This window comes from Anabrus simplex, chromosome 11, assembly GCF_040414725.1.
Source record: "Anabrus simplex isolate iqAnaSimp1 chromosome 11, ASM4041472v1, whole genome shotgun sequence".
In the NCBI taxonomy this organism is placed as follows: Eukaryota; Metazoa; Arthropoda; class Insecta; order Orthoptera; family Tettigoniidae; genus Anabrus; species Anabrus simplex.
The window spans coordinates 47279864-47336438 of NC_090275.1; the positions used below are offsets into that span (position 1 = coordinate 47279864).

General features: G+C 40.5%; 1 long non-coding RNA gene across 1 annotated transcript; it reads right to left on the minus strand.

The window, feature by feature from the left end:
- Window positions 1-454: 454 nt before the first annotated feature.
- On the minus strand, window positions 455-56056 carry LOC136883182 (uncharacterized). The gene is made up of 5 exons (XR_011018832.1): window positions 56011-56056; window positions 45349-45448; window positions 29889-29964; window positions 11433-11589; window positions 455-719 (listed from the first exon to the last, which is right to left on the minus strand). It is a non-coding gene; the product is annotated as an uncharacterized lncRNA (long non-coding RNA).
- Window positions 56057-56575: the final 519 nt, after the last annotated feature.

Consider the following 56575-nt stretch of genomic DNA (forward strand, 5'->3'; position numbering starts at 1 on the left):
GTATTTCTTGTAATATTTTCTTTACCGGGCGAGTTGGCCATGCGCGTAGAGGCGCGCGGCTGTGAGCTTGCATCCGGGAGATGGTAGGTTCGAATCCCACTATCGGCAGCCCTGAAGATGGTTTTCCGTGGTTTCCCATTTTCACACCAGGCAAATGCTGGGGCTGTACCTTAATTAAGGCCACGGCCGCTTCCTTCCAACTCCTAGGCCTTTCCTATCCCATCGTCGCCATAAGACCTATCTGTGTCGCTGCGACGTAAAGCCCCTAGCAAAAAAAACAAAAAATTCTTTCTATGGAATTGCCGGCAAGTTGACGGAAGTGGACAGCAAATGTCTGAGAAGTGGAGTGGAGTGACGTGGCGTGGCGTGGAAAGCAAGTGGACCGTGTGAAATGAGCCTAACGAGGAGTGAGTGAGCTATAGCACTCACCGTCCAGGTAGAAAAATAACAGGAGTCAGCAATAATTACTTTTATATTGTTTTTGATGAATATTTGTAGCGTTTCCGCTGTTCACAGATCGCATTATGCATGTAAATTATGGTATCACTTCATGAGATCATAACTTCTATTGATGATTCATCAGCCGTTGAGTATTTCTCATTTTTCGCCCTTTCTCGCATTCGGGTCAGGTTGTGAAGGTGGTTCTTCAATGACAGCTCGCGAGGAGACGATTCTCAGGTAGTAACTGTACACAACCAAAAAAAAGTAGATGAATAGGCCTGAAACAGAAGTAGAAATAAGCTACATTTATTACGATTCAATGTGTTTGAAGCAGCGCTATGGAAAGTTAATGATGGAATTGTTGCAATGGGTATATTTGTAAGGAAATTTAACTGAATAATCATGGGCATTGCCGACTGCTTTACCGTAAAATCGTAAGTGTAGCACAGCGAGATATTCATCCCCCTTGCTAGTTAGTGTTAGTGTTGGCGTTCCTCAGGGGTCAGCACTTTGACTTCTCCTGTTCATCCTCTGTATGGGGACAATTCCCTCTCCCTCCCCCCTCTCTCTATTCCTATCAATATCTAACAAAAACATGGTGACATTGTGGCTTGATGGCATAAACTGTATTTCCGCAGGTCTCTCGAACACATCTACACTCAGTGCAGATATACCAGGTGCATAGGCCTATCCACAGCGTCTCACTCGGGTGCGTGACGTTGTTAATTGGACCCAGGAGGACCAGTGACTAGAGATGGGCGAAGTGACACTGCTGACAGTTTCGAAATATTCGACATGGCACAGCGAATTCACCACGCCATTGCGAAACACTGTCCAGATACTGTCGAGTCGGAAGTGCACTGTGTTTCAAAGAAAGATAAGGTGTCTATTTACGAGTTTCCGCTCATCTTCAGGAAAGTGTTGCGGAGTGTTTCTATTGAGGTGAAGCTATGCACACTAGTTGTTAGCAAGGCACTGTACAGCCTTGGAGTGGTTCGATAATCGTGTGGGGTGTGTTCTCATGGCATGTGCTGGGTCCTATTTTTCACCTGAACATATTGTTGACCGGTGACTGCCACCTTCAACTGCCTGATGACCACTTCACGTAGCTCAACAGCTATGGGGTGCTCCAGCAGGATAATGTACCTCGTCATCGGGCCCAAGTTGTCCAGAATTAGTTCGAGGAGTATTCTGAAGAATTTCAACCACAGTTATGGCCACTTGGTTCACCCGATATGAACCCAATCGATCATTGGTGTGCCATGCTCTAGAGGTCCATTCGCACTCCACTCAAGTTCTTGCAGCTACAAGTATCAAGGAGCTGTAGACAACTATACAGACGGGATGGATCAACATCTCTGCAAAATGTGTTTCATCTGTTTGTGGAATTGATGCCACGATGAATTGCTGCATTTTGTCAGGGTAAAGGAAAACTTACACGATCCGTATCCGCTGAATTTTGGACTGCAAAGAGTTATTCATCTCAGGAACTTTATGTTTGCCATCTTATCATTCTGATTGCCTTCAGCAGTATTTACATTTCGATGACTGTAATCCTACGTCGACTTTATGCATTGTTCATGTTTCCCAGACATGCAACTTAGTAGTAATCTTCAGACAGAAATATGTCGAATTCTTTCTCTAATCTGAGAAATGGACAACTTTGATCCCCGTAACGCATTCGTCTTCGTTTGGTTCCAACTCGAGGTTGGCCATCATCATGGAGCACACTTTTCTATTTTGTGTTTTCCATATCAGAATTGTGTTGCCGTGAATTGCGAAACACTGCCGGACGTTCAGCCTTTAGGACAATACTTCCCTCCAAAGTCGACTTTATCCTTCCATCTTGCATTCTGAGGCGAGTTGTGTCATGTCTTCTAGTGATGGGACATTCGATTCATTTTACTGAATCGATTCATTTGATTCCTTTCACGTTACTTAATCGATACAGTGATCCGATTCACGGCTCATTGGTCACCGCTCCTACTGCATCTGTGTAGTATGTGCTGGTAAGACAGCAGCAACAGCATTCAGTGCTCGCAGCTGTCATCTGGTCTTCATACTATGAACTCCTTTCTTAGAAAAAATGCTAGTTACTCTAATACTTCGAAGGTTTCCGGCGACGCAGGGTGGGAAAGGTTAGGATTAGGAAGGTAGCAGCCATGACCTGAATTAAGGTACAGTCCCAGCATTTCCTGGTGTGAAAATGGGGAAACTACGGAAAAACCATCTTAACGGCTGCCGACGGTGGGATTCGAACCCACCATCTCCCGAATGCAAGCGCATAGCCACGCGATATTAACCGCACGACAACTCGCTCAGTCATTTTTTTAAAAAGTATTTTTCTATCAGCTGAGGATTTTTTAAAGCGTCATATTTTGTATAGGCTACCCGAGATGTACAGTAGCCCGCTGGTTTTCTGATTCAGCACACTGTTATTGCGTCTGTGCACATATGATTGAAGTCTTGTGAAACGATGTGACATATGAACTGAGAGAATACTGAGCCGTTCTTCCCGATATAAAACAGGTACTTTTGAGTGGTCATGAGCATGACTCATAGTCATAGGGCAGTCTAGAGTCGAGTTTAATTGTCAAATGTCAACTAAGTTATGATACTAAGATTCACTAAACTAATAAATAGTATAACCTAATAGCCTACCTAACTAGCTACTTCAGAATTAGGTTGTGACTACCTTTTTAACACTGCAAATAAATCCAGCTATTATTTAAACCTCCCTGTAAGAAAAGGACAGTGAATGCAAATGGGTATTATTTTCAAATGAGCTGAGCTCGTGAGTCTATTATAGCATACGATTCTTTCAGTGTAGCATGGCTCACTGTATGTCTCGCTGCAGTGAGCCGATAAGGAGCCGTGTGTATCTTGTGTCTCACTGAGCCGCGCTCGTTCACGATTCTTTCGATGTGCCATGGCTCACTGTATGTCTCGCTGCAGCGGAAGCTCGGCTCTCCGCGTATCCAGTGAGCCGATAAGGAGCCGTGTGTATCATGTGTCTCAGTGAGCCGCGCTCGTTCACGATTCTTTCGATGTGCCATGATTCACTGTCTCGCTGCAGCGGAAGCTCGGCTCTCCGCGTGTCCAGTGAGCCGATAAGGAGCCGTGTGTATCATGTGTCTCACTGAGCCGCGCTCGTTCACGATTCTTTCAATGTGCCATGATTCACTGTCTCGCTGCAGCGGAAGCTCGGCTCCCCGTCAACGTCCAGTGAATGCGCCACTCAGCACTGTCCGCTGGGAGTAAGCTGAATCGTGTGCCGTGAGCTCGCCGTTCCTGTGAATCGATTCATTCGGACACTTGAATGAATCGATACACTGCTTCGAATCATACATTCAGTAGCCAACACTAATGTGTTCTTTGTCATTTCGCGGGGTGTGTCCCATATAGGTAGAGTTCCTGCGTTTCATGAGGGTTTAGACTTCACGCTATTTCCCAACACGACGGAGTATCTCCTCACTGGTGACGTGGCCTATGCATGGGTTCTTGGATATTCTGCAGCACATTAACATTTTAAGGACAGTAGTTGGTTCTTTGACGAAGCTGTAACTGTCTATACTTCGACACCTTCAGGCAGCACCGGTAACAAATAACACAAGTCAATGTGTTTCGTATCGGAGGATACGGTTCTACAGAAGATGGTTTAATTCCGGAAATACACTTTTTGCAGTGCTGCTTCTACATCCAGAACCCATTCTTGTGTTACGTAGCATCCTAGGTACTTGATTTGTAACACACTTTGAACAAGCTTTCCATCGAGTGCACTGACGGCAAAATGAGTTGTTTAAACATCACATTGTGTGAAAGGTGTAGTTCAGGACGTAAGTGGTTCTGCCATGGTTTGGGAGGGTTCTTTCCTACTAAGACTTGGGCCCACCCATTCTCGGTGACGAAGAGTTGCACTTCATGCAATGTCTTACAATACAATACAATACAATACAATAGATTTATTTTGTCTGGCAAGATTAAGGCCATTAGGCCCTCTCTTCCATCTAACCAGAAAATAAAGTTTCTACATGTGCGAAATTGAAATAAATACACTTACAATTGAAACATCTTGCAACTACTAAACAATACAATATTATGATAAAAAATAAAAAATAAAAATAGGAAAAAATAGGAGAATGCTGATGATGGTGGTGATGATGAAGATGATTATTTACACAATTATGACATAATTAGCTAATTTCTATTATCCTTAGTAATAACAGTGGGATTATATAAAGTCCATAATTTGAGGAAGGCTAAATCTACAATATTTCCATAGCATTACTTTGTAGGTAGCGGTGACAAAGTTGCCTAAAACTAGCAGGTGAGGCTCCTCTGACAGAGACGGGTAGTGCATTCCATTGTCGTGCCGAAGAAATAACAAATGAGTTTATGTATCGTGTGGTGCGGTGAGGTGGAATAGATAAGAGTGTATCAGATTTTGACCGTGTTCCAAAGCTGTGATTGGATGAGAGGTGGTGAAATTGACTGTACAAGTAGGGAGGTGAGCATAAGGAGAGTATTCGACGAAGAAGGCATAAAGCATGAAGATTACGGCGCTGTTTGAGTTTTAGCCAACCGAGTTCATCGTAGGTAGGTGTAACATGGTCAAAGTAACGTAGGTCACATATATAGCGAACACAGGCGTTTTGCGCGCGTTGTAGTTTGTCGTTAAGAGTAGCAGTCAGGTCGTTGTACATAGCGTCACAGTAGTCGAAATGAGATAATACCAGAGTGCAAATGAGGCGTTCTTTTAATACTCGAGAAAATATGTTGCGGAATCTTCTAAGTGAGTTAAGTGTCGCAAATACTTTCCCGGAGATTCTGGTAACCTGCTGCTTCCAAGAAAGATGTTCGTCTATCATAACGCCGAGATCTTTGACAGATTCACTGAAATCAATGGGTGAATTTTGTAGGTAGAGTTTTGGTAAAGTGAATTTGCTTATAGTTTTTGAACAAAGCCGAGGATGTGAAATTATTATAGCTTGAGACTTTACGTTATTTAATCTAAGTCCATGCATGTCAGTCGAGTTACAGATTTCTTGTAAGTCTCTATTGAAATTTTTAATTTCATCGGTTAGTCTTTCGGTTCACAGTGCAAGTATAGTTGTATATCGTCAGCGTACATGTGGTGTCAGCAGATGTTTACCGACGACGTAATATCATTGATATACACAGTAAATAGAAGCGGTCCTAGGACAGACCCTTGTGGAACACCAACCTCTACGGATCGCCAGGATGAATATTCATTATTGTTATTTCTTACACACTGCAGACGACCACGGAGGTATGAATTCATCCACTGAAGACTGTTTGTCGAGAACTGGAGTTTAAATAGTTTGGAAAGTAGTATGTCTATGTCAACAGAGTCAGAAGCTTTAGAGAAGTCAAGAAGAGCTAGTATGGTAACTTGTCATGGGGAGTATGCTGTGGACAGTTGCATTTTCCAGATGACAACAGCCGTATTCACAGGTCTGCACGATTATGTGACTGGTTTGATGGACATGCTGTCATACTTCGACTGGCCCTCTAATTCCCCCGATCTTGATTCCACGGACTACTTGGTAAAAGGCAGACACCAATGACCCTTCAATATGGTGATCCTCCGGGATCTAATCATTAGTGAATGGCTACAAATGCATATGGCATACACGTAGAAACTTGTTGACTCACTCACTCACCGAATAAAGGTGGTTATCAAAGTTGGAGGCGGTGTTACACGGGATTAGAATGATGTCTGCAAGGTGTGAATAATTTTTTGTCCGGTGAGCTTATTACACACCGAAACAACTATTTCTTATACTATTTTTATTTAGAACTTCAAAGCAATATCATCATACTTTCTCACTGAAATCACTTCATATTAATAGTAATACTCCGGCTAATTCCGAGACATAGTATGACTAACTCCGCCGTAGTCTGAAAATTCATGCCGATAAAACTGCAAATCTTACTACTAATAATAGTGTTATTGGCTTTACGTCTCATTAACGAGTTTTACGGTTTTTGGGGACGCCGCGGTGCCGGAAAATAGTCCTGCAGGAGTTCTTTTTACGTGCCAGTAAATCTACCGACAAGAGGCTGACGTATTTGCTTTTTTTTGCTAGTTGCTTTACGTCGCACCAACACAGATTGGTCTTACGCCGACGATGGGACAGGAAAGGGCTAGGAGTGGGAAGAAAGCGGCCGTGGCCTTAATTAAGGTACATCCCCAGCATTTGCTTGGTGTGAAAAAGGGAAACCACGGAAAACTATTTTCAGGGCTGCCGACAGTAGGGTTCGAACCTACTATCTCCCGAATACTGGATACTGGCCGCACTTAAGCGACTGCAGCTATCGAGCTCGGTGACGTATTTGAGCCCTTTCAAAGAACACCGAATTGAGTCATGATCGAACGTGCCAAGTTGGGCTCAGAAAGTTAACGCCTCAACCGTCTGAGCGACTCAGCCCGATGCAGGTCCTGCTTGAATGTATTAATAAAAGTTGTACGAGTTCTCAAGTTTAAGAAGCCTGTCTTCCAGACATAGTATACTGTACTGAAGTTTCATAATACTACCACCGAAGGAACACTCTTAAACCACCAGAATACAAGATATTTAGAGGACATTACAGGATCTCTCATAGAAACAAAGAACGAACGCACAGTGTTTGTACTATGCACTACGTCAGTTACCTCAGCTGAATGTATGTCACGCACGGCTGCCCTGATTTAAGCGTGTATATAATCTTATATTAAATCTTACCTTATAAAATATGCAGGAAGTGTCGTCCTTCCCGGGTTATACAGACGTTAAGGCCGGTCTCCACTGATTAACATTTAACAACAACATGTTTAATGTTAAGAGTGTTAAATGTTAACTGGTGCCACCATCAACATGTTGAATGTTAAATGTTGAATACTGTTTCATTTAACATTGTGTCCACACTTAATAAACATGTTAAACTTGACTTTCTTTGTTTATATATAGGCCCTAAATAGTTCATCATAACAATCTGTGGTTATACATTTAGGTGGTGTCTAGTATTTTCAAATAAGGGCAATGGACTCAGATAAAGAGGATTTCGCCCTTAGTTATTGCCACTGTTGCTTCTTGTTATGACTTAGAAATGCAGTTTTATTAGACACATTTCCTCCTCTCATCCTTCTCATTGCTTCAAAAGCAAACCAGTTTGAAGTATAAACTTCGTCCGCTCCCGCACCCAACTTATGATATTTTTTTTCCAATACTCGACTGTACTGGGAGCGGAGGGACGTTAGGTTTTTTTATCAATGCATTCGCAGGAACAATGAAGGATAATTTAGAATTCCTGTAAAATGTCGGCTTTCTTCGCTTTATCCCTGCATTCTTTTTATGAGACATCTCATAAACAAGACCTTTCTATTATATCATTAATTAAGTCCAAAGTAATCTTGCTCCACTCCATTTCTGACTACTATAAATTTTAGTATAGTGCACAGAGAAACGACACACGTGCGCGTTTCGGTACCAGTACTGTATTTGTAGCTTATAAAAAAGAGAATGAGTGTTGCGGAGTGCTGTAACTATAATCCTACTTCACGAGAAGCACGTCGTTTGCATCGTTTGGCTATCTGTTGACATGGAACCGGAAAGGAAGTTGCCGAAGCTGTGCCAACATCTCACGAACACAACGAATTGACTTGACATGTTTTCCACTTGGAGCGGAAAACACGCCAACATGTTAAAAGTGTTAACCTCAACATTCTGAGTTAACATGCAAAGTCAATTGGAAGACACAATCACAATATACATATCAATTGTAACGTGTTAAATTTAACATGTTGGTGTTAAATGTTAATCAGTGGAGACCGGCCTTTATACTGTATCTGGTAACCACATTCTGGCTGACGCGAGTGAGTTTTGCCACCGTAATGTTTCTTTCAGTTCCTCAAGTGTGTGTGGGCTTGCTCTCGGTTTCAGTACGCTAATTGGAGACAGTCCCAATGACAGTTGGAATCGTGTACATCATATCTATTGCGCGACACATACAGTACATCCATCACTTAAGTTAGTTTTCTTATTTGTGTGAAAGGGTTATCTAATTCGTAGACAGTATGGGCTGCAACAAAAACAAACTTCCACCCGAAACAATCTAAAACTTTAAAAACTTAAATCTCTCTATATAAAAAAATGTTTGTTTTCTCGAATGGACTCAAAAACTACTGCATTGATGTCGCTGAAAATTTCATAATTTGTTATTATTACCCCTGGTAGGGTTTAGGAAGTGGTTTGAACGAAATCTGATCGGTAGTTTGACATAGGGGGTGAGAAGTGTGAAAATAAGAAAATAGGGGAAAGTAAGTAAACCGCATGACATGTCTGATCAGCGGGTTGCCTAACCAACAGTATGTAAAAATTATGATGTGTGGTTATTTTCTTCTTCTTCCTGTTCTTCTATAAACGGTATATAAACATGAAATATCCCAGTTCAGTCCCCATGGCATAGAGGGTGAGAAGGAGTGAAGAAAGAAAATGTCGAGAATGACAGAGATTACGGGTGAATTTGTGTGTATGTGTCAGCATAGCTCTCAACCAAACTAGATGCACATACAACTTACTATCTGGAAATATTACAGTAGGGGCAAGAAACCCCTAGCACCTCTAAAAGAAGCGGTGAAATGTAAAAATCCGAAAAAATGGCCGATATTAGTGGCGAGTTCATAGTCTTTGGGGTAGCTGAGATGAACCGTGACACAGTGGATGCCGTTTGAGCCAATGTTCATTCCCAATCGGGATGGGTGTTAGAAATGGTGAAAGGAAGTCCAAAATGGCCGAGATCACGGATGTACGTGTGCATATTCCAGCATAGCTCTCAACCAAACACGACTTACGGTTTGGGAAAGAAAACTGTAGGGGTGTAATATTAAATGACCAATATTACAAGAGAAAACGGTGTATGTTAATAGTTTTCCTTTTGCGTTTAATTAAACGGTTTAGAAAACCTAACGCTGTTGAATCAATAAACGCGGGCGAAGCCGCGAGCACCTGCTAGTCATAAATAAAACTTTAAATTAAATACTCAACAATAACGATAAAAGTACAAAATGTTCATCAAGTATAAATCAATGTCAGGATAACAAATCCCCAAAGATTCCCTTGACACATTTCCAGATAATATAAATCCTAAGAGAAACTTTTAAAGAACTACCAGGACAAAGCATGGAGAATTTCATATCAAGACACGTTATTTGACCTATTTATAATTAATGCTGCAGAATAGCACGAGTCCTCTAGTAGAAGCCTCTACTTGTTACGATAATTTTGTGAGTGATTTATTCGGTGACCAAATTCGCACCAGTCTTTTCTAGCTTTTCCTCTGTTAAAACTGCTAGTGTGCGCGCCTGTTATTTTTTTCATGGAGCACTGAGCCAGTAGTCTCAAATATATTTACAATTAAGTTGCGTGAATCTGTGGCAGGTGGCGCTTCAGCAGAAAATTACCGAACAAATGTACCGCGCATCCGTCGAATCGACTCGTACTTAAAATAACTTTTGCATACAAAAATACGATGTTTCAATGATAACTGTCTCACCATGTTAACAGCTGAGTTTCAGACTGGCAACTAATGCTTGCTAGGTCGAACACGTGCACACTGCTTGCTACGTCAAGAACTATGCGCGCGTCTCCAATACTGCAGCTCATGTATCGGGGAGTAAAAAGGCCGCTTGGACGGTCTTAGTTCACATGACAGACCCTGTATAAGCCGATCAATCATTCTCTTCGCGTTGGGGTTAAACTACAATAAGGTTATATTCAAATTACTGCGGTGTTGGCTGTAGGAAGGACTTTTTTTGTATGGGGGTGTGTGAAAATGTTACATTACTATCTATATGAATTAATTAATGAATGAATACACTTCTCACTCAGACACGGATGACCACCAACTGGGGAAAGCGTCTTCGTTTATTCTAATCCAAAACATTACATGTAGTTAGATTTGTGCGTACGACAAACAAACAAACAAACAAACAAACAAACAAACAAACAAACAAACAAACAAACAAACAAACAAACAAACAAACAAACAAATTCCACAGATATTCCAATTCGTTAAAAGTTAAATAATGTTAGTATATGTTGCATACCCCATACATATTAGACATCCTTATCACATGAAACATATTTTTACCACATATGAGAGAACAAAAACCGCGCACAGACCCCATACCCCCACCCCAGTCAACGATAACCACCAACCAGGGAGTGGGGGAGAACCTCCGCCCACCGCATCCTTTGCACTCGCATGCAACCAGAATTATTAATGACGGGAAATCAAACATATTTAACTACACATGACCGATAAAAACGAAGAACAGACGTCCCTCTCTCCCAGTCACGGATAATCACCAACATGGGGGAGAGACCGTCCGATCATCGCACCCATCGCTATCATAAGCCACCGGTTTTGTTCGATTTCGAAATGTATACACTTCCTCCAACAAACAAACCGTCATGATACCTACTTCAATATACCTTAGTATATCTTTGAAATTACACAACCTTATCAGTTATTTCCTGTATTTTAACTAAGTTATACAGTCCAGGATACCTCTTCTTTAACTACATGTAATTTTATGTGATTTATTTGCATTTATTTTCCCAAATACCTCTAGTAATATTAAATAATTATGCTGTTTTCCAGGTTTCTTCCATTCTCTGTTTAATAGCTTAGCAAGTTTGTAAAGTTGCTGTTCATTTAGAATTTTATCCAACATTTTCCATCTATATATTTATATCTAATATTTACCGTTTCTTTACAGTCCTTAATCAGATGTGCCAGTTCCCTATGTGAATTACATAACATACGTTATTTTCGTCATTTTCTTCTCTTAAAGCTTTTTTGGTGAACTCCCATCAACCACCGAATTATTCCTCTCATTTCCATTTTTGTTAACATTTGCGTCCTTATAATCATATTTTCACTTATTTTGCAAAATTCTATTAGTGTTACTATCTATATGTACTTACCAACATGAAGCAAAGTGACGATAAATGTAGCTACTATTTTCACTATACCACTGTCCGAGGTAATCGTATTATAGTAGAATAAAGCGTACATGAAGCTGTAGGACAGTATTCTAATTGTCGTGGAAACAATCCACATTATCAGCAGACAAGTGATCTCCTGCAAAGAAAAAGAAGAAAAAGCCATTGGATTATCAAAACTATAAGGGGCGATCAAATAGTTTCCGTTCGTCGGGCGTACAGTCCTGAATAGGAATGGCAATCAGGCAAAATCACCGTGAACTTTAGGCACTCATCCCACCGACACACCAGGTTGAAGATCCCCGTATAATAAAATGCCGTGTCCAGCTGCTTTTTAAGAAGTTCGTAACCGCCTGCTGCACATCCTCGTCCGACAGGAAGTGTCGACCCTTCAAGGCCTTTTTGAGTGGACCGAAGGCGTGATATTCACATTGGGAGAGATCAGAACTATAGGGCATGTGCTCGAGTGTCTCCCACTTGACTTGGCTGGATGAGGCTGCCTCCTAAATCGACCGGCGTCTTGTGTCGAAACGCGACCCGCAAAGAACTTGGTGCACTATTTCACAACGGTGGCGTTCGACAGAGCAGAGTTAAGCCGGTGGCCATGGCTCTGCTGTAGCTCTACAGTTCTGCAATTCGACCAAAAGAGCAGGGAGAGCTTCGACTTACCGGTGAACACGGCTCCACCCTGACTTTACAGCTCTTTATACAGGAGACGGAGAGGGGCTGATCCCCATAGTCGGATGTCCTGAGAATTGTTTTCTGTAGTTTTCCATTCTCCTGCACTAAGGCGAATGCCGGAGCAGTTCCTAGTACATGCCACGGGCACCAACCCTCACCTTCACCAATATTTAAATCTCTTTGGCTGGAGAGAGGGCGTCAACATCTAAGAAGCCCGCTGAACTCCTTGAGGATACGGAATGAAACACTTTGTAGTAGTAGTTTCAATAATTGGTGAGGTAACGATAAATGGTGGCGGCATCCGCCACTTTGTGTTACAATCGAGATTGTCGCGACGTTGTGAAATCCGTACAGCTCGCGACTCCGTGGTCAGAGAGTATTGTAAGTTGTATCGTTACATTTCCCTCGTAGAAATCTTCTCATATTACGTGGGCTGAAAAATAAAGTAGTGGCTACGTAATCCAGACACTCGCAGGAGTTCAGCCATGTGCAAATAGGATATGGGAGAGGTCAGGTAGAGCTGTTGTCTATGTGTAGCGTGCATTTGACGGACATCCAATTTTGAGTGTTGTTCTGTGTGGTGTTCAAGTGATGAATGTCGATTTCGCCGCTCTAAAGCACGTTTTCAAAAGGTGATCAGTTTTCGTGGATTAAAATTGAGGTTCCCGTGGCAAAAAATGAATCAGAAGGTTATCGAGGATTACTTGCAGCCTCTGGCGAGAATGCATTACCGTACAGGACGGTCCAAAGCGATTCGTGCGAGTCGGAATGAGAATGCGGATTTGCACCGCACAAGTCGGCACTCCATTCCTCAAGATCAGATTGACATCGTGAGTGGTCTCGTTTTCGTACACCATCCATGGACTGTTCGGGGAATTACCCGTAGAGGTGTGTCTCAGTCATCAAACGGTGTGGCACGTACTGATGAAAGCTCTTATTGCCACGGTGGTATTGGGAGTTCTTGTAACAATCTCCGTACTCACCAGACATAAGTCCTTGTGACTTCGACTGTCCGAAGTTGAATGAACCCTTCCGTTGCCACCGATTTCCTGACGTGGCATCTGTACTTCGCGTGGTAGAGGGCTCCGTCACTGCCATAAACAGAGGATGCCTTGTGAACGGTTACCAACGGCTTCCCAACATTTGGCAAAAGGTGACAGACTTTTCGGGTGTCTAAATTGAAGGAATGTAATGCAATTGTACCTGTCAGTTCATTAAACGTTGTGTTCTATCAATATTGGCACTACTTTATTTACAGCCCTCGTAGATCCTGTTTGCCATAACGTCAGCAACATTTTGGAAAGGTCAATTGAAAAGTTTAAAGTTATGCAGAAATTAGCAAAATATATAATCATCTAATTGGATCAGAAACTACAATACACGCATTCGGGATAGAAGGAAGTCTGAGGAATCGAGTAAGCCCAAGATGTCTGCAGCAGAATGTGCCAGGGAGTACCGCCAGCGCAAGAAAATGGAGGTGTCAGCGCAGTGAGACGTACAGCCCAGAAATTCTGCTGTGTCTGTGGACTGAGAGTTGTCTGTAGAAGACGAAGCAGTCACTGGAGACCTCTCCTCGGACCATCTCTGACCGCCAGCAGCTCGTGAATGAAGTCCAGGGCCGAGTGGATGAGACATGTTGGGCAGAATTGTTTGACAAAATTTGAGAACCTTTCGCTAAGCAGGTGTAGAGTGCAATTACTATCTGTTGGTGCATATTTGCTGTGCTACTTGTCACACTAGCGTATGCAGCTATCAGACTGTGCCTCTTATTAGGGCTTCTGATAAGTTCACCTGCATACACCCCAGTGTCAGTGGGTAGGGTCTGACACATCCCACTCTGATGAGTCTAGTGTCAGACCTAAGACGAAACGCTGGTTAATAGAGCAAACGCCTGAAAAGCCTTACATCTGATATAAATATAGTATCACTAAACTAAAGTATCACTAACTAACTGAAGTAAGTAAAGTGTAAACTGGAATATGTTACAATAAACATCCATATTCACTCTCATTCATGCATCCCATCCACACTCAAGAAAGACCGGAAGTGCTTACTAGATGTCGCTGGCAAAGGATTTAAACTTTGTCTTTCATTTAGCTACCCTGTTGTCATTTGGGAGGTCATTTCACCAGCTCTTGGCGATGATCGTGAACGATCTGTTGTAGGTGTACAGGAATTCCTAGCGTACAGCCTGACCAGGTACTGAACAGGTGTAGTGTACTAAGGTAGCGAAGTCTGGTGGATACGTAAGGAGGAGTGTTTTCAGAAAGCACTTAATACACCCAAAGTAATTGCATGGAGTCTACGTCTGTCATTCAGTCGTAACCAAGATAACTGTCTGATGTATGGGGATAACGTCAAATGTTAATTTTTGCTTGTTACATATTTGGGGATTACTGACAACAATGTAACGCTTATTATTGTAAATTTCAAATCAGTCTGTTAAATAGTCAAGTGAGGCATCGCTGTGAAGATGACACAAAACAAAAGGACAGTGTTTAATAATGAAGAAAAGAAACACATAATATGGCGATTCGAAAATGGGGAAAATCGCGAAGGAATTGGGTGTCTCACACTGAACGATTTCAATAATTTCGAAGGGCAGAGAAAAAATACAGTCTCTTTTCGAAGAAAATCTCAAAAAAAAAAAAAAAAAAAAAAGCAATCCAGATAATCTGACGACGAACATGTTGAAGAGTCTTTACTTAGATGGTCTAAACAGCAAAGAACAAATAATGTGCCGATCAATGGACCTATTCTTCAAGTGAAAGCCAGTGAAATTCCTCGCAATCCTACTCCACAAATACTGTACCGTTAGTAGCGGCGATTAGTGGGGGGGGGGGGAGGGGCATTTTGTGGAGAAATCCTTACATTTTATTTCCAGTTTAGCCAGCCGAAACTAGGAATTATATATAAAAGAAGCAACTTGTACAATCCCTCTGTCTTATCAGGTAATTCTTTCGTTTAATTTATTTAATTATTAACAAAATTATTAGCGGGGATACCGAAAACAGATAGTTCGTCGCCGCTAACCGATCTGCATAGCACCACAGCAAGTACCGGAGACTCGCACAGCAGCGTATACCATGTGCTGTGAAGAAGGGTACGAGGGGTATAGTTTTTTGCCAAGGTCATTGACACTGAGGAATAATTCACCCGCTTGCCGCGCGCATCCGTCAGTCTGGTATTCTCTTTAGAGTCTGTTAGCTTCTTAGTGTGTAGTCAAATGCTCAATGATACTTAATTTTATAATCACACCGTAAGTCTATTTAATTGTAATATATGTGTAATATTGTTCCTTTGGTGAAAGTTTTATTGTGTGGTATTGGATCAAAATCTCAAGAAAGCCGGGCTGAGTGGCTCAGACGGTTAAGGCGCTGGCCTTCTGACCCCAACTAGTCAGGCTTGATCCTGGCTCAGTGCGGTGGTATTTGAAGGTGCTCAAATACGTCAGCCTCCTGTCGGTAGATTTACTGGCACGTAAAGGAACTCCTGCGGGACTAAATTCCGGCACCTCGGCGTCTCCGAAAACCGTAAAAGAGTAGTTAGAGGGACGTAAAACAAATAACATTATTATTAATCTCAAGAAACTATTATTACCGCACTTAAATGAGTAAACTGTCAAGCTTTACCTCTCTGTTGAAATTTGCTCAGAGAACATCAGAAAACTTACAATTTTGTAACCTTTTTTTTATTTATATTTAAGTTTTGATGTATATGCACCCCTCCCCCCCCCCCCCCGCAAACCCGAGTACTTTTTGAAGTCTGTAAACTTTTTGCCCCCCAACTTCTAATTCCTAATTGCCGCTACTGTGTACCGTACTGTAAATAGAGTACGTATACCAGTTACGTTTTTGAAATTGTACCCGACTTATTTTAATTAATCCTGTATGTAACCTAAACCTTTTTTTTTCCTAGTTGCTTTACGTCGCACTGACACAGATACGTCTTACGGCGACGATGGGACAGGGAAGGGCTAAGAGTTGTAAGGAATCGGCCGTGGCCTTAATTAAGGTACAGCCCCAGCATTTGCCTGGTGTGAAAATGGGAAACCACGGAAAACCATTTTCAGGGCTGCCGACAGTGGAGTTCGAACCTACTATCTCCCGAATACTGGATACTGGCCGCACTTAAGCGACTGCAGCTATCGAGCTCGGTGAAACCTAAAACTTGCAGATATGATATTTTTGGGAAGGAAAAATCCTGTTTGTACTTCTATCGGTTATAACTACCTTTATTGGCAGTCACTTTGGGGTCCTTATAACCGATTTCGATTATATATATACATTTCCATTTATTTAGGAACAACCTCCTGTGTTTGGAGACTTCCATTGATGATAATGGTGATGATGATGATGATGCTTGTTGTTTAAAGGGGCTTAACATCTAGGTCATCAGCCCCTAATGGTACGAAATATAATAACAATTTAAATTTCCAAAACTCATCCACTAACCAGAATTCAAAACGTGATGATGAAGAATGAAAGGCTGACTATGAATTTAAAATAATCAGCAGATCCAACTCGCAATATTGTAAGTTGAAAATAATTCCAAAATTAATCCACTGACTAGAATGAAGTCCGCCTCTGTGGTGTAGTGGTTAGCGTGATTAGCTGCCAGCCCCGGAGGCCCGGATTCGATTCTCGGCTCTGCCACGAAATTTGAAAAGTGGTACGAGGGCTGGAACGGGGTCCACTCAGCCTCGGGAGGTCAACTGAGTAGAGGTGGGTTCGATTCTCACCTCAGCCATCCTGGAAGTGGTTTTCCGTGGTTTCCCACTTCTCCTCCAGGCGAATGCCGGGATGGTACCTAAGTTAAGGCCACGGCCGCTTCCTTCCCTCTTCCTTGCCTATCCCTTCCAGTCTTCCCATCCCTTCACAAGGCCCCTGTTCAGCATAGCAGGTGAGGCCGCCTGGGCGAGGTACTGGTCATACTCCCCAGTTGTATCCCCCTACCAAGAGTCTGAAGCTCCAGGACACTGCCCTTGAGGCGGTAGAGGTGGGATCCCTCGCTAAGTCCGAGGGAAAAACCGAACCTGGAGGGTATACAGATGATGATGATGATGATGATGATGATGATGATAACTAGAATGAAAAAAAAGAGGCGATGAACAATGGTTATGAATTTAAAACCATCAGTGGATTTGACCCGCAAATATCTTAAAACCTGACCAAGGGGCTGCTTCCAAAGCACAATTCTGATTCGATGATGCCTGTTGTCTAAAGGGATCCAAAATACAGTTCAACAGCCTTCATACTGGTACTGATTGTTAGGAAAGTAAGAACCATGGTATTTCTCATGTAGCGGAACTAATTATAAGTAACGTAGACTCACGGTGTTCCACACATTGTGGTACTACTCACAGGTAATGTAATACGTACAGGTAACACAGACCTATGGTGTTTCTCACATTACGGCGCCACTCACAGGCAACGCAAACCCATGGTGTTCCTCACATAGGTGATACTAATCACAGGGACTCGTTCTATCCCGGGGTGTTCCTCAAATAGAGGGTAAGTTACTAAACACAGGCAAAGCAGACCCACGGTGTCGCTCAGATAGGGGTAATAATCACAATCAAAGCCCAGACCCGTGGTGTTTCTCACAATGATACTAATCAAGGGCAACGCATACCCGTGGTGTTCCCCATATAGTAGTACTAATCACGGGTACTGTAAAACCCATAGTGCTTACTAATCACAAACCTCTTGTATACCTAACATAGTGGTACTACTCCCAAGTAAAGGCGTCCCGTGGCGTTCCTCGCGTGATGGTACAAATTACAAGTAGTCTCATGGTTCTAATTCTATCATCCCTTGGTCATCACTTTTAGCCGTCTCTTACGACAAACAGGGGATAATGTGGGTGTATTCTTCGTCTGCGTCCCCCACCCGCAGAGTATAGAAGCTGCCATTAAAAGCAAGGTAAAACATATAAAATTTTATGTATTAGGGCAAAAAATCTAAATTATAAAGGAGACATGGTAAACAGTCTAATTAGTGCGGCGTTTCAGTGCTACGGAGGTGGTGCCTCAGGATCTTGATGGAGCCACGGAGATCGACAAACGCTGTGTATCAAAAGTTAAGATCTATTTAGTGAGCGGCGAACAGTGGAAACAGAGGTGGCAACAGTTTTGAATAATAATAATAATAATAATAATAATAATAATAATAATAATAATAATAATAATAATAATAATAATAATAATAATAATAATAATAATAATAATTGTACCGGGCGGTACACCTCTACGACGCAAGTTCAAATCTTGCGCCAATTAAAACTCCTCTACAGGAGTAACCCTGAACTGTAACAACTGAATCAACTCTCCTGTTTATCAGAAGATGTCTCGGTGTTTTTGATTTGCTTTTGTTGATCAAGAAGTGTGGACATTCTCTAACAGATGTCTCTACTAAAAAACTATGATAATGCACTCTGGTGCGAAGGAATGAACTTTCTTGGAGAAATTTTGTATTCATAAATTTTGTTCTTTCATTTGGGGGTTGGCAATATTAAGCTTTCTTTCCGCCTGTTTTGAATTTAACCAATCCTAAATTTCTGTAATTAATTTCCCAACAATAAGGTGCTTCTTCATCGATTTGTGTGTAACTTTTCCTGTTAACCAATAAACGTTTGTGGGCGGGTCTTAATCATTCATGAAAGGTCTCGAATTTTCCGTGAGGGTATAAAAACTGCTGATTTTCTTGTCTCCGCGCCACTTCAATAACATCTAGCTTAGCGTGTGGATATGTAGCAGGGGGCGGGAAGCGCCTCTTTCTTCTGGAAGCAGCTCTTAAAAAGGTAATGGCCGTTTAACATCTTTTCTTGCTAACTCAGCAATTTAACTCGCGGGGAAGGTTCGAAACCTTAATATGTAACCAACCTTTTAAAAATGTAAATCCCATTTCAGTCTATGTAAAAACTACAAATTTCTTTACCTGTAAATTGGGGACAGAGAGTGCTTTTTCCCTTTCGAGCTCCCCTTCATTTTGAAGTTGAGGTGACTACGTTTTCATAACTGAGTTTCTACTCTTCCGTAAAGTGTTAAAGTTTTCCCTATACGAGTCACCTCCCTAGCTTGGGATTAGCCCCTGTGTAACTGGCCTAGCGCCACTTAGGTATTTTACAAGCGTTCATGTAGGAGTGCAAGTCTCGCCTCCTTTCACCTTGTTTTTGGGCCATTTATAATTAATCACATATTTTTCTTATAAGGCCCTGTAGGTTGGGTACAAAATACCCCTGTTTCCTTGTAAGTGTGCCTTGAGGGCAGTTAGAAGTAAAGTTTGTTGTGGCCTTTGATAGGCTTGTAAAATTGAGAGCGGGTCTGCCCTTTCTTGTATTTTGATGTGTGCCTCTAGGAGGTCTGACAGTGCTAGGTAGGAGCAAGTGCTCCATGTATTAGGGGATTTCTGCCCTTATGCAAAGTTATCACTTCTAAATTTGAGCTAGGAGCGCGGGATATGTAAAGGGAAGGGCTCGAAGCCCAAGAACTGTAAGTTGTACTAAAATTGTACTTCCTTAACTTGTTTCTCGGCTACTTGGTACCTGTTATTCTGTTACTTGTTAATTTTGGAAAGAAAATATAAGCTTGTTGACATTTTAAAATCAATTTTTTGGATTTATAGTTAGACCCATTCCAACCTGCACCTTCTTTCACTTCTGCTGATCCACCAAAACACGGTAATAATTTTTTTTTTTTTTTTTTTTTTACGAGGGATTGTGGAAAATCTTCAAAAAGACACTTGTGAAGGGTCCGCACTCCACAAGTGTGTGGGATTCTTACCCACTAAAAACCACACACCCTTTTCCCACGATGTGAGTCATCACCCCGGAACCGCTCTCGCATTACTTCAGGGTGATATCGTGCTTTGTCTTTCAGACGTCTTCTTTCTTCATTTCTTCTTTACGAACGTTCGTATGCTTCCAAATCCTTCTTCTTCTGACGAAGGATGTCCTCCACATGTACTGCCACGCGATCCCAGGATTCCTGGTTTCGCAGCATCACCGAAATAACATTATCTGTTGTCAATTCTCCTAGTTCAGTTTCCACACATCTTCTCTGAATTGTCCAATGGCCGCATACAAAAAAGGTGTGATATACGTCGTCAATATCATCGCAGTATATGCATGCTGCGTCACTCGCTCTGCCCACTTTATGCAGGAATTTCCGGAAATATCCATGTCCTGTTAGAAGCTGCGTGAGGTAGAAATTTACTTCACCACTAGCTGTAGTACCCGGCGTTGCCCGGATAGTTTTGAATGTTTACATTTAATATTTGTATTACCAGTTAGTTGAGTGTGAAGTAAATGCTTATAGAATTCTTTTTGAGATGTTGATTTTACGACTTATCATGTAGTTTTATAGTTAATTAGATGTATCTGACTTCAAGTTTTAGATTATTTAATTATCGAGTAAACACTAATCTCGGTCATTTTATACTATTTACTTTTAAGCCCTTCTCAGCTCCTGCCTCGATGGAGGCTGAACGTGGACTTAAACGCTATCCACAGCGTCACAGTTCGTATCAGCGACACATAAGCAATGGATTTCGACATTAATATTGGTTATTTTCCTTATTTTTGCACGTCAGCCCCTCTCATTCCCCAACACCAGCGGGGGCTAGGTGTATCTGACCTCCACAGTAATGTTTTCTATATAGTAAGTCATGTGTATACCAAGTTTGATTGAGAGATATGCTAAAACATACACACATACTTAAACTCTGTCCCTTTGGACGTTTTCAATTTTTTGCCAGTTCTCATCCGCCTGCCGAGTAGGACTGAGCTTTATCTTAAACGGCATCCAGAGTGTTACAGTTCATCTCAGCGACCCCGAAAAATATGGATTAGACACAAATTTCGGTCATTTTCGGTTAATATTTACATTTCGCCCCTACTTTAGAGGCTAGGAGTCCCTTACCCCTAGGGTATATTTCTCCAGACAGTAGGTCCAGTATACATACATGCGTCCATTCTCTCGGTCATTTTCGAAATTTTGTTTTTCACTTTTTCTCACCGCTATGCGAAAGGAGGCAGAAATTTGACTTCTAAAAAAATTGGAGCGTTACTATTCATCTCAGCGACCCCGAAAAGAATGGATTCGACACTATTTTCGATTATTTCTACACCTCATCCCGTCGTAGGCGTGCTAGGGTTGTCATACCTCCACGCACTTTGTCTCCTGATAATAAGTCATAAGTGACCAAGTTTGTTTGAAATTGTTCCCGTAGTCCCGAAACGTATGGATTCAACACTAATATCGGTCATTTTCAGTCTTAATTACATTTCGTACCCTTATCTAAGGATTCAAGGGGTGTCTTTTCCCCTTAGTATTTTTTTTCAGGTAATAGATAATATTTGTATTAAGTTCTGCTGACAGTTATACTGGAACGTAGAAAAAAACATCCTTATTTGGATATTTTCTGTTCTTGACTCCTTCTCACCCGCCTGGCAATTGGGGATCAACTTGGACTTAAACGACAACCGGAGTGTCACTCATCATTTAAGCGACACTTTAAACCATGGATGTGACATTATTTTCGATTATTTTATATCTAACTCCCTTCCTAACCACTCACGACAAAAGGGGCCTTAATTTGGACCTTAAAAGTCCAGAGTGCCACTATTCACCTCAGCGACCCTAAAAACTGTGGATTCGACACTAATTACGATTATTTTTATATATCACTCCCCCTTGCCCCCACCCTAGAGGGGGCTGAACTTGAAATTAAGAATTTCCCGGGATGTCACTGTTCATCTACGCGACCCCGAAAAGTATGGATTCGACACTATTTTCGTTTATTTTTATTTATGACCCCCCTTGCCCCCCGCCCCTAATGGTTCCTGGGGTGTCTTACCCCACGTGGTTTGTCTCCTGATTCCAAAAATCCGGAGTGTTGCTATTCATTTTGGCGACCCCGAAAACTACGTATTCGACACAATTTTCGATTATATGTATATATCACTTCCCCCTCGCCCCCACGCCAAAGGGTCTGAACTTGGACTTAAAAAAATTGGAGTGTCACTATTCATCTCAGCAACCCAAAAAAGTATGTACTTTGATGATTTTCATATCTCAAGCCCCCCGCCCCCCACCCCTAATGGTTCCTGGGGTGTCTTATTCCCACGTGGTTTGTCTCCTGATAGTAAAAATCCGGAGTGTCAGTATTCATCTCAGCGACCCCGAAGAGTACTCGACATTCTTTTCGATTATTTTTATACATCACTCCCCCCTCCCTAAAGGGGGTTGAACTTGGAATTTAAAAATTCCCGGGATGTCACTATTCACCTAAGCGGCCACGAAAAGTATGGACTCGACACCATTTTCTATTATGTGTATATATCACTCCCCCCTCGCCCCTCCTCCAAAGGGGGCTGAACTTGGACTTTTAAAAAATTCGGAGTGTAACTATTCATCTCAGCGACGCGAAAAGTATGGATTCGACATTATTTTCGTTTATTTTTATATATGACCCCCACCGCCCCCCGCCCCTAAGGGTTCCTGGGGTGTCTTACCCCCCACGTGGTTTGTCTCCTGATTAAAAAAAATCCGGAGTGTCGCTATTCACCTTGGCGACCCCGAAAACTATGTATTTGTCACTATTTTCGATTATTTGTATATATCACTCCCCCCTCGCCCCCACCCTAAAAGAGGGCTGAACTTGGACTTTTAAATAAATCGGAGTGTCACTATTCATCTCAGCGACCCCGAAAAGTGTGGATTCGACACTATTTTCGTTTATTTTTATTTATGATCCCCTCGCCCCCCACCCCTAAGGGTTCCTGGCGTGTCTCACCCCCACGTGGTTTGTCACCTGATACTGAAAATCCGGATTGTCGCTATTCACTTTGGCGACCCCAAAAACTATGTATTCGACATTATTTTCGATTATTTGTATATATCACTCCCCCCTCGCCCCCACCCCAAAGGGGGCTGAACTTGGACTTAAAAAAATTGGTGTGTCACTATTCATCTCAGCGACCCCGAAAAGTATGGATTCGACACTATTTTCATTTATTTTTATATATGATTCCCCTCGCCCTCCGCCGCTAAGGGTTTCTGGGGTGTCTTACCCCCACGTGGTTTGTCTCCTGATACCAAAAATCCGGAGTGTCGCTAATCACTTTGGCGACCCCGAAAACTATGTATTCGACATTATTTTCGATTATTTGTATATATCACTCCCCCCTCGCCCCCACCCCAAAGGGGGCTGAACTTGGACTTTAAAAAAATTGGAGTGTCACTATTCATCTCAGCGACCCCGAAAAGTATGGATTCGACACTATTTTCATTTATTTTTATATATGACCCCCTCGCCCCCCGCCCCTAAGGGTTCCTGGGATGTCTTACCCCCACGTGGTTTGTCACCTGATACTGAAAATCCGGATTGTCGCTATTCACTTTGGCGACCCCAAAAACTATGTATTCGACATTATTTTCGATTATTTGTATATATCACTCCCCCCTCGCCCCCACCCCAAAGGGGGCTGAACTTGGACTTAAAAAAATTGGTGTGTCACTATTCATCTCAGCGACCCCGAAAAGTATGGATTCGACACTATTTTCATTTATTTTTATATATGATTCCCCTCGCCCTCCGCCGCTAAGGGTTTCTGGGGTGTCTTACCCCCACGTGGTTTGTCTCCTGATACCAAAAATCCGGAGTGTCGCTAATCACTTTGGCGACCCCGAAAACTATGTATTCGACATTATTTTCGATTATTTGTATATATCACTCCCCCCTCGCCCCCACCCCAAAGGGGGCTGAACTTGGACTTTAAAAAAATTGGAGTGTCACTATTCATCTCAGCGACCCCGAAAAGTATGGATTCGACACTATTTTCATTTATTTTTATATATGACCCCCTCGCCCCCCGCCCCTAAGGGTTCCTGGGATGTCTTACCCCCACGTGGTTTGTCTCCTGATACCAAAAATCCGGAGTGTCGCTATTCACTTTGGCGACCCCGAAAACTATGTATTCGACATTATTTTCGATTATTTATATATATCACTCCCCCCTCGCCCCCACCCCAAAGGGGCTGAACTTGGACTTTAAAAAAATTGGAGTGCCGCTATTCATCTCAGCGATCCCGAAAAGTATGGATTCGACACTATTTTCATTTATTTTTATATATGACCCCCTCGCCCCCCGCCCCTAAGGGTTCCTGGGATGTCTTACCCCCACGTGGTTTGTCTCCTGATACCAAAAATCCGGAGTGTCGCTATTCACTTTGGCGACCCCGAAAACTATGTAATCGACATTATTTTCGATTATTTATATATATCACTCCCCCTTCGCCCCCACCCCAAAGGGGCTGAACTTGGACTTTAAAAGAAATTGGAGTGTCACTATTCATCTCAGCGATCCCGAAAAGTATGGATTCGACACTATTTTCATTTATTTTTATATATGACCCCCCTCGCCCCCCGCCGCTAAGGGTTTCTGGGGTCTCTTACCCCCACGTGGTTTGTCTCCTGATACCAAAAATCCGGAGTGTCGCTATTCACTTTGGCGACCCCGAAAACTATGTAATCGACATTATTTTCGATTATTTGTATATATCACCCCCCTCGCCCCCGCCCCAAAGGGGGCTGAACTTGGACTTTAAAAAAATTGGAGTGTCACTATTCATCTCAGCGACCCAGAAAAGTATGGATTCGACACTATTTTCATTTATTTTTATATATGACCCCCCTCGCCTCCCCGCCCCCAGGGGTGTTTGGGATGTCTTACCCCCACGCGGTTTGTCTCCTGATACCAAGTCCTAAGTGTATCAAATTTGGTTGAAATCGCTCCAATGGTTTGGGAGGAGATGTGGTACAAACCCACCCACCCACCCACATACATACAATGACTTTTATATATATATATATATATAGATGGACCCTTTCAACCCAGATATCCAAGCGTGGTATCAGTCGCTTGGTCCATTTGCCTCGAGGGTCACTTTCCCATCTGAGTTGCCATCGCCTCATCAGTAATAATAATAATAATAATAATAATAATAATAATAATAATAATAATAATAATAATAATAATAATAATAATAATAATAATCAATCAATCAATCAATCAATCAATCTTTATTCAGTCTTTTCTTAAACGAATTTTATCAAATATACCCCTAGTAATATATTAAAAAATACACAATTTTCTTCAGGTCGCACCTACACAGATAAGTCTTACGGTGACGATGGGATAGTAAAGGATTATAAATGGGTGGGAATCGGTTGTGGCCTTATGGTAAGTTATTCTAGTCCCTACTCCCTTTTCCTATAAACGAATATATTCCCCCAAATCCCCAATTTGTCCTCTGCACTTCCAACTTTTATAACGACCTCTCCTAACTTTAAATAAAGTAATTCTAATCGAAGTCCGCCTCTGTGGCGTAGTGGTTAGCGTGATTAGCTGCCACCCCCGGAGGCCCGGGTTCGATTCCCGGCTCTGCCACGAAATTTGAAAAGTGGTACGAGGGCTGGAACGGGGTCCACTCAGCCTCGGGAGGTCAACTGAGTAGAGGTGGGTTCGATTCCCACCTCAGCCATCCTGAAAGTGGTTTTCCATGGTTTCCCACTTCTCCTCCAGGCGAATGCCGGGATGGTACCTCACTTAAGGCCACGGCCGCTTCGTTCCTTCTTCCTTGTCTATCCTTTCCTATCTTCCCTCCACAAGGCCCCTGTTCGGCATAGCAGGTGAGGCCGCCTGGGCGAGGTACTGGTCATTCTCCCCAGTTGTATCCCCCGACCAAGAGTCTGAAGCTCCAGGACACTGCCCTTAAGGCGGTAGAGGTGGGATTCCTCGCTGAGTCCGAGGGAAAAGCCGAACCTGGAGGGTAAACAGATGATGATGATGATGATGATGATGATGATATTCCCCAAAATCCCCAATTTGTCCTCTGCACTTCCAACTTTTATAATGACCTCTTCTAACTTTAAATACAGTATTCCAATCGAAATTACGTGTCTATTAATACCATTCTAAGCCATCTCTCCACTGACATCTCGAAAAATTCCTCTAAGTCGAACTGTCCGTCTCCTTACTCACTATTTCCCAGCCCAAACATTGCAACATTTTTGTAACACTACTCGTTTACAGGAAATTACCCACAAAAAATCGTTTTGTTTTTTGGATCTTTTGCAGTTCAGGTGATCCGAGTGAGGGTCCCACACTCTAGAACCATATTGTAATTGGTGACTTGTCAGTGATTTATAAGCCCTATTCTTTTACATCATTACCACAACCCCTAAATACTGTCATAACTAGGGCCCGGATGTTTATTTTATATATTTCTTTCTTTATATTCCTTCCATGGAAAATACAATTTAAGCATGATTTTATCTACGGTAACTAAAATTATGCAATTTTCACTGGTCATATACAAGATGAAGCGAAATTCGCGCACTGGGGCGTCGCAGCGCGACTCCTCACATGTCAGCAATAAAAAAAAAGTGTCTCTCACAAAAGTTCGTCCTGCGAGTATCTCCGGGAGAAAAAGGTCGTTGAAGAGTGGCAATCTGGCAACACTGTAACCACATGTAGGGTAACTACCTCTGTGAGCACGTATTAGTCGTGCTGCACAGTTGGAGCAGTGGATAGCGTTTTGGGTTAACAAGCAGGAGGTCGAGGGGTCGATCCTGTGTTGAGGTGTATGTTTTTTATTTCGTAAATGTAGTCCAGATGGTATGGTATCAGGCATCAACAACGATTGCAGTGGGTCCTCTAGAAACAATTTGCACTTACATACTACGATCCTAGAAATGGACGAACATTGGTTTTCATTGGTCAGCTTTGAAAGACGCCCTTTCCACGTCGTGAGCGTGAATTTATTCGCACCACTTCATCTACTAGATGCGGTTTTTTTTTTTTGCTAGTGGCTTTACGTCGCGCCCACCCAGATAGGTTTCATGGTGACGATGGGAAAGGAAAGGCCTAGGAATTAGAAGGAAGCGGCCGTGGCCTTACTTAAGGTACAGCCCCAGAATTTGCGTGGTGTGAAAATGGGAAACCACGGATAACCCTCTTGAGGGCTGCCGACAGTTGGATTCGAACCCAATATCTCCCGGATGCAAGCTTAAGGCCGCGCTCTCCTAATCGCACAGTCAACTCGCCCGGTACTAGATGCATTACAACGTGTTCAGCGTTACTAAATTTTGTAAATGTAGGATACAAGTGACCTAAGAAACGGTGTCTTACTGTGTTACAGTATGTAATGTCCAATGGAAATTAGCAAATAAAAAACGCGCCTCAACCTAAGATCGGACCCTCGACCTCCTGCTTGCTAACCCAAAACGCTATCCACTGCTCCAACTGTACAGCACGACTAATACGTGCTGACAGAGGTAGTTACCCTACATGTGGTTACAGTGTTGCCAGATTGCCACTCTTCAACGACCTTTTTCTCCCGGATATACTCGCAGGACGAACTATTGTGAGAGACATTTTTTTATTGCTGGTATGTGAGGAGTCGCGCTGCGACGCCCGAGTGCGCGAATTTCGCTTCACCCTGTATACTCATATTTTGGCTTTTTTTTTACGTTTTTGTCATTTTCCGGTAATTTGGCATATTATAGTCGTATTTCCCCGTGAATTTTCGTATTTTGTCATATTTTATCTTTTTCATTACATTTTCGCGTAGACCTACCTGCCTGCAGTTGTCTCAAAGACGGATTTTCCACATTTCCTATTTGTTGTCTGTAATTTCTTACAATTATCTTTCTTAGAAATATAGATGTATATGAATTAGGAGGGTAAGCTGTATAGAAAGAGACAAATGCACAGAAAGCGACAGGAAGGTGAGCCTCAATTGAACTCTAATGATTTGACGTATTTCAAATATGCACAAACAACATCCTGCGATGTTGAGTTGTCTTTTTTCCGTTACAAGTCAATGTAGCGTGAAAACAGATCATTCCCACTTGAGAACTTTAAAATGTATGTAATGTGCTATTGTAATTCTTTCTGATCGCCCATCAAAAGGTGACATTTATTTCATTCTGTGCAGAGTCAAGAGTTATCTTTCGATTGAGTAATTATTCATTACATATTATTTAATGTGCTATATTTAAAAATATGTTTTCAATATAATGTTAATTTAAACAGCGGTAAGATTTTGAAGGTTTCGAAAATGTCACCGAAATATTTTGAAGTAATATTTATTATCATGTTTTAATACTTTTTAGGTCATAAATGCTTACATATTTCTAACATTTTTAGGCCATAAATATCCGGGCCCTAGTCATAACCATATGAAGAGATCCATAACCTTTATTCTCAATCCCGTCAATGTGATTACCCTCAGGAATATCTTTCCTTATATTAACACCTAAGTACTTACAGTGATCCTCATGGGTTACTATCACCCCATCAACATACAGAGGTGTGAAAATTATTAGACTCAACACTATTTTTCTCTTGTTTCCACTGTCGCATTACCTATTACTTGCCTGCCCATAAACATCTTTTTGTGTTGCAATGGAGCTCTTGTACGTTTTACTTGTTGTCTGTTTAAAGTACAGTAAATTATAGAAGGCAATTTACATTTTCTTTCAATTACATCTGTGACGATATTATAGTGAACAGACTCCTCTATCAATATTAAATACCAGTGTTGAGGATTTTTAATTTCTCTTTTGAGTGTTATCGATAAAATGGATTTACATGAAGTAGTTTTGTGATATTTTGCTTTACTTGAGCGCTGGCAATTTGCTGCGCTTTGTACTATTTACTATCTAAAATCTTGGAAAATAATCTTGTAGGATTAGCAACAAACCAAACAGAAATATCTAATCTCAATATAATATTTTTAAAATATGAATAATACAGTATTTCACAAAGTTTAGTAAGTCGAATGAATATTTGAGTGAAGGTTAGGGAGTTCCAGGAAACAAATTAGAAAGACAAGTGAGGGCAAAAACTAGAACCTTTGAGTCTAATAATTTTCACACCTCTGTAGTAATCAAAACTGAGAGACTTATCCTCCTTGTGAAACTTACAATTAGGATTTTAAGCCCGTTTTACCAACATGCCATAGTCTGCTGTCCATCTAACAAATTTGTCAAGATCCTTTTGCAATCGCTTATAATCCAATTTATTACTCCACACAGTAAAATATCATCTGGTAAATATTTTGTCTGTGATTCCAGTTTTTTACTCGTATCATTCGTTACGGAATATAAGAAAAAACATAGGTCCAATAACACTGTCATGTGGGGCCCCGTATTGATCATGATACGATCAGAAAACACGCCACTAACTCCAATTCACTGAATATTATTTTCTAGAAATTTAGCCGCCCATTCAGTCACTCTTTCGTCTAGTCCAACAGCCCTCATTTCCGTCAATAATCTTTCATTATGTACCCTGTCAATGGCCTTGCATAGGTCGATAGCGATAAATCCATTTGACCTCTTCTATCCAAGTATCTGCTGTATCTTTGCTGGAAACCTACAAGTTGAACTTCACAGGAATAATGATCCAAAATCTCCAATTTGCCCTTGGTCATTAACACAACTCTTTTCCACTTTGTGTTTGACATTGCCTGTCACTAACAGACGAAAAACAATTTAAAACTTACAAAATGGCTGGCATTTGACACACAAGAAAACAAGTGACTATCACTCCTTCTTGCTGCCAACTTATGTAAGGTACAGACATAGTAAATACAAAATAAATAAAAAAAAGGACCTTCATATTCAGATAATTGATGATAAGGTCTGGATAATAGAGTTTGTACTGTATTTTAAAAATAGTACTTACCATTCACTTCATGCTGAAAACCGTGGGTAAGTACGGCCGCAATCGGGGTGGATATAGTCATTGGTAGCGAAATTACCTGTAAAACACATAGGGTAGCAATGAAATGTGAACGGTGTCGATCGGTACCACCAAGTAAATTTATAACTTCCCCATACAAGGTAGGAGGATAAAAGGGGAGTGAAAACATAATATGACAATAGGTGGAAAGCGTAGGATCTGGGCAGGACCAAGGTCAGAACAGGACACAAACATAGGGTGGATCAAATATTACAATAAGCTTAAAAGAACAAGAGAAATTTTGCTAAAAACAATAAGAAGATATGTATAATAGATATAAATAAATAAGAATTTAATGAAGTTATTGGTGGGTGGATATAATTTACAACAAGAAAATCTGTGGAATGAGATAAAAATGTGGAACATAAGGAAAATTTGTGTAAAAGGAAACCGTTTAAAAATAAATAAAATTATTTAAACAAAGTTTCACTGTTATTGAAATAAACCATAAATAATCTTATAGACATGATATAGGCTCTTGGGCTTATGCCGTGTCAAGAAAATAAGGTGAAATTCTTTATATTTCGCAGAGTACTTTGCTCTGCGTCATCAGAAGAAATCTCGACTATGCACGAGAAAGGCTTCTTAAACAATGAGCGTTGAATTTAGACGTTATAATAGAAGTGGAAAAGGTAAGTTCATTCGTCACCAGATGGCTCCCCGGACGCGGTACAGCGCTAACGTTCGAAGCGGAACCTGACGGAACCATCAGAATCAGTCTAAGAGGGTCACATAACCTAACATGTGTACGTAACATATGACTTTGACACAAGCCCGGAATGAAACATCTTGCGATGAGGAAAGTACGAATTTGGAAAACACCGAGACGGCAACATAAATAATCTTAACTAAAAATACGTTCATGTGTACTGAGCAATTCCTTTTTAGGGCATTTATCAGAGTCATAATTGGCATGTGGGGTGTATAAGAGTAGGTATGTGTCAAATGACAAATAAAATCCAGGACAAATGGTCACATCTCCTAATAAAATGCAACAAATTTATTCCTATCCCCGCAATAACGTAGTCTGTTACATACATTTTTCTGTCATATGTTAACTACGTTTTATGCTCTATTTATTTACAAAATCATGCTCTGATTAAATTCTCATAAATTAATACCATCAATAATCCTACTTACAATGTTTACCAATTTTTATTATCCTGTAAACTCGAACACTAAATGTATTTAATGAATTTATTTTTGTTCTCGTGATTATCTCATCATTAATTCAATCTGAACTTTATTTTTACGTTCAATGATTATTATCACATAATTTCTTATTTATCTGATATTATTTAACACGTTAATTAAATAATTCAGGAATTAATTAATGTTTATTGTTTTCTCAAGTACATCTCCCTATTTTAGGATAAATGATTATTATTTTATTATTTTTATCTAAGTTATTTATATTGATTTTTATTACCAATGCAGTGAATTTTATATTTATGATGATGATCATCATGAAATTTATGTAGACTTATTCCCTTCACAGCACTGTTGTTTCCATTACAAATTTAAATCACGTATTTATTTCCTAGGCTAGATAACACATTTTCTTCTTTAGCTTTCGTTGGATTTCTTTGTATTTCGTCGGCTTTTCATTTATTTTCGACAGGCAAGAAAATTTTACTAAATTAAATCTATTAATACCAATGCAAAATTTATTATCAGAATGCTTCTTTTTTTATTTTGCTATTTGCTTTACGTCGCACCGACACAGATATGTCTTATGGCGACGATGGGATAGGAAAGGCCTAGGGTTGGGAAGGAAGTGGCCATGGCCTTGATTAAGGTACAGCCCCAGCATTTGCCTGGTGTGAACATGGGAAGCCACGGAAAACCATCTTCAGGGTTGCCGATAGTGGGGTTCGAACCCACTATCTCCCGGATGCAAGCTCACAGCTGTGAGCTCCTAACCGCACGACCAACTCGCCCGGTTATCAGAATGCTATATTATATTTCTTTCACTCTCAGAAATTCCTATACTCGATAAGATCTGAAATATTTCACCGTGAAAGAACACGTGAAGTTCAGATGTCCCAAAAATACTGTTCACATGGCAAAACACGACAACAGAATATTAGAAAATCAGCACACAGTATCACACAAACACACATATCCAAATATACATTTATGAATGGTGTATATAAGTGTTTGCTAAACTGTCTGATCTTTAAAACTGTATTATTATTTGTTGATCATGGCATAGCAATATTAATGATGACCCTACATTTCGCGTACCTTTCTAAATTATCTCGACTTAAACATCTTGTGACGGGATTCAGAAGTATCACTTGATAGGACTAGTCTTTTAATTTCGAATTATCGCGTACCTTTCTAAATTATCTCGACTTAAACATCTTGTGACGGGATTCAGAAGTATCACTTGATAGGACTAGTCTTTTAATTTCGAATTATCATGAAACTGGGATTCTATAAGAAGAAAGCATCTATTATCATATTATCATTATATTCCTCGGGATAATTTACTTTCGTTATTAATTCGTGTTGAGCAATCTACAGAATAATAATAATAATTATTATTATTTAAACTAGACAGCATTTGCTCGCAATGGCAATACGTGCTCATAGTATATAACATTCTAATCTACATTATTAGCTCCAAATTCAGAAAATGGACTCAGCCATATCAGCTAAATTTAGCAGTTTTCGCTTTATTAGTAAAATACTCGCCAACAAATAAATTCCATGTATTTGCTCAACCACATCATTTATGGGCAATGTTCTCTATTATAATTTTCACTTTAAAACTCATTATTGTTATTCCCTGAACGTATATGAACTTGAATGGTGACTGATTTAAACAATTTACAGAAAATTCTCATACAATATTCTCATCAATATCGCATTAATCATAACGTTGTTTGAATTCTAAGTCGAATAATTACAGTATTTATTAAATTGTCGATTAGGTCAGTTATTATTACATTAATATATTTATATATATGCCAATATAACGTGAATTTGTATCTTTAGATGTTCACTGTGCCTTTGCTGGCAGGAACTAGTGTTGACAGTGCACTATATCTTCTGGTATGGGCTAGAGCAATTTTGTTACTTTCATTGATCTGTCTCTGCCTTATTCTTGGCTTGGACAAAATGAAAGTGGCTGAGGTATGAATGATAATAGTAATGCCATTCCTTTTGCAGCCAGTCCCTGCTATGAATGGTGTGAAAATATTGCTCATAGGGTCAGTTAGTGCATGCATTTCAGTGGGCATGGCAGACTGATATGTAATAGCAACTTCTGGCTCGGCGAGGAAAGCAACGGGAAACTACCTCACTCCTCATTTCCCTAGTACGCCTCTTCAGTGATGCCTAGGCCATCTATGACAGCTGATGGCGGAACTGTTGAGGATCCAACCAGCCTTCGGGCTGAGGACTAAACATACATACATACATACAGATGTTCATTATTGATTTCCTTCCTCAAATTAGAGCTACACAGACACATTCTAATCTACTTTCCCCTTTATTACGATAAAAGAAAGAATTATATTCTAGAGCCAAATAACAGAAAATATTAATTCTATGAAGAAGATCACAGTATAACATAATGAAATTGAATGAAAATAATACAATTGTTACTCATTTGTTGGAAGTCGGGTAGAGTTAAAGTGAATTAATTATCCAGGAAGTGCGATGATAAGGTCCCTGGGATAATGTTGGTTATTGAATTTGTGTCTGCGAAGAATTGGAATACCCTGTGGATGTATGAGAATGCTTGAATTACTACGTGGAATGACGGTTGTGGTTCGGATTCCACGCAATATCGGTAATGCATCAGATCACGTCAATTAAAGCTCTCAAAGTCTAGAATACTAAATGACCTCGAAGAATTAGATGTTGTGAAGCATATAGGAATACATTCACTGCGATGGTTAATGCAGAACACAAATTTGTTTTAAATTAAGCTTTAGGAATACTTTATTACTTCAGATAGTGTCCCAAGCCAGGTGTGTCATATCTGTGCGCAGGGAGGCGAGCCAAGGCTAGAATACCGTTATGAGGATTGTTACATAAAATGAGCCTGCCTTCAGACAAATTGTCACTTCACGGTCTGGGTTTTGATGACAATGATTTGTAAATTTCATTAGTAACCGTGAACACGGAGGTATTTCGAATCCCCAAACTTACAAGTTAGGTTTGTTTAAGATGTAGATGGATTTGTTCATGGTGATTGTTAAAGAATTTCTTTCCAGCAAACAGATACCTTCAAACTTAGCTTTGTTTCATGTGTAACGGAATCCACGATAAGACTTAGACGATACCTCGAGTGCTGTAAATAATTAATAATAATGCTATTTGCTTTACGTCCCACTAACTACATTTAAGGTCTTCGGAGACGCCGAGGTGCCGGAATTTAGTCCCGCAGAAGTTCTTTTACGTGCCAGTAAATCTACCGACACGGGGCTGTCGTATTTGAGCACCTTCAAATACCACCGGACTGAGCCAGGATCGAACCTGCCAACTTGGGGTTAGAAGGCCAGCGCCTTAACCGTCTGAGCCACTCAGCCCGGCTGTAAATAATTTGTAATTATGATGTGATATTTGGATAAAAGGGATCATTTAGTGATTTCATTTCATTGATGTTTAGTAGGATCCATGATAGGATTAGAGTGGTTTTTGTTGTTTATAAATGATATTGATGTAATAATATTGGTGTTTATCTGGAATGTTAAGGGTAGTATGTTAGTTATGATAGCGAATGAGTCAGTGGTGACCATGTTAGGTCTTGACGGTACGCTTTGCAGAGTCAGCTATGGTAATCTTTTGAGATTCAGTACTACATTATCTAGTCAGATTTATACGATTCCCCATGAAGGTCCAGCTGACGGTGTGCAGTTCAACCACTATCCCATAACTTCAAAGTTCATAGTTTACCTGTTTTTAATTAGAGGTTAGGTTCAGTTTCGTTTCACGGGGTGTTACTTCATTAGTGCTATGGTTGAATTTCGTTAATTTTAGTGGTGTTATTTACCAAGCATTATCCGGGAACGGGTGGACTCTTGGGGGCGATGTTGTTAATTATTAAAATTAGGAAACAACACGTGATTGTTTATTTAATTTTCCATTAAATTATTTCAGGGCTTATTAACACGACAACGTATATATTTTATACGTATGCCGTTTCTGTTCCAGGGCCGAGCAACTAGTTCGGGCTACTTTAACAGTTATATTTCATTCACCATAGTGAATGATAATCAGTAAGACTTGGAAGTTAAAGACCTATTAATTGCCTAAAAAGACTTATGAAAAGCCTTTAAATTATCCACAAAAGACCTAAAGACTGACAGAAAGGATGTAAAGATGCGATCCAAATTCATTCATAATTTTAGTTTTAATTACACATCTAATGAAGGAATATCCATCCATTATGTAAAGGCTAAGCCTTGTCGCTGCAGCCACATCCCACGGTCTTCACCAGTCCTCTTCGTCGTGATATAAGAAGCAAACCCCAGCTGAGTGATTATGTTCCTAAGGTATGAGAGACGTGGTCTTCCTCTCGACTTCTTCCCTAGGACCTTTCCTTCGAAGACATTCTGGAGAAAGGTGTCATGTCGTAGGACGTGTCCAAGAAATTTAGCTTTCCTCTGCTCTATTGAATAAATTAAGGTCTATTTCTCATTAATAGGGAGCTGATTTTTATGTAATTACATATTTTTTTTTGCGTAAGTTTTAACGCAAGTTACGAAGTTCATTATTCCTATTGTACATCCCCAAGTGTAAAAACTGAATCTTATTTCACATAAAAACACATATTTTCACATTTTTTAAAATGTAAATACATATTTTAAGAAAATCTATAATAAGCACATAAATCGGCAATATTTGTTGATCAATAAAATTTAAAATGCTTCTGTGTTATAAAACAATGCTCATATTTTCATTTTACGATTACGGTATTGTTTTTAACAGTGTATTTAACATCATGTATCTGAATGTTTCGGCTATTTATGGACTTCCCTCTATAGGTTCTAAAAGTTGCTGGTCACTGGCTACGTCGTTACATTTAGACAGCGATTTGATTTGCTGCACAAGATGTTTCCTTGCATGATGTCATTCCAACTCTTTATGAGTCAGCCCTCTCGGGGTTTGTTTATAGAATATCAGCGAAAGGCAATCACGGAGAGATAAGGTGACGTAATTCCGTTACGACATGGGAGACTCGGAAGAATATTGCCCCATCATTAGGTAGTGGAATTTCATCACTCCTAAGAGTAAGGTCAGCTGTTCGGGTCCATATCATTCCCGTGGTCGTGTGATTTTGTATGGATTTATAAGAAATATTTCCTTCAGTGTCTGCTGTTATACTTTTTATTGAAACAGTGATTCACCGTAAATGCGTGTGTCGTAACCTGCAAAATAATGCCAAAAGAGAAGTCGAGTACAAGATCGCGTCTTCAACAATATGTAGTGGAATTTAAAAGCATTTTCACTACCGATGGAAAAGTATTATTTTGCCAACCCTGTGGTAAAATAGTACGTGCAGATCAACGTTCTCAAGTAACTCAGCTTTTGTCTGGAAATAAGCATACTGCGGCTGCCTCGCGTGTGCGTTCGCGACAATTACTAATAGCTGAACCAGCTACTTCAAATGCAGGCCTATCCAAATATTCCCAGTATTGTTTAGATGTGTGCAGAGCATTTGTTTGCGCCGACATTCCTCTTGGTAAAATAAATAACCCGGGACTGAGAAATTTCGTAACAAAGTACATTAATTTTGAGCCTCCAGACGAATCCACATTAAGGAAAAACTATCTCCCAAAATGTTACGAAGAAACTTTACAGAGAATTCGGGCAGTATGTGATAGCGAAAAAGCTGTGGGTGAGCATTGACGAAACCACTGATTCAAGTGGCAGAAAAGTAGGAAATGTTGTAGTTGGTGTGTTGAAGAATGACAAAACTGCTTGCGAACATTCTTATTTGCTAGCGTGTAAAGAAATGCTTGCTGCAAACCATGTCACTGTAGCTAGGTTATTCAATGAAGCCATGCACTTACTTTGGCCAAAAGGTATAAAATACGACCATGTATTGCTTTTCCTTACCGACAGTGCAGCTTACATGAAAAAGGCAGCCGAAGGCCTTTCTGTGAGCTTTCCGAAAATGATACACGTAACTTGCATTGTTCATGCTCTACACAGGTTATGTGAAACTGTGCGGGCTCAGTATCCTCAAGTGGATAAATTAGTGTCTAATGGAAGAAAAGTCTTCGTAGAAGCACCCTCAAGAATCGATCTCTTTAAAGAGAAAAACCCGGATCTTGCGCTTCCTCCTCTGCCTATTGTTACGTGGTGGGGTACCTGGCATAGCGCTGTGGTATACTACGCAGACAATTTCGAAAGTTTTGCATCCGTTGTGAACGTGCTAGATAAAAACGACGCGTCGTCAATTGAGATTCTTCAAGAGATACTAAAAGACAGCTCGTTGAAAAATGATTTGGCGTTTATATCTGCCAATCTAAGCTTCTTGTGTATAACTATAGACATACTTGAAAACTCCACTAACCTGTTGTCCGAAACACTGAAGGAAGTGAGCGCTGTTGAAAATAAATTAGATTCACTCCCGGCTTCGCAGGTGCAGGGACTGTTAAAGGTCAAATATCAAAATTTGTTCAGGAAAAACAGAGGATTTCAAACAATATGCCAAATTTCTAATGTATTAGAGGGTGCTCATGTTGGTGAAATTGATAGCGTTATTGTTGGTGACATTCCTCTCTTTAACTATGCTCGTCTGAATTCCTGTGATGTGGAGCGATCGTTTTCGCAATATAAGGCGTTCTTTAGAGATAATCGGCATGCATTTGTGATGGAAATTTGGAGATGACCTTTGTTGTTCACTGCAATTCTGAGACTACTTCTAGCAACTAATATTCCAGCGTGTGATGGGTGAGTACGAACTGGTACTATTTTTTCAAAGATGATAGGTTGCTTTTGCCATATTTAAACAAAACATTACCTTTAAAAAATAAACATTCATAATATCTACTCTGGTATATCAAAAATTAATATACCATACCGCACGTTTCCATACACAGACATCATTTTTGCCTTAAGGAGCACGTTTGGTAGCACCATATTCTAATACAAAACATTATACTTATTTACTTCTTGAGCGCGAGTAGTTATGTGATATTTAAAGGAAAATAATTTCAATTTTTATCACATATTTCAAAGTTTTTCAGCACACAAAAAATAAATATTTTTCACATTTTTAGCACATAAAAATCCGCTCGCTACTCATTAACGTCATTCAAGATTTGGATAAGAGTCTTTTTTTCTGTCCAACTCGCCCCTGTCAGTCTTCTCTAGAACCACATTTCATCACCTTCTAGTGTTGATTGTGCTTGTTTTCCCAAAGTCCAGGTCTCACAACCGTAAGTTAACACACTCCAAACAAAGGTTTTAACAAATTTCTTCCTGGTTTCAATTCCTAGTTACTTATTTAACAATAGATTTTTCCTGCTTCGAAACACTTGTTTTACATAGCAATTCTTCTTTCTGACTTCTGTCAGGCACTGATTATCATTGGTAATAACACGATCCAGATAACAAAATTCTTTAACCTGATCTATTTTTTCACAGCCTAATTTAATGTTTGTTTTCAATTCAGTCTTCTTCTTTTGAACAACCATCACTTTCGTTTTTTAACCTCTCTAACGTGTTGTTTAGTATACCGAGCATCCTAGTCATTTTGTGCTCTGAATCAGCTATCAATACAATATCATCTACATAGCGAATACTATGAATGTGTTTACCATTAAAATGTACCCCTTTGGGTTTTTCTGTTACTAGCGAAGTCTATGAAAATATTAAACAGATAAGGTGATAAGGGACAGCCTTGCCGCACTCCTCTTCTTATTCTTGCTTCTCTTGGCGTTCCATTGATGTTCATTTCTGTGCTTTGGGCTCTGTACAGGTTAAAAAGCAATCATCGGTCCTTCCAATCAAGACCCAACGTACTCAGAGTTTGAAATAATAACTTCCAGTCAACCTTGTCGAATAATTTCTCTAAATCCATGAAAGTTACATAAGTTTTCCTATTAACTTCCAGTCTTCTCTCCAAGATTTGACGCAGAGCTAGAATTGCTTCTCAAGTACCCTAACCTGCTCTGAAGCCATATTGGTCGTCATCTAAATTCTGTTCTTCTTCTTCTTCCTTCGTTATGCCCATTCATAGAGCGCGTTTGAACTTGTTAGTTGGTTTGATGGTTTGTGCCTTCTTATCCTCCCAAAATCTCTTCATGAATGCACTGTGTTGCATCTTGCGTTCTGTCGACCACTTCCTACCAGTTGTCTTTTTTGGTTTCTCCCTAAATTTATGATTAGCTACTTTGGTTCTAAAAGCTCCACGATTTTCCATGATGTCGTCTGTAATATTTATTTCTTGGAGGTCCGCCTTAGTTTCTTCTAGCCATTTTATTTTGACCTTCTTTGAGTTGATTACTTGGAATAATCTTTTAGTTAGTCTGTCGCTGTTCATTCTGTAGATATGGCCATAGAAATTAAGGCGCCTTTTCCGTACAGCATCAGTAAACCTGTCGGTGAAGGAGTAGAGGTCCGATGTTTTCCTCTTAATCCACATTCCATTTTCTCTCGTAGGACCATAAATTTTCCTGAGAATTTTCCGCTCCTGCTTTTCAATTTCTGTAATTTTAGAGTGACCACCTAAGCATATGGTTTCTGAGGCATATAAAGCTTCGGGCAATACAACTGTCTTGTAGTGTCGTAATTTTGCATTACGCGATATGACTCTTTTGTTGTAGTAATTCCACGTCAGTCTGTATGCCTTATGTAGTTTGGTGTTTCTTTCTACATTGGCACTACTGTCTAATCCTGATGGTAGTATAATTTCTCCAAGGTATTTGAAGGAGGGCACCTGTGAAATTGTGCCGTTTTCCATCTCTAGCGGAGTTCTTTTGCTATTTTGACGTAGATTTTCCATGTACTTGGTTTTCTCGTAGGATATCTGGAGGCCTGCCTTTGATGCTATATTGTGTAGTCTCTGTATGGCATACCTTGTTTCATCCTTGGTCTTAATAATGATTGCGAGATCATCAGCAAATGCTAAACATTTCACATTGACCTTGCTTCCCAAATTTCCGATGTTCACACCCTTGATATCCTTTTCCCACTCTCTAATAACTTTGTCTAGAACTAAGTTAAACAGAATAGGGGAGATGCTGTCACCTTGACGAACGCCCGTACATATTTCAAAAGGCTCAGAGATTTCTCCAAGGAATTTCACTTTAGAGGTCGTACTTGTGAGGGTCTGCTGGATAAGTGCTCTGGTCTTCTTGTCCACTCTGAGTTCTTCTAGGGTATCAAATACTGTCTGTCTGTCCACAGAGTCATACGCCTTCTTAAAATCCACAAAGGTGACGATCGTGCTGGCACTTCGGCGAATCCTTAATATCGTCTTCAAGTTCCATATTTGTTCTGCACATGATCTACCTTTCCTGAAACCCGCTTGGTACTCGCCAATCAGATGATCTGTCTGTTTTTCTAACCGGTTCAAGAGAGCTTTGGAAAGGATTTTGTATGCGATTGGCAGTAGAGATATGCCTCTATAGTTGTTTGGATCTGCCTTGTCACCTTTCTTGTGCAATGGGTGTATTAATGCACACTTCCAATCCTGTGGAATCATTTCCGTTTCCCATATTTCTACTAGGATTGCATGAATTTTGCTTACAAGATCATCTCCAAGTTTACACATCTCCGCAGTGATGCCGTCCTCTCCAGGAGCTTTATTATTTTTAAGCGATCGTATAATCTCTGCTGTTTCCTGTATTGTCGGTGGCTGTGAATCGGGGTTGGGCATGGGCTTTTCAAAGTTCAGTCTTTCCTTTGGAGGATCACAATTGAGGAGGTCTCGGAAGTAGTCAGCTAGAATAGTGCAGTTCTCTTTGGTGTTCGTTTCTAATGTTTGCTCGACGGAAACATAAAGATGGTGGTTGATAGCTAGATAAATTCTCACGGAAGGTCTTGTAGAAATTCCTGGAGTTGTTTCTAAGGAAATCTTGTTCGATTTCCATGAGTCTATTTTTGTCATAGGCTCGTTTCTCCCTGCGGATTATTTTTGAGGAGATTTTCTGAACTTTTAGGAAGGTCTCCCATCTCTTAGTTGTTTGATGTCCATTCCACTGATTCCATGCTTTCATCCGTTCATCAATGGCTTTATCACAGGTCGTGTTCCACCACCTATGTTTGCGTTTCCTTGGAGGCTGCCCTAATTTCATGGCTGATGTCTGAAGTGTTTTACGAAGGCCTGGCCAGTCCTTGGGGTCCTGCTCTCGTATGTCTTGTAGAAAGGTCGTGGCGTTCTGTCGAAGACATTCTGGATCAACTCTTAGAGATCTTTTGTGTTTAGGTCTGCATCTGTTGGGTTGGAATCTCACTTTGATTTGTGTTAGGTAGTGGTCCGAGTCGACAAATCCCTTCCGTACTCTAACATTTTGGATCTCACACATATTCTTTCTGGAGATTGCGACGTGATCGATCTGGAATTCGCCCAATAACGGGTTTGGTGATTTCCACGTTTTCTTCTTATGTGGGGGTCTCGCAAAATGCGTAGACATTAGCTTTAAGACAAATGTTTTACAGAAGTCTATAAGACGTTCTCCATTCTTGTTCGTTCTCCAATGTGCCGAGTGATGACCAACAATCCATTTGTGTTTCCTCTCTCTGCCAACCTGTGCATTAAAATCACCTACTAAGATTTTCACGTGGTGCTTTGGAATCTTGCTAGTGGTTTCTTCTAAGAGTTCCCAGAAGGCTTCCACTTTCTCTGGGTTTTTCTTATTGTCAGTGTTTATGGGAGCGTGGGCATTGACCAAGGAGTAAGCTTTATTGCCAGATTTCACAGTAAGTACTGAGATTCTTTCAGATGGGGATGTAAAGTCAAGTACAGAACTGATGATAGTTTTTCGTACCGCAAAAGCTGTTCCAAGTTGTGTTAAGTTCCCATGGATTCTTATGGCAGGTTTACCCTTAAATATCCTGTACTCTTCAGAGTCAAAATGGTTTTCATCCTGGTAGCGCGTTTCCTGGAGTGCTATGATTTGAATATCGAACTTATCCAGGGTGTCCGTTAGCTGTTTAAGCTTGCCTGTTTTCAGTAGGGTGTTGACATTAATTGTACCTAAGAAGGTCTTTTTCTTGGGACGAAGAGATTTTGAGAAGCTCCGACTCTTCTCTGCATGATGCTCCCGATCCCCCAGAATCTGTTCAATTTTCCTGCTTTAAGTATTGTCAGTAGGATTTTAGAAGAATGCCTATTGTTCTGTAGAGTGTTATTGTCCGGCTCTTTATGAAATCAGGTGGTATGATTCCTTCATGACAGCAGTTTCTAACGATATTAAACACTCTCTCTTTCATGATGTCTCTGCAGTTTTTTAGGAGTCCTGCTGAAATGTTATCACCTACGACCTTTTTTATCCTTTAATAAGTGTAGAGCCATATTAAACTCACTTTTTGTAATTGGTGGGCCTTTTCTTTGTACCTCAATCAGGCTCTCATCCTCTACATAACGTGAATGTTATCTATTTCTTGACCTTCATATAGATCTTCAGTACTTCAAGTATTTGGGGGTCACACTACAAACTAGAGGTAATGTTTTCTCTACCCACATCAATGACAGGACAAATGCAGCAATCAGAGCCATCAACGACATACAGAATTTGAATAAATTATCTATCAAAACAGCCCTGAAACTATTTGACCTCAAAGTGTCACCAGCGATCACCTATGGATTAGAAATTGTATGGCTGCATCTAAAAATGAAACAGTTCGAGCAATTAGAAAAAGTGAAAGCTACGTTTCTGAAAAAGGCACTATGTGTCTCGAAGTATACGCCTTCAAGGCTTGTATATGAGTTAACTCGCGAAGCTTTCTATGTAGAAGATGTCCGTTGTCACCTACCGCTACCAACTACACCAACATATCTACAGTGCCTAGAGAAATTACGAGCAAAGAAGAGAGACATATGGAGCGAATTTTACTCGACGGACGCAATGGTTTACAAAGACTGGCAAGCAGGAGGATATGAGCTCAGACACTTGATTACACGCTTTGCAATACACGGATTTCATTATAAGCTGTGTAAAACAAAGAAATTCCATCAACCAGACACGGACTGTGTATGTGAACGTTGTGGTAAGAGCTGTGAACGATATCATGCCATGATTTGTACTTGTCGGCGCGAATCGATGATAGCCTTGTGCAGAGATGACTAATGTTGTGTATTAATGTAAATATCTTTTGGCCATTGGCTTCAATAAAATATTATTATTATTATATAGATCTTCAGTATATTACTTCCAGCGGTCACCTACCTCCTCATTTTCAAAAATAATCTTTCCTGCTTTGTTTTTAACCACATCACTTCTGGTTATTTTCTTGTTCTGCAATGATTTTATTTTAAAAATAGGAAATGTACCCGTGCTTCGCTACGGTATTCTGCATTGTATTCGAAATTCGAAGTAAATACTGTACATGCAATAAATAAGATTGTTTTAAATTTGCATGTCTCTTAGCGTTATCAGAGAAACAGCATGGGGAGGTCCCCATACGCAGTTTCCAATGTAAAGTGTTTCTTACGGATTTGTGATATAACGGCAGGCTCACTTGCCTACTGCCATTCACAATCGAGTTGGGAAGTTTACATTATAATTGCAGGCCCCATTGCCTACTGCGCGGTCACAATCGATTTGGGGAGTTTTCGTTACAATGGCAGCCCCTTTTCCTACTTCCAGACAGATAACAGTTGAGGAGTTTTTATTATAATGGCAGGCAACTACCCTACTATCAGTCGAAATTGAGTTGTGCAGTTATCATTATAATGTCAGGCCCCTTTTCCTACTGCCAGCCAGCTTACTGCCAGGCACACCAAGTTGGTGAGTTTCCATCAAAATAGCAGGCCACTTTGCCTAATGCCAGTCACATTTTAGATGAGGACATTTGTTTATAATGGCGGGCACCCTTGCCTACTGCCAAACACAATCGGGTAGGAGAGTTTTAAACAAAACTGCATGCTCCCTTGCCTTCTGCAAGTCAAATCGAGAAGTGAACTAATCATTACAATGGTAGGCCTTCCTTACTACTGCCAGTTACACAGGAGTTGGAGAAGAACCCCATTCCTACTGCCAGTCAAAGTCGGTGTGGGGAGTACTGATTACAATAGCAGACACACCCTTTCTCGATCGCTACAAATCGACATCAGTGAATATATATAGATCGACATACGAAAGTATGTGCATGTTTGATGACCACACGACACCTCGTAATCTGCAGGCTTTCGGGCTGAAAAGCGGTCACTTGGTAGGCCAAGGCCCTTCGGGGCTGTTGCACCAAGGGGTTTGGTTTGTTGGTAATGATTATTAGTCAAGTCTACGTTATTTCGCTATTGATAGTGTTAATGATTAAATTTCTGATGCCATTCATAGACGGTTGCGTTATTTAATTCATTTCTTTTATCGCCACCTTTCGTAACGGTTGAATTCATTTAGACACTATTCATGCAGATGGCAATGAATAAATCAAACCTAAGTGCTTATTGGGTTCCCCATTTAATGTTTTGTTAAACATAACCTATAAGTTAGTTGTTTATTAACTTCAATGTCAATTTTATATTTTATTAATTTCTGGTTCAGTCGAACATTTCAATTAAATTCCTACTTTAAATAGTGTTAACCTAACATATTTGTCATAATGTTAGGTTGTGACACAACATGGTGCGATAATTTTATTTTATTGAGTTTAACAATTATTATTGCTCTTGAACTTCGTAGCATTATGCCTTGCAGATGAGTAAGTTAACTTATTATTTCAATTGAGTAATGATCGATTCAGGTATAACTAGAGGTTGCTTCGATTCGATTAAGGTTCCATTCGATGGTTGTTGGTATGCTACGTGGCACTGTAATTGGTGGATAACCTTAGTTAAAGAAACTCAGAATCTGGTCACGGAAACTGAATTTTCACGGGTAAGTTAGTCAGCCACCGGTTTTACTTGAAATCCGGTATAATAATTGTCACCTTTTCATTCCTTTCCTTTTCCTTTCTACCAATATTTATCAAGTGAGGTAAAATGTATTATAAGGAGGTCCTAAATTTAGTTCACATTTCATGCTATTTTTGTCGTTAGTGCTGTAAATTTTCTTTTGTTCGTTGATGCTTTACATCTTTCTTAATCTCCACTAGTTTCATTCTCGATATAATACATTTATTTTATCCCACTTCTTGGACTTTATTTCACGTAATGTACATTTCCTTCCATAATACGGCGATCTGCATCAACAAGTAACAGAAGAGGCCGCGACCTCCTGACACCGTAAGAATTTACAACTACATCCAAGGGTTCAATACACATACTTACCGCACAGATTAAGCCAGCGAATATGGAGCCCTCTCTAAGGGAACATCCGCAGCAACAACTATTCACTGGTAAGCACTTCATCTTCTGCAGGAAAGTAAACCTGGAATTAGAAGTAAAAATGAATGAAATTAAATAAATATTTACGTGACATAATAGTTACAGTCCCCGGTCTAGAGAGCAAAGAATAACGGTCGAGAGGATCCGTCATGCTGACCACACGACACCTCGTAATTTGCAGCCCTTCGGGCTGAGCATTGGTCGTTTGGTAGGCCATGGCTCTTCGGGGCTGTTTGTTTTTTGTTAATATTTACGGATATATCAAGAGATGGAAGGAAGCTCTTTATAATTGAAGAAGTAATGTTCATCTCCGATAAAAGATTCAAAAAGACGACGATGGTCAATGATTATGAATTTAAAACCCACCTTTCCAGAAGCAATTTGAAACAATGGTATATACTGACCAAGGGGCTGCTTCCAAAGCACAATCCTGAAACTATGAAGCTTGTTTTCTAAAGGGTTCCAAAATCCAGGTCAACGGCCCCTCATAATGGTACTTATCGCTAGTGAAGTAGAATGGCGGTATTTCTCATGTAGTGGTACTAATCACAAGTAATGTAGACTCACAGTGTTCCTCACATTGTGGTACTACTCCCAGGTACTGTACTACGTATAGGTAACGCAGACCTATGGTGTTTCTCACATAATGGCGTCACTCATAGGCAACGCCAATCCATGGTGTTCCTCACATAGTGGGCACCAATCAGAGGCAACGCAGACCCATGGCGTGACTCATATAGTGGTACTGATCACCAGCAACGCCCAGACCCGTGATGTTCCTCGAAATGCAGACCCATGATGTCCACAACTAGATGCTCGAACACCCCAACGAGGATAGCCTCTTTTTATCTCCTCGGAGTGTTCCAACCGTATCTGGACAGAAGGGAGCCTCCGTCATATAGCGACAGATAATATACACGGTTACTGTAATCCCATAGTGACCCACCCACAGACCCATGGTATTCATCAGATAGTGGTACTAATTACAAGATGGTACTAATCAGAGCTTGATGGTACTAATCAGAGCACGGGTGAGTTGGCCGTGCGGTTAGGGGCACGAAGCTATGAACTTTTATCTGGGAGATAGTGGGTTCGAGTCCCACTGTCGGCATCCTTGAAGATGGTTTTCCGTGGTTTCCCATTTTCACACTTTAATTAAGGCCTCGGCCGCTTCCTTCCCAGTCCTAACCCTTTCCTATTCTATCGTCGTCATAGGACCTATTTCTGTCGGTGCGACGCAAAACAAATTGTAAAGTAATAAAATTAAAAAAAACATTTGGAGATTTAAAGGTTTCCGCTATAATGTCACCAGTTTCTATCTGTACGGCAGTGGTAGAAACATGTGGAGTATTGCGTCACGTTCTGCAAGAGTAGTTATAACAACATCAGGGCTATGATTTTTTAAAATAATCTAGTCCGTTTATTCTCCCGTAGGCGTAAATGAAGTAAAAATGAAATGGCGTATGGTTTATAGTGCAGGGAGTGTCCGAGGACATGTTCGGCTCGCCAGATGCAGATTTTGATTTGAAGACCGTAGGCGACCTGCGCGTCGTGATGAGGATTAAATGTTGATGAAGACCACACACACAACCAGCCCCCGTACCAGCGAAATGCTCGAATTAAAATTCCCGACCCTGGCGGGAATCGAACCCGGGACCCCTGTGACCAAAGGCCGGACTTGAATGAAGTGAAAAGTGTGAACACATTTCCGTTTAAGAGAATGTTGAGCGTAACAGGAACTCTGCTTTGTTCAAGAACTAAAGTACATAAAACCCTCAAGATGATAGTTCGTATACTGTATATCAGTGGCGTATACTGGGATCAAGACGTGAGATACCACTAGACTTAGGTTACCCCTTTTCGATGGTTGGTTTAGTGAACGTCAAGCCTTCAGAGTTTTGAGTTGCAGCCAATAGCCAACAGAGAAGACTGCTGTGTTGTGAAGGCTGTTTCACAAGCTATTGCCCTGGCCTCTGCTACTGCCAATGCTGAACCCCTCATCAGTGGAGATGGTAGCCTAAGGTTCAGCAAATTAAAGTCTGGCTTTGTGGCTAAATGGATAGAATGCTCGCCTTTGGTTCGATGGCCCCGGTTGAATTTTCAGAATCAACCCCCTCGTACTCTTAATTCCTCTCGCATGGTGACTGGGCGTCTTGGCCATTCATGTTATCCTCATTAGGTCACCACTAAGCCTACACAGATGCCATGCACCATTATTATTATTATTATTATTATTATTATTATTATTATTATTATTATTATTATTATTATTGTTACCGTGTTTTGGTGGTAGTTATGCATGAAAGAAGGTGCTGGGTGGTGAATGGGTCTCAAGCTACTAAAGTGAAATTAATTTTAAAATTTAACAAGGTTATATTTTCTTTTCAAAATTAGGTAACAACAAATAGAACAGGTACTTAGTAGCCGAAACACGATTGACAAATACATTTACATAGGTACCCCATTTGGGGCTTCAAAAGTCAGAAACATAATTCTTGAGCAATGAGCCCAACCTTACAATGAACACCATACAACAAAGGGGCCGAAAACCCCCAAACATGCCAGAAACATCTGCTTCCAATTACATCCAAAAGCCTCCTTGAGGCAGAAACACAATTTTCAAAAAGGGCAACTTCCCCCTAAAATACAAGCCTATCATAGGCCACTCCGAACTCCACCTTTAAGCCGTCCTCAAAGGACATATACACAGGGGCAAAATACCCAACCTACTGAGGTCTGTTAAATAACAAGAAGATTAATACATGACCTCTAAAATACAATTTGAGAGGAGGCGAACTTGCACTCCTAATACACTTTGCTTAAGACCTACTTGGCACTAGGCCGTTAATACAAGGGCTAATCCCATACTACAGAGGTGACTTAATAGCAATTTACATTACATTACGGAAGAATTGGTTGAGAAAAATAAGTTCACCTCAGGACGATGTGAGTGGGAGCTCGAGAGGGTTAAGCACTCTCTATCCCGATATGTCGTTTTAAAAGAGAATATATGAAAAGAGTAGTTACATTTTAGGAAAAGGTTACATGGTTGAACGCTTAGAACCCGCCCCGAAAGTTAAACTGCTGAGCTAGCAAAGAAAGAAGTTATTAATCGGCCATTACCTTGTTGTTGACCGCTGCCGAAGAAAGAGGCGCTTCCCGCCCCCTGCTATGTACTTAACACACTGAAAGATGGAACACAAGTGGCCCGGAGACCCGAAAATCAGCAGTTTATATCCTCTCGCGGAAGGTTCTAGGCGTTAGGGGAAAGAAAACACCCTCCCACAAACTCTTTATTGGGTAGGACCCCGCAACAGATTCAAGTTGGGGGAAGATACACCAGATTGGTCAGAAATTAATAGAAGAAATTCGGGATTGGATACATTCATAACAAGGGGAAGAAAGGGGTAAATATTGCCAACTTAAACAATGACAGAAAGAAATTTAACAAAGAACAAACTCTTGAAATTAAATTTTCTCCAAAAAAATAGTTCTTTGACTCCGCACTAGGTTGCACTATTGTAGATCTTCAGTAGTGTCCTCTAGAAGAGAAAGTTCACACTTCTTACTTCAAGCGAAACAAAAACACATCAAAAGTGACACAGTTCTAAAACTCCAGAATTTACAGGTAGTGACATCTTCTGAGAGGGTAGAAAATTAATAACGTCAATAAAGTTCAGACCTCCTCCAGCAGAGGAGTTTTAACTGGCGCGCATTTAAATTAGCGGCGTGGAGGTGTACCACCCGGTACAATTATTATTATTATTATTATTATTATTATTATTATTATTATTATTATTATTATTATTATTATTATTATTATTATACATACATTATCATTATAGACTGTTATGCCTTTCAGCGTTCAGTCTGCAAGCCTCTGAGAATTTACTAAACGTCGCCACAATCCTCGATTTGCAACTAGTGTTGTGGCCTCATTTAGTTCTATACCTCTTATCTTTAAATCGTTAGAAACCGAGTCTAACCATCGCCGTCTTGGTCTCCCTCTACTTCTCTTACCCTCCATAGCAGAGTCCATTATTCTCCTAGGTAACCTATCCTCCTTCATTCGCCTCACATGACCCCACCACCGAAGCCGGTTTATGCGTACAGCTTCGTCCATAGAGTTCATTCCTAAATTAGCCTTTATCTCCTCATTCCGAGTACCCTCCTGCCATTGTTCCCACCTGTTTGTACCGGCAATCATTCTTGCTACTTTCATGTCTGTTACTTCTAACTTATGAATAAGATATCCTGAGTCCACCCAGCTTTCACTCCCGTAAAGCAAAGTTGGTCTGAAAACAGACCGATGTAAAGATAGTTTCGTCTGGGAGCTGACTTCCTTCTTACAGAATACTGCTGATCGCAACTGCGAGCTCACTGCATTAGCTTTACTACACCTTGATTCAATCTCACTTACAATATTACCATCGTGGGAGAACACACATCATGAATACTTGAAATTATCGACCTGTTGTAGCTTTGTATCACCAATCTGACATTCAATTCTGTTGAATTTCTTACCTACTGACATCAATTTAGTCTTCGAGAGGCTAATTTTCATACCATACTCATTGCACCTATTTTCAAGTTCCAAGGTATTAGACTGCAGGCTTTCGGCACAGTCTGCCATTAAGACCAAGTCGTCAGCATAGGCCAAACTGCTTACTACATTTCCACCTAACTGAATCCCTCCCTGCCATTTTATACCTTTCAGCAGATGATCCATGTAAACTACGAACAGCAAAGGTGAAAGATTACAGCCTTGTCTAACCCCTGTAAGTACCCTGAACCAAGAAATCATTCTACCATCATATTATTATTATTATTATTATTATTATTATTATTATTATTATTATTATTATTATTAATATTACATAAAATTGTTGGATTTTCCAGCGGTCGTACCCGGCGTTCACTGGTTAATTAGCTTCCTCGGAAGATCAGTGGTGGTGTCCGACCCATGATCACCGGTTCAATTCCAATCAACAAAAGAGAACGCTAAACTTAAAAGATTGCATTTCAATTTAGCAGATCTACCTATAAAAAGAAAAGCATATTACTCCTCTAACAGCAGCCCTGCAGTGTATTCCTACAAGGATGTAGAAGTAACCGGAAGTGAAATACCAGCACTTTGTTATCTATATAATTAAGTCCCAAGTATGAGGTGAGGAAGTATAAACGATGAGTAACGCATGGTTGATAGTTAGCAGTGGCGATCAGACAAACCGAAGCCTAGCACACCCATCCCCCCTGTCCCGCTCTTAACCGATATTCAGCAGCAAGCTGCAAGGGGTGAGTCGAGGGGAGAGGGACGAGAGTCTGGGCGTCAATATCAGTCTCCGTGGCGAGGGGAGAGGGACGAGAGTCTGGGCTTCAATATCAGTTTCCAAGGCGAGGGGAGAGGAACGAGAATCTGGGCTTCAATATCAGTCTCCGATGCCTTGCTGTCAGAAATACGTACAACGGTTTTTCTCACCGCTTTCAAGTTTTATAAATGGAACAATGTGTCAGATGCTTACATTATAAGCTGTTTTAGACTTCCACTATTCTCATTTGAGGTTTGGGCTTCACTGATAGCTTTGGTAGCCCTCAGTATGCGCCACTGCTGTATAACCTGTCCACATTCTTGAATGTTTTGACTCGTCAATTTTTATTTATTAATTACGGTAATTTGAATGTAACGTACTTTTTCTTTCGCATCTTCACGAGTTGCATTTGCTTTCAACTTGGAATATACAACTGACAGTTTATGGAGCCCCTATTCCGTTTACTTTTGCTCCTACAGTATATTTTGGATTGAAAGCATCCCACAATTCTGGCAGCGTTTCGTACAGTTGGATAAGCTGTCGTAATAACTCGCCATCACCCGCGACGGTTCCACAAGCACCTCTACTTGGCCTTGTGAAGCACATGCGTCGTCCATCGCTGCTCGGTTATACCGTTGCCTACGTGATTAGTAATTACTTATCTCGCAGGCAACTGTTATACTGACAGAAATAATAAGCGAACTCACACGATCAGTAGAACCTTCAGTATCCCCACCACTCTGCAGTACTGATGAGCGCAGATCAGGATAACCGGATCTGCTTAAGTACTGGTCTTCAGTCCATCATTCCCGTCCACACACGATCAGTATTATTGTCAGTATTTATCGGTACTGACAGTTTCATTGACCGTGTAGAGTCGTCTGCAGTTAGAGTTATTATGTATTTACTTTTGAAATATAATCCCATATTAGGAACATCAATCAATCAATCAATCAATCAATCAATCAATCAATCAATCAATCAATCAATCAATCAATCAATCAATCAATCAATCAATCAATCAAGATCTGCATTTAGGGCAGTCGCCCAGGTGGCAGATTCCCTACCTGTTGTTTTCCTAGCATTTTCTTAAATGATTGCAAAGAAATTGGAAATCTATTGAACACCTCTCTTGGTAAGTTATCGAATCCCTAACTCCCCTTCCTATAAACGAATGTTTGCCCCGATTTGTCCTCTTGAATTCTAACTTTATCTTCATATTGTGATATTTCCTACTTTTAAAAACATTACTCAAACGTATTCCTCTATTAATGTCATTTCACATCATCTCTCCACTGACAGCTCGGAACATACCACGTAGTCGAGCAGCTCGTCTCATATCTCCCAAGTCTTCCCAGCCCAAACATTGCAACACTTTTGTAACGTTACTCTTTTGTCGGAAATCACCCAGAACAAATAGAGCTGCTTTTCTTTGGATTTTTTGCAGTTCTTGAATAAAGTAATCCTGGTGTGGGTCCCATACACTGGAACCATACTCTAGTTGGGTTCTTACCAGAGGCTTATATGCCCTCTGCTTTACATCCTTACTACAACCCTTAAATACCCTCATAACCATGTGCAGAGATCTGTACCCTTTATATACAATTTTAGTTATTTATTTACAATACCGTTTATGAAGATCTGTCCTTATATTAACACCTAGGTACTTACAGTGATAACAGTAATTAAAACTGAGAGGACTTTTTCTATTTGTGAAACTCACAACCTGACTTTTAGCCCCGCTTATCATCATACCACTGCCTACTGCCCATCTCACATTATCGGGGTCATTTTGCAGTTTCTCACAATCATATAACTTATTTATTCCTCTATACAGAATAACATTATTCGCAAAAATCCTTATCTCTGATTGCATTTCTTTACCCATAACATTTTTATATATAAGAAAACGTTAAGGTCCAATAATACTGCCTTGAGGAATTCCCCTCTTAATTATTACAGGGTCAGATAAAGCTTCGCCTACTCTAATTTTCTGAGTTCTATTTTCTAGAAATATAGCCATCCAGTCAGTCACTCTTTTGTCTAGTCCAGTTGCACTCATTTTTGCCGGTAGTCTCCCATGATCTAACCTATCAAATGCGTTATATACGCCAGTCGCGATACAGTCCATTTGACCTCCTGAATCCAAGATTTCTGCTACGTATATCTTGCTGGAATCCTACAAACTGAGTTTCGGTGGAATAACCTTTCTTAAACCCGAACTGCCTTCTATCGAACCAGTTATTAATTTCGCAAACATGTGTAATATATTCAGAAAGAATGCCTTCCCAAAGCTTACATGCAATACATATCAAACATACTAAGAATCCACTTTCAATACTTTAAAATAATCGAGTTATAATTAGAAATGTGTACTTTATCAATACGAATTACACTCTACCATGTAGAAAAATGGTTGTAGAACCAATCTATACTATTCGTAAATACGAATCTATGATAATCTTGAAATCAAAAAAGGTACCCCATACCAGGCTACATACCTCTATTGAGGCTGCCCCTAGAATATCAGGCAGCGGAAACTTACCAACGAGCTGAAGCTTACTGGACTGCCTTAATAATGCTATTTGCTCTATTTCCCACTAACAACTTCTACGGTTTTTCGGAGACGCCGAGATGCCGGAATTTAGCCCAAAAGGAGTTCTTTTACATGTCAGTATATCTACCGACATGAGGCTGACGTATTTGAGCACCTTCAAATACCACCGGACTGAGCCAGGATCGAACCTGCCACGCTGGGTTCAGAAGCCCAGCGCCTCAACCCTCTGTGCCACTCAGCCCGGCGATGGACTGCCTTGGAGCGATTTTCAGGCTCGGGGTTTATCACATCACTGACAACGTTTGTCTCTGATTCTGCGAAAAGAATGTCTGGTCTTCAAAGCGTATTATTAGTGAAACTGATATAAATTAATAAAAAGACCAGGTAAACAGGATGTTGTCCTACTCATTGGGTAAAGAGACATGACAGCTTCATTGCATTTCAGGAAATAATATTACATGTAAGGCTTCTTGAGCGAATAAAAGAAGATCCAGGACGTTAAGTAAAATTATTGCCTCTGGTGCGGCTTTGAGAAAGAGTGAATTTATCATTGGTTTGGAAACAGCTGCATTGTCTTACATTGTCTCCGTAATAGGAAGGTTGAGCATAATCAGCTCTATGTAACGGAGACTTCTTTCCCAATATTAGACTATTGTTAGAAATATTTGCCATCCTGCCCGTCATGACAGCCTCTACAGAGAAAAGTTTCTCAGCCTTACGTAAGCTAAAAACCTACAATTGCAATGGGAGAGAACTGGCTAAATGGTCTTGTATTAGCAAACAACCATAAGGAAAGGGCATTAAATGTTGAGGAACTCTCAGATCAAAACCACGAATGCTAGATATTTCTAACTGGTCAAATCACTTTCAGTGAACTGCTCGATATGGTGGCGCCTTTAATAAAGAAACACGACACTGTAAACGAGGAAAGTGTAAGGGTTCAAGAGCGATTAACCGTGACTTTATAAGATTTTTAGCAGCTGGAGCGAGTTACGAAGATGTGGAAGTTAGTGCGGCCGTGTCATAACTTTCCTTTTTAAAATAGAGGGGACTATGGAATTAAAGGTAGATTATTAAAATCAATCAAAGGCATTTATGTTGACAATTGGGCTTCAGTGAGAATTGATGGTAGAATGAGTTCTTGGTTCAGGGTACTTACAGGAGTTAGACAAGGCTGTAATCTTTCACCTTTGCTGTTCGTAGTTTACATGGATCATCTGCTGAAAGGTATAAAATGGCAGGGAGGGATTCAGTTAGGTGGAAATGTAGTAAGCAGTTTGGCCTATGCTGACGACTTGGTCTTAATGGCAGATTGTACCTAAAGCCTGCAGTCTAATATCTTGGAAGTTGACAATAGGTGCAATGAGTATGGTATGAAAATAAGCCTCTCGAAGACTAAATTGATGTCAGTAGGTAAGAAATTCAACAGAATTGAATGTCAGATTGGTGATACAAAGCTAGAACAGGTTGATAATTTCAAGTATTTAGGTTGTGTGTTCTCCCAGGATGGTAATATAGTAAGTGAGATTGAATCAAGGTGTAGTAAAGCTAATGCAGTGAGCTCGCAGCTGCGATCAGCAGTATTCTGTAAGAAGGAAGTCAGCTCCCAGACGAAACTATCTTTACATCGGTCTGTTTTCAGACCAACTTTGCTTTACGGGAGCGAAAGCTGGGTGGACTCAGGATATCTTATTCATAAGTTAGAAGTAACAGACATGAAAGTAGCAAGAATGATGGCTGGTACAAACAGGTGGGAACAATGGCAGGAGGGTACTCGGAATGAGGAGATAAAGGCTAATTTAGGAATGAACTTGATGGATGAAGCTGTACGCATAAACCGGCTTCGGTGGTGGGGTCATGTGAGGCGAATGGAGGAGGATAGGTTACCTAGGAGAATAATGGACTCTGTTATGGAGGGTAAGAGAAGTAGAGGAAGACCAAGTCGACGATGGTTAGACTCGGTTTCTAACGATTTAAAGATAAGAGGTATAGAACTAAATGAGGCCACAACAATAGTTGCAAATAGAGGATTGTGGCGACGTTTAGTAAATTCTCAGAGGCTTGCAGACTGAACGCTGAATGGTATAACAGTCTATAATGATAATGTATGTATGTATGTATGTATGTATGTACGTAAATAGAGGTGGTCGCGTCCTCATAGACCAGTTTGTATTTATCTAGAAACATTGCTAACGCCTGATTGCGCATATCTCTATTCAGGTAATTGGAACTTAAAATATCCCATACACAGTGCATATCTTTGTATAGTTCCAAAATATCTTTCCAAACCTCTTTCTCATTTTCCGGCATCATCAACTGTAGTAATCTACTATTATAATTGAACTAATCTACTCACTGCACTCATTTAATAAGTAATACGTGCTAGGGACAACGAGGCAGCTTATGACAAATCGGCCCCCGAGTTGTAGAACCGCCCTACACACTACCCAACTTGCAGTGTCGCGATAGTGAGTTGGGAGATTGTGTGTTCACCCCGACCATCTACTGCCCATCTCACAACATTATCGGGGTCATTTTGCAGTTTCTCACAATCATGTAACTTATTTATTCCTCTATACAGAATAACATCATCCGCAAAAAGCCTTATCTCTGATGAGTTATCTCGGTCCGATCGGTCCCGACAAGCCTACACACCACACATTCAACAGGGTTCTGTATATTGGGCGGGCCCAGCAGATTGGGTCGTGTGTAGAGGCTTTAACTGAAATCATACGTTACCTTCTGCTCTCAACGCTAGCCTCCTCCGACACCGATCATCCACTACTGTCACCAATCAGACGGTATCATAACATAATAGTTCATGAAATCTTATCTGATTGTGCGTAATACATTTCTACAAAAGCAGTTGTTTCGCACCATAGGAGGAAAGAAAGGAAGCTCATGTGATAAGAAATTGGGTTATCTTTCAATAGGCCATCAGAAAATACGCTGTTTTTTCCTTTGAATTATCCTGCCCATTTCAAGAGGGTCAAACGTCCATTACTTCACGTCAGCAGAAATAACATATCTGTGGTAATGATGGTAGCGATTATTGTTTAGATTGATGCTTCCAAGGGCCGCTACTGTGGACTTGATAATAAGGTTTTGAGCTTTCGCCGTGTCAGAAATCAAGGTGAAATTCTTTACGTTTCGCAGTGAACTTTGTTCCACGTCTTCAGAAGAAAATTTCGTCTGTTCATGAGCAAGACTTCTCTAAAAATTAAGGTGTGAATTTAAGAAAAGCTCTCTACTTGCTGTCGACTGCGTGTTATCCAATGGTGAGATTAAAGTTATAATGGATTAT